Raw genomic sequence first — 72,089 nt, 5'->3', positions numbered from 1 at the left:
TTTTGCGCGTCTTTCAGACCTGTTATTAAGTAGGCCTTCTGAGAAACCCAATAAAAATAAAAATAAAGTTTCATAACTTAATTTTAAATTTTTATATAATTACGTATTATATAACTTTTATAACTAATTGATTCAAATTTTTTTGTAAATACGTAACTAAATATTTATTTGTAGCGTAACGTATATAAAAAATAGCCGAGTGTCAAAAAGTAATAAGAAAATAATTACAAAAACAAAAACGGTCATACAGAATTTGTGCGTTAAAAATTTTTTATATCTAATAAATAACCTTAAATTGATTTTTTGAATGAATTAATATTATCGACTTCATTTTCCTACTTAAAAAACACACAACTTCCGATAAGAGAACTCTAATACAACGTTTCCCTTTTAAATTAAAACTCAATTGAAAGTTAGACATATTTTTTAAACTTGCAATTAACTTTGTTGTCATTTACAATCCATTAACTACTTTAGTGAGACAAGCAGGTCATTAATAAGAAAAACTAAATTATATATATATATATATATATATATATATATATATATATATATATATATATATATATATATATATATATATATATATATATATATATATATATATATATATATATATATATATATATATAAATTATCTTCTTTAGACAAAAAAAATAGTTATAAAATGAATTATCGCTTGGTTTTAGTTAACTTAGTGTTTTGTTTGTCTTTTATAACTGTTACATTATTAAATGCTTCATTACTAAGTAACAAAGGATGGTCTAATTTAATAGAAAGCAAAAATGAAGACAAAGATGTATCACTCTTTATTGAACATTTCAACTCAGAATATAAAGCAGGTTAGTAAAAATGCATCATATAAATAGAAAATAGACAACCATCTGGCTGATTTAATGTTTTTACCTGTCACCCGTTGACTATTGTTTAAGTTATTTTAACAGATGATGCAGTCAGATGTGAAGTAAACAAATATAACTATTATTATCCACTTAATATTAAGTATAAATAACGACTAAATAATTTAATTTTTTAGAGGGCATAATTTAAATTTGTTTCTAGTTTTTTTGTTGCTGAAAAACTTTAATTAAGAGAAAAGTAAAACCTATAATATCATTTTACATGTGTTTTTATGATGCTGTTTTTAAATACTAAATATTTAAGATAATTTGTGGCGTTTTTTTTTCTTATACGAATATTTTAATTTGAGGTAACATAGACAGGAATACTTAAGTCATCCCATGGGTCAAGAAGCAAACAAAGTTGGCGTAATGTTCTACATCTAATGCATCTTTTACAATTACATGAAGGGAAATCAAACAAAGTGAATCCAAAATTAAAAGTGTTAATCTAAATAAAAATTAATACATCAAATATCGACAGATATTAGGCCTAAACCTCTAAAAAGTTTGCATGTATGAAATTTACATTTATGGATTCATTTTTATTTAAAAACTTGCCCATTTCATTATTTTAAATTTTTTACCAATCTTTTTTTTTTCATTTTCGGGTGTTATTATAATACTAGCTGACCGGACCCAAAAAAATGATGGTCTTTGTAAGTCTATTCCGCACCAACCTTCTCTATACTTTTTCCCTTATATATATATATATATATATATATATATATATATATATATATATATATATATATATATATATATATATATATATATATATATATATATATATATATATCCTAGCTGTGCGTAAAATATGGGTGTTTACCAAATTGACAATAATACATATATTATACACGATCATTCCATACAACGCCGGTCTATGGAATGATCGTGTATATATACCAAACTCGATCACGATCGTTTAAATCTAAAACAGAAGTTTCAAATTTTCCTCTTGGATGAGACAATGTATTTCGTGTTTTTTTTAAATACAATAACATAAATACAAAAATTCGAAATAAAACAGTTCGAGCAAAAAGACTTAAAATTATTAGAAAAGTTATATTACATACGATGCTATATACAACGTTATATAAGAATTTTTTCCATTTTCATTTATCATCTATGTTTTTATATATCGGGTGGACACAGAAGAATCCGCTCAATATTAAATTGAGATTTCTCTAAAACCATAAAGTCTTTTTATTTCAATTTTTTTTTAACATTAAGTTTGTTTACATCAATTAACTGGTGAACTTCAATACAGATAAAACTCAACTTTTTTCAGCCAATCGTTATCGCAATAAGTTAGATCTTTCTATATTTATGAACGGTGATGTACTTTATGAGTCATCTACTCTTCATCCCCTAGGATTAACTCTTACTTCCAATCTTTCTTGGAAACCATATATCAAATCAGTTGCAAAAGTAGCATCTGCTAAGGTTGCTTCTCTTTATCGAGCTCGACACTTTTTTACTTTGGATTCTATTCTCTATCTTTATAAATCTCAAATCCGGCCTTGTATTTAATATTGTTGCCATATCTGGGGCGGATCTTCTAATGATGTCCTTTCTCTTTTAGACAAGGTGCAAAAAGGCATTGTAAACATAGTTGGACCTGCTCTTGCAGCCAAACTCCAACCATTATCACATCGTCGTAATGTTGCGTCTCTTTCTCTTTTCTACAAATTCTATAATGGGCACTGCTCTAAAGAGCTAGCGTCTCTTGTGCCATCAACTAAAATTCATTCTTGTGTTACTCGTCATTCAATTAAGTCTCATCCTTTTTCTGTGACTGTTCCTAAGTGCTCCAAAAACTCTTATTCGTCTTGTTTTTTTCCTAGAACATCAGCTCTTTGGAATTCGCTTCCTTCATCTTGTTTTCCTGAGTCATATAATTTGCAATCCTTTAAGTCGTCCGTCAATCGTTATCTTGCTCTACAATCTCCATCTTTTCTCTTCTAGTAACTTCCAACTTTAATTAGTAGTTGCTTGCAGCCTTGTTGGAGGCGAAGATGTTTAAAAAAATTAGGGCTTCAACCTAATTTTAATGGGCTTGATAGGCTCATTGAGAAGAGATTGAGTTTTATAGCGGGTTGATGTTATCATTTTGCAGATATTTTCTTTTTTCACCTTATTGGTGGCATTAATCCACATTAATCCACAGTTTTTGTAAATCCACCTGTCTTATGAAAAACTTCGACTTTTTCACATTATTAACTTTGCAACACTGTAGAACATTTTTCAAACATTTTGAAGCAGCAAGATCTGGCCAAACGAGACATCGGTAATTGTGTTTTTTCTTAAATGGCAAAAGTCTTTTTTTAGGGCATTCTTTGATGTAGAGATCGACAGTCTTTTTAGTGATAAAAACAAGATGACTGCATACCACAGTTACAAATTGCTTGGCAAAAAAGATGCTTGGATGCAAATTTTTCTCGTCAAATATATTTAAATAATCATCGACAGGTTTATCTTTTTTCTCATAGTAAAACTGTTGACCTGGAAATTTTGGAAAATTTGCCTTGCAATATGTTTCGTAGTATTCAATTATGCACAAACTTTTATCCTCTAATATTTTAACCAACCTCTTTTGCAGGTCGAAATCCTTAAATTTCACCATTAAAGCCTCTCTTAGGTGTATTTTGCTTATAAAATGCTTCAATTCCAGCATTTTAAAGTAATTTTTTGATATAAGAACGCGAAGACTTGAACTTTCTTGCTAAATCTTGCTGTGATTTTCCAAAAAATTTTCTAAATGTTTTGGAAAATTTTTTTCCAAAACATTTTGCAAATCATTGATTTTTAAACAAAAGTATATCAAAATAATTAAAGATAAGAAGTAAGGTTTAAACAAAAGTATATCAACATAATTAAAGATAAGAAGTAAGGTTTAAACAAAAGTATATCAACATAATTAAAGATAAGAAGTAAGGTTTAAGCAAAAGTATATCAACATAATTAAAGATAAGAAGTAAGGTTTAAACAAAAGTATATCAACATAATTAAAGATAAGAAGTAAGGTTTAATTAAAAAAATAAAAAAAATAAAAAGCATTTGTAGTTTTAGAAAAGTCTCAATTTAAAGTTGATATTTTCCGATATTTTCCATGTCCACCCGATATATTGTTTATATATAGCAAATTTATTGCTATGCAATAAAGCTTATTTAGAAAACCACTTGAAAAGTGTTGTTTGGCTGCAATCAGTACAAGAAATTAAAAAAAAAAATTTTTTGACTCCACAGCAGCACCTACCGGAGTAGTAGGGTAGGCTTAATAATTTTTTTTTATTAAGTTTTAGACCTTTTTTTTTCAGACCAACCGCAGTTTATTAGAACTTATTACGTCAGCACATTAATAACATAAGTATCTCTATTGAGTAGAAAGTTTTCAAAAAACAAGGGGTTGCTTCCTATGTTAACAAGGGGTTGCTTTCTATGTTAACAAGGGGTCGCTTCCTATGTTAACAAACTTGCTGAAATTTAGCACAAATGTTTAAAGATTTAAGTTAGGGAAGACATTTCCTAACAAAAGAATTTTTTTCAAAAACTTTTATCCATTCAAGATTTACAGCAACTTAAAGTTCGTTAGGTTTTGACTGGAAAATGAGGGGGAATAGGGGAAGTGTTGCATATGTTTTCGTTTACTACTACCGTTTTTCAATTTACCTAATGAAATTTTGAAAAGAAATAAGTCAGCAAACGCATTTTGATATCAAATTAAATACAATTATATTTGTTTTTAAGATAAAAAAGCGGAATGTGTGTAACTTAAAATTTTACAAATTAGTTACTAAATATTATTCAGTATTTTGTAAATTTTTTACTAGTTATTTTCGTTACGTAATAGTTATGTCATTAAATTAAACAACATTATGTAATTAAAGTAAACAATATTATATAAAAATAAACAATGTTATGTCATTAAATTAAACAATGTAAACTTTTTGTAATAAAGCAGTGATCATCTCACTAATACAATAAGTAATAAAAGGAAAATGTACATAATAATAACCAATAAACATTACCTTGTCAAGTTATATAACTAAGTATAATAATACTTAGTTATAATCTACATTCACAAAATGTTTTGGTAGATAAATAGTAGAGAATTGCCAAAAAATTTTATATAACTAGGCATTTAAAATAAGTCTATTAAAACTAAAAGCTATTTGTTCAAGCAGTATGTTCCTTATAACTTTATTTTTTTTTGGACATATTGCTCGTGTTCAAGTGTACTTTACTCATTAGGGACATTTCTTCTATTTAGGAGTTTAGATTGTGATTCCTCGTTATTTTTTTCTATGGATAACAAACTCAATTGTTCCTTTGTTAATAAATATGGAACATTTTATAAACAATCATACACCGAAGTAAGAAATCTGATTGAAGATGTTGACAGAAATAATCAAAATTTACTTGTAAAACGAACGAATTTGAAAAATGAACAAGTTATTAGTATATACATACACCATCATGATATGTTAATTGTGAGATATAAGAGTATTCAGAAAAATGCTGTAATCCATTTCTGACTCACCAAAAAGTGTGTAGAGGTAAAAATTTATTAGTTTATATTTCTATGGATAATACCATTCTTATAAAGTTGTTTATAAGTTTTTTTGTAATAAGATTTGTTCCTTGTTTTATAATAAAAAAATACAATTAATGTTATTGTATTTAAGCAACATAGTTACATTTTTTTAAAGCATCTCTACGTGTGATTACAATGCATACCGTATTAGAATTTTTTTTTAATTTTTATAAAAACTCTAGATTTAGAGGACTTGTTTTGAAAATTGACGATTGTGCCCCTCCACTTTAAAACCCGTGTCGTCGGCCCTGGGCAATACATTAGAATTTGATCAGTCGACAACAAAAGATAAGTCAAACTAAACAAATAATAGAGAGCCAATAATAGAACAAATGTTCGAATAGAGCCAATGTTCGAATGTTCGAGTACGTTGAAATAGTATGTAAAAAACTGACAAAACTTGTTCAACACTTATATTTAGCAAAAAGTCAAGCATCACACCTAAGATCAAGAAATAAAGATTTTAATAAGGTAACAGCGTTAATTCTGGATAATTTTTCAGAAAACTATAAATTTGTATTTCAGGACGAAGTATAAAGCTTACATTAGAAGAATTTACAATGTAAACTTTATCCTGTAATTATTTATTTCAAAAAAGAAGACAGTTTTTAGCATCAGATTTTTTGTATTGTTTCAGATGTTATGATGAATGATGTGAACATGGTGTATAAAATTGAAATGAGGATGTCACCAATGATGTTAAAACATATCTATCTCAAATAAAAAACATTGAGTATTTCAGATAGGTATGCAAACGGCCGTTAACTTATTTTAACGGCCGTTAAAATAAGTTAACGGCCGTTAACAAAAAATAACAGTTAATAACCTTTTAACGGAGCGGATTTTGACAAAAATTCCATAATTTTTTTTTAACTCAATGAAAATTAACGGTTCAAGCAGCCCTGAATGAAAACCATCGGGTGATCATAAGAAAAAAAAAATTAGTGAGATACGTAACCGTTCGTTTAGTTAAATATAATTGTTTTCTGTTTTTCTATGTGGTCATTAAGGTGCTCCCAGAAGTCCATATAAATACTTACAGAAGTCCTAAATAATACAAATATGCTATAAATTAGATAAAATTTTATAAGAGTAAACAAAAAATAAGTAATAGTCATAATTAAAGATGTCATACTTACTATAATAGCCATTCACTTTGTACACTGCCACCGGCATATAATAAAATATTTTTTGCAAGTTCTGTTAGGATAATGTTTTGCGTTTGCTGCCCAACACTTGTGAGGATTTGTTATTTAATTTAAGCAAACGGTTTCATGTAAAAACTAATATCATATGCCATTATTCTTTCTCACATCTTCATACGTATGTATTTTTTCGTAGAGATTAGTTTCATCGTTTTCATTTACATTTCTTGTTCTTACGAAGTAGAGCTGAATCATTACTATCTGGTACTAGTCACTGGTGAAGGTTTATCTGGTACTAGTCACTGGTGAAGGTTTATCTGTGTCAAGCAGCCTTTCACCAGAAACAACGATGCCGAGGGGGGTAGGAGCGGCGTGCTCCCCTTCCCCCCACTTCCATACTTTTTTTATAAAGGACCTTTTTTTTTTAAGAAAAATCTAGATAAAGAGGGCATTTTTTAGAAATTAACTGTTGTACCCCTCCAATTCGAAAGCCGTGTCGTCGGTCCGGTTCACTGAGAAGTATTTATCGCATCGTTTTATCGCAACCGTATAACTGACATTCCCATTAAAGTTAAAAGATGTTTCAAGTTCAAGTCGTAGTGAAGATCTATCTATATCAACTTCTGAAATTACCTAGTTAAATCAAATTGATGGAACAGTCAACAAATAATGTGTGCTGTTACACAGCCAAGTCATAAGTTAACAAAAACACCCACAGCGTAGAGATTTTTACCCGAATATCCACATCATATTGTGTGTATTCTGGCAAAAAATGTTAACCCAAAAATCCTTGTTAGGAGGAAATAAATCATTTAAGTTTTCTTCCAATTTAAAACTTTTATATTCTCATTTAGTTGCATTTGTCATTTAAATATACTATAATTACAATTTAATTTAAATACACTATAATTTTAAGTGTTTGTTTAAGAAAATATTTATAACTTTTATTTTTTTTAATTTAAAAGCTCTTAGCTAATATAAAACACCCGTTTTATGAGTAAACGTTAAATGTAATTTTATTACCAAAGAAACGCTTTTCTCTGGTGATAAAAATACATTCAAACATATTTAAAAATGTTTCATTGGATTTGTATTTTGCCGGTTAGTATAGTGTTGAAAACTTTTCCATACCGCATCGTTAAGTCAAAACTGCCAATTTTTGACTTAATGTCTTTGCCAGCAAACACACAATATAAATTTCAACGAATCAGGTCGAAACCCTCAAAATAGGATAGTGTCACCAAATATTCGGAAGTTGAATATTTGGTGCTTCGGGCAAGCGTCTAGCCGAATATTCGATATTTGCAAAACCACTACCCAGTTGGTACAGGACCTAAATAAGACGTCTTTTGAACGTTCAAAAGACGTCCAGAACAATCAAAAGACGTTTAAAAGACGTCTTTTTCACGTCCTGTGCCCACTGGGTATCCGTGTCATCTCTAGTTATAATAGTGCATGCTTTTGTTTTTAAACGAACAAACAAAAATAGAAGATTAGAAAGTTAAATCGAATAAAAAGATAAAAGGGTTTTAAGATTTTTACTCGACTAAATTGACTTTTAGTCGATTAGTAGGAAGTTTATAGTCGATAAAATCGACTACTCGTTTTTTCTTAGTCGAATAATTTTGACTTTTGACTAGTCGACTTTTAGTCAATTTAAGCGAAGTCGATAACAACACCAACTAATTCAAGACTTATCAAAACGCATTCCAGTTTGAATTCGAATTCCACTTTGAATCATCAAAATTCTGAAAAGAATTCCTTTCTAAATCATTAAAACGCATTCCGTTCTTTAAAATCTTTTTTGATTATATTTTTATAATGTTATTGTAATTCTTTTTCATCTTTTGTTTAAATTACTTTTAATTTTATTCCATTGTCTTTTTTAATTTCGTAATATTTTTCTATTTGTTATTTTCTCTTTTGAAAGTTTTTTTTTTTATAACTATTTGTGTTTGCTGGTTTATTTAATAAATCTGTTTCTTTTTTCACCATTATGTTTGAACTCAAAAGTTCTTTCAAGTCGTTAAAAAAAATACGTCCAGTTTGCGATACATTGTACGCGCTGTTAGTGCAAAGATTTAAAAATCTTTGGAACATAAGAGGAAGTCAAGGATAGAGGCCGATAATAGTTTTTCTTTCAAATTATATATCTTTCAAAAATTAACATAGATGCTCGGGCCCCTTAAATTCCGCGGCCTACCCGGCACGTGTCCCGAGAGTCCGTGGGTTAAACAGGCACAATTTAGCTACCACTTAGGCTTATAGGAAACACACGCATAATTAATTGGTACTAAGTTTACAGTTGTTACCTAGGTGTTTTCAAAGTCACGAATTAAAACGACTTCTTCGTCAACACTCCCTAGCTTTTTGCCTATCTAGACATAATAGCAGCATTTATTCCATTTTTTTTTCTTATTTATTTTATTTTATTTATTACTTATTATTTATTCTATTTTTCTTATTTTGTTAAACATGTTTTATTATAGACATTTAAAGGAAATAAAAAAACTGTGGGTCCAAAATAAAATAAAAATATTTTCGACAAAGATTCCAAACAAATAAAAGATCTATTTGAGTTTATCAATAAAAATTATATTATTTAAAGCAAATAAAAGGTATATTGAATGCGTGTTTTTTTTACCTTTTGATGGCCAAGTTGTACAAACTGATAGTAACTACGTGTTCAAGGTATGGTACTTGCAGTATCCAATTGTTCTTTAAGAGTGTTTCTCACCAAAGTTAAATTTTCTGATGACATATAAATAAAATGTACACTTTCAATGTATTTATTGCAATATTTGTACATTGCTTTTGAAAATAAAATATGATTACCCATATCTCTTTGCAAGGTTGCTAGTGTTGCTAAACCTTAGACTGAACCATCTATTCCATTACAAGGTAGCTTATTATGACTAGTTGGAAAAAGTTTTTATTTAGCATAAAGATCAACTTCTTCAAGATAGTAACGAAGATTTAAAATACTTTTGCAATTCTTATATTGACCTGCATACCTATCTGAAATACTCAGATACGTAGGTAAAACTAACGTTTTACCTACGTATCTGTTCTAGATGGATATATTTATATATATATATATATATATATATATATATATATATATATATATATATATATATATATATATATATATATATATATATATATATATATACATATATATATATGTATATATATATATGCAAAGTTAACCAACTTGTTTAAATCTATTACATGTCTAGTAATATAGAATTCAATGATAAAGACTAAATTCAGTGGTTTGCAGGCTTCCTTTAAATACATATGCGAAATTTAACTTCTTTTCTCGTTTTTATCAAAATACTTTTAGCATTTTTTTTTTCAGATTTACGTACCATCCTCAATGCATAAAAACAGGAGGAAAAAAACCATTTCTTTAGCCATTATTTTCTTTTTTTCTTAGTAATATAGTAGTATCTTTTGTATTATTTCAGAGTTTTTAAATTTAGGGTTTGATGCATCATGGATTCTTTGCATTTTTAGCAGAATCTCTTATTGGTGTTTTTTCATAATGGTTTTAATTTTTGTTTTCAACTCTCACGTCATGTAGATATTTTCACTCACTTTGCTGTTCATGATTTTTACTTGTAAGTATATATATATATATTTATATATATGTATATATATATATATGTTAATAAATTTCAAACAATAAGGCTTACTATTTTACTTATTTGTAAAATAAAAGTATTATCTATGAAGTTTTCTGTTTAAACCATTTTATATAAATGTTTTCTAGTGAAAAAATCACTTGTCCCACATGGGGTCTTATGGGGGTTCTGTGTGGGAACCCACAAACAACCCAGGTGGGACGAGTATATTTTTTTCACTGGGTTACCTTTAATTATCAATACACTTTTTTGCTTTTTCAGGCGTGCTTTTGGCAATTTTTAGTATAGTTGTACATCTTAGGATACATCGCAATATTGAAAGTGCTCTTGGTACTAATTTTGTCAACAAAGACATTTCGTTGTATATAACGTATTGGGCTCTCGTTCCTGGGTTACTTTCATTATTACTGGCTTTTATTTTTATGGCATCTAGTTTTGTTCAACCTGGAGCAATTAAACCAAAAGATAATTGTGATCTATTAGAAATTTCAGTTCCTCATGACAAAGAAAAATGTCAAGACTTGCTTATTTAAAAATATTTGATGTCGTCATTTTTTAACAATGCAAAATTAAAAAAAAAGCAGCCTATTATTTTGCTAATATGCTTTTATGTGATTGTTGCGAGAAAAACTGCATATTTATTAATTAAACTTATTTATTATGTTAGACCTATTGTTAATATCAATTTACAAGATTTTTTTAATCTAAAATTTATTATATTTAGTTCCAAAGATTTACACGTTTTAATATTTTCAGTTCATAGACTTTTTATGATATATTATTTCAAAGTATTTCGTTAAAATTTTGGTACCTAAAAAAAAACATTTATATATTTTTTTTCTTGGGTAAAACGTTAACAAACTTAAAAATTACATATAAATAAAATTACAAAATTACAAAATAAAATTACAAACAAAATAAAATTTAATTAGAAATTAAATCATAAATTCAAGTTATTTGAACAGTTCATATATATAATTTTTTTCGGGGTAATCACACTTACCTTTAAATCGTCAATTAACAGTAGAATACGTTTTAAATTTTTTTAACATAAATTAAATTTTTAAATATTTTAATTTATAATACGTTAAGCCGACCCCTTGATTAAGCATAAAAAACTTTGAGGAGAAATATTAATTTAAATTAACTTTTATTTGAACTTTCTTTAATAAATTATTAAGTCAAAAACGTGAACCCAAATAAAACAGGCCGAAAACGTCAAAATGCGTACAAAATAAAAATAAATCCAAAATTTATCTTTACACAAATACAAAAAAATGTTAGTCAAGGATTTGTTATTAATTTCAGATAAATCATAGATTCAAAATAAGTTTAACCGTTTAGAGTCTGCTGTTTAGACTAATTTATTATTTTCCGCACCTATGATAATAGAAAAGTTTACTCTTTTTCTAAAAATGGTTTTAAATTTTTTTGAAAACAATGAATGAAAAAATCTTTGAATTATTTGATTTGATTGTGTTATGTTTTATTTGATTGTCTACCTAAATTAACAGGTATAGCCAAAATACTTATATGGATTATCTTCGGTTCGAAGTCGTAAAAGATATTTAAAATGTTTCAAAAGATGTCTTAAATCGTTTTGTCTTCGAAAAAAATTATCGTACTATAAACGTACCTAAACTTGTTTATATGATACAAATTATTTGAACACAGAAATTTAAATTTTCAAAATTCATTCAAACTTCGCGGACATTATATCGGTAAATTTACTGAAAAAAAAGTTTTCATTATCGAACTGCAATTCAAACTTCAGAGTAGGCTACTGTTAAAATAAGAGTAATTTTTTTTTAAACATCTTTGCTTCAAACAAGGCTGCAAACAATCACTAATTAAAGTTGGAAGTTACTAGAAGAGAAAAGATGGAGACTATAGAGCAAGATAACGATTGGCGGACGATTTAAAGGATTGCAAATTATATGACTCAGGAAAACAAGATGAAGGAAGCGAATTCCAAAGAGCTGATGTTCGAGGAAAAAAACAAGACAAATAAGAGTTTTTGGAGCACTTAGGAGCAGTCACAGAAAAAGGATGAGACTTAATTGAATGACGAGTAACACAAGAATGAATTTTAGTTGATGGCACAAGAGACGCTAGCTCTTTAGAGCAGTGCCCATTATAGTATTTGTAGAAAAAAGAAAGAGAAGCAACATTAGGACGATGTGATAATGGTTGGAGGTTGTATTATCGTACCTCTCACAACTCCCCTGTTATCGTACCTCTCACAACTACCTTAAAGCTGACTGGGATTTTTTCCGTGATTTCCTTCGTGATGACCATTGGGTAGAAATCTTTCGTCTTCCTGTCGACAAATGTGCTTCTTACATAACTTCGTGGATTTAGGCTGGCATGGAATCTATTTTTCCCTCCCTGCGATTGCTAATCGAAACCGTTACTTCCATATCTATCAGCAAAATAATTCTCCAGAAAACAGACGTCTGTTTATTACTGCTAGAAAACAATGTGAAAAGGTTTTGTCTAACGCTAAAGCCCGCTATTCTCAGGTCATGAAATCTCGTATCTCATCTCAAAAATTGGGCTCTTGTGACTTCTGTAGAATTTTTAGTTGTATTAATAATAAGGGCAAATCTTTAATTCCACCTCTTTTGTTTGGTTTAGACTTTGTCATCTCACCTGAAGACAAAGCTGAATTGTTTGCTAAAGACTTTTCATCAATATCATCTCTTAATTCCACAAGTTGCGTTCTACCTGATATTGTCAACAAAGAGGTTTATCCATTGCTTGACATTCATATCACTCCAGCTTCTGTATCTAAAGTGATTTCCTGCTAAGACTCTTCTACAGCTTGTGGCTCGGACAACATACCTGTTATTGTCTTGCAGAAGTGTTCTCTGGAGCTGTCGTCTATACTCTCAAAACTATTCAACAAGTGCTTATCAGAGTCTTGTTTTCCAGTCTGTTGGAAAGTGGCATCTGTTATCCCTATCTTCAAAAATTCTGGAGAGCGATCTGATTCGTCTAACTACCGTCCCATTAGTCTTCTTCCTATCATAAGCAAGGTTTTTAAATCTTTAACTAACAAACACTTATTTTCTCATCTTAAATCTAATAACCTACTTTCTGACCATCAATATGGATTTCGATTGACATCTTTAAGATAATTGAATCCTTCTTTTCCATTCGTAGTATAAAAGTTGTACTCGATGGACAGCACTCTTCTTCTTATTCTGTAACTTCAGGGGTTACTCAGGGTTTAACTCTTGGCCCTATACTCTTTTTAATTTACATTAATGATCTTCCAGATATTCTCACATCTAAGGTGGCATTGTTTGCTGATGATACTACCATTTATTCTAGTCGTGATAAGAAGCCAACACTCTCTGACTGCTTGGAGGAGCATTTGAGCTTGAAAAGGATCTCACTTCTGTTACAGCATGGGGCTCACAGTGGCTGGTGAACTTGTATACAGACAAAACTCAATTTTTTTGGGCCAATCGTTATCACAATAATTTAGATCTTCCTACATTTATTAATGGTACTATAATTGATGAGTCATCTACCCTTCACCTTCTAGGATTAACTCTTACTTCCAATCTTTCTTAGAAACCATATATCAAATCAGTTGCAAAATTAGCATCTGTTAAGGTTACATCTCTTTATCGAGCTCGTCACTTTCTTACTTTGGATTCTATTCTCTATATCTATAAATCTCAAATCCGGCCTTGTATTTAATAGTGTTGCCATATCTGGGGCGGATCTTCTAATGATGCCCTTTCTCTTTTAGACAAGGTGCAAAAACGCATTATAAACATAGTTGGACCTGCTCTTGCAGCCAACCTCCAACTATTAACACATCGTCGTAATGTTGCTTCTCTTTCTTTTTTCTACATACTATAATGGGCACTGCTCTAAAGAGCTAGCGTCTCTTGTGCCATCAACTAAAATTCATTCTTGTGTTACTCGTCATTCAATTAAGTCTCATCCTTTTTCTGTGACTGTTACTAAGTGCTCCAAAAATTCTTATTTGTCTTGTTTTTTTCCTCGAACATCAGCTCTTTGGAATTCGCTTCCTTCATCTTGTTTTCCTGAGTCATATAATTTGCAATCCTTTAAATCGTCCGTCAATCGTTATCTTACTTTATAATCTCCATCTTTTCTCTTCTAGTAACTTCCAACTTTAATTAGTGATTGTTTGCAGCCTTGTTTGAAGCAAAGATGTTTAAAAAAAAATTACTCTTATTTTAACAGTAGCCTACTCTGAAGTTTAAGGTAGTTGTGAGAGGTACGATAATAGGGGGATTCAGGTGATGAAGAAGAATGAGATAATAGTTTTAGTGAGATCAAACTGTGATCAGAAACACCAAAGGGTGAATGTGAAGAAACTGAGCACAGACTAGGATCAGAAACAAGACATAAGTCGAGTAGAGAAGGTAAATGATTCGGGATGTCTGGAAAGCGAGTTGGAAAGTTGACTATTTGAGCTAGGGATTGAGAAAGGCAAAAGTTGTGGGCTTTAATGCCAGCATTTAATCACTAACACTAGAGCCAAGCCATTCAGAGTGGTGAGCATTGAAGTCACTTACAACAACAATATTAGCTGATTGATAAAGAGAGAGGGCTTGGTCAATATGATCAGAAATAACACCAAAAAGAGTGCAGTCTTGAGATGAAGGAAAGCTATATAGAACAAAGAGAAAGGCGATAGAGTAAAGTGGTGCTAAACTAAAGCACATGAAAGAATAGTCTGTGGATTTAAACCTAGTTTTACGACAAATGGGTGAATTCTTACGAATGTAAATGCCCAGGCCAAGCATGTGACTATTGGAGTCTTTATGAATTAAAGGAAGATAACCATCAACACTAAAATTCCAAGATGAGACAGTTGAACTGAAATTAGTCTCACAAAGAGCAAGTAGGTCTGGTGATCTTTGAAAGAGATAAGTCTCAACAGAAAAAAAGTTACTTCGAAAACCACGAATATTAATGAATGATAGGTTTAGAGAACTTGGTGATGATGATGGTTTTTTGTGTTTTATAGTTTTTGGTACTTTATTTATTTTTAAATTTTTTAAAGAGCTTGACTTAAAGCATAGATAGTACTCAGAACACCGTTTAATAGCCCAAGCAATTGCCTCATTACTATTAATAAACCCTAAGCCGTAACAAAGGGCTCCAAATGTGGCCTCCACAATGCACACCTAAAGTACAAATAGGGACACCATCCATGCGCAACATGGCACTGTTAATACTTTGATATTTTTCAGCTGTTGATGGAATCAGCCTCTCTGAGAGCTACTATAGAGTTCGAGAAACCTGACTACCAGCCGACCTCAGAACCATAAAAACTGAGTTTCAGAGCTGTACCCTCATTAGGAGAAAATAGAATGAGCCTAGTCATAAAAACAGAGACACAGGCAAAACCCATGCATTGAGTCAAGAAGATCCAGAACTCAACATCCTAAACTTAAAACAACGTATTAAAAATACATCTGGGCCAGCCTAATAGGTGAAGAAGGGGTGCGAGGCTGATTAATAGATAGAATCTGTTTACCCCTAAAGTCTTTGCCTAGGAGGCCTTCTATAAGACAGTAGCCGGATGCATATAACATCTGCCCAAGATGAGTATTTTTATCGAGACTTCACCTCGATAAAAATACATATATATATATATATACTTAGGTCGTTAGGAAAGTTTAAAGCTCCCCTATTAAAAAAAAAAAACAGAAGAGTTTTTTTAAATTTTATTCTATCAAATGTTCAAAATAATGTCCATCGTTATCTATACAAAGTTGCATCCTTTCAAGACATTTGTCAAACGTTTTTTTATACTCTTCTTTGGGTATACTTTGAAGTAGCTTCGTTATGCGAGTTTTTTGACTTTCGACGTCAATATCGTCATCAAGATTTTTTTTTATCAAGTCGAATAGCCAATAATCGGATGGAGCTAAGTCTGGTGAGTATAATGGGTGGCGAATTCTTGTAATTCCAGCTTGGCTTAGACAATTTGTGACGGTTTCAGTCACATGGGGTCGAGCGTTATCATGGAGAAATTTGAAATTTTGAGTGCCTGTTTTAGGTCTTTGCTTATTTATTTTGCATATAAGAGGTTTCAAACAATTTTTTATATAATATTCGCTAGTAATGGTGTCTCCCTTTTCAACATAACCCAAATGAACAACACCTGTTGTTTTGAAGAAGATGCAGAACATGTTTTTCGGCTGAAACTTGTCGCATCTTACTATAGTTCTTGGACTTTCACCTTCACCGACCCAACTAGCATTAACCGACTTGTGTCCAACTTGTCTCAATTAAAACCACGACTCATCCTCTGTAATAATATCACATAGTCTCCATGGACCGTTTCTGAAAAGGGCTAAATTTTCCTTACATGCCTCAACTTTATTCTTGCGATTTTGATCGGTTAACTCGTAGGGTATCCAACGTGATGTTAGTTTTCTTTTTTTAAGTGCGTTGTAAATGATTTCGTTGATTGTAAAACGATTAATCGATGTCAGGGCTTCAATTATATCATGTGTTGCATGCGGATTTTCTTCAATAATGGCTCGCACACGTTCAATTTTCTTAGCTGTATACGTGGTTTAAGGGTGCCCTGAGCGAGGATCATCTTCGAGACTCTCTCTACCATCTTTAAATAAAGTAGCCCACTTGGCAACTGTACTATATTTTGGAGCTTGGTTACCATGAACTAAAACCAACTCATCGGATATGGCTTGTGCTGAAACTGCAAGTAGAGCACGGGTTTTAAATATGCTCGAAATTCAAATTTTTCCATTTTTAAATTTTTTTTTTGACGTATATAATAAAATTTAAATAACTTTTTTAATAAACATTCAAAGTATTTCAACAAATACTTAAAATGTTCATAATTAAACACAGTTTAAAATGATATATAAATATTTACTTATTTCCTGTCTCATTGTATCTTTACAGATGAAGTTCTACGAACTTTCCTAACGACCTAAGTATATATATATATATATATATATATATATATATATATATATATATATATATATATATATATATATATATATATATATATATATATATATATATATATATATATATATATATATATATATATATGAAGGTGCAAGGGAAGAACAGGGGATGTCAGTTTTTCGCAAACTGAGATTAATCAAATTTAGTTGTCAAAGTCTTCCCGTACTTTATGTTTTTTCTTTTCCTCATCACTAAATTAGACCATTAATTTTTATTTATTTGCTTCAAATTTAACGCTGAGGGTAGTTTATGATTTGCACAAGATCTTAATAAAAAAATCTCCATATTTTCAAAACTGACATTCCCTGTTTTTCGCTTGCACTCTCCATATATAAATACACCTATAGTACCACTTATGGGGACAGATTTTACAAAAAAACGAACACTTACGGGGACATTAGCATTATATGGGACATTTTATTGTACCCGTTAATTTTTTGTCCCCGTAAGCCTCGTTTTTTTATAGTATAAAAGTACATACATCGACAATCAAATAGCCTGACTTGCAACGGAGTGCTGCTACATCGACTGATGGTTTGGTTTTGGGTAAGAATCAAAGTCAGGCTTAGGGTTAGGGTTACGGCAAGGTTTAAATATGGTTATATTACTGTAATTAATCGTTTTTGTAAAAAGATAAAAATAAAAATGAAATATGATATATAATAAATAAATAAAAATAACAAAATCAATATAAAAAACATATTTTCATAATAAAATAATAAATTTAAATATGTATAAATAAAAATAGAAATAAAATAAAAATTTTTATTTTAAAACAATTAAAGTTGAAACAAAATAAATTTGATCTAAAATTGCGCAAAGCTTTTGAAATACAGGAGTTCCAATGTTCACCTTTACGTGGCGGGATTAATTTATATAATGGGCAGTTTGTGAAAACTAAATTTTGGACTCCGTTTTTTACATTTTTACGTAGGCAAGAAAGAAGCCATTCAACTGCTGTTACAAAAAAAAAATTTTTGTACAACTTTACGAGCTGATGATGCTGGTAACCATAATCCAGCGAAAATTTCTAATAATAAATTATTAATTGTATTAAGGGAATTCGTATTAATTGATGTTTTCTTACTAATATATATATATATATATATATATATATATATATATATATATATATATATATATATATATATATATATATCCGAATTTAAAGATTTTATATGGATTTAACTATAACAATGAACCTTACTATAGGTTCTTAATCTACCTAATGATGATGTAACTTATGAAATACTTATGTTTATTTTTTTATTCAAAAGTTTCTTTCATACAAATTTTTTAAATATTTTAGCAATTGTAAGCATTTTAGAACTTAATTATTTTATATTTCTTTAAATAAAAAATTTAAAGTCAAAAAATATCCATGTAAAATGTAATTTTAACCTTGATTTTATTTGATAATCCGAATTAATTTAGTGTTGATTAATTTAGAATGGAGCTAACATGTTCAATTTGCTGTTGGTCAGATTTTATACTTTAAAATATATATATACATTTCAAGAAAATAAGGAAAAAACTTTAGCAATTTTTATGTAACGTAAGTTAACTAAAACATGTTACAGTTTTTTTTTTTTTTAATTTAGTTAAAAAACTTAATTTTTTGATAATATATGCAAAAGACAATTAAATATTACGTTTTTATACATTTAAAGAATTGAATAACGATGCTTAGTTAGAACATATTTTAATTTTGAAGTTGTGTACTCTCGAGTCCTTTATACAATGGCGGGGGGGGGGGGGGAAAAAAGGGAGTGGGAATTTTTGTCCAGATTTCATAAACGTAGGGGAGGGGAGGGGGCGTCGGTTTATAAAAAAGGGATGTGTGTCATTTTTTCTGTTACAATATAAACATTTTTTATAAAAATTTCGGTTAATAAATTTAAACTAATATTTTTTACAAAAAAAGCATAAAACTATTTAATTCTAGCGTGGTTTGCAGTCAAATGCACGTTTTCTTTAGTGACTGAATAATTATTTTCTAATTTTTAAGGTTGATATTCACTGATTTTTTGTTGTTGTTGTTGATAACAAGTAAAAACTAATAAACGGGGAGGGATGGGGGTTAATGAGCTTGGGGTGGGAGGGAAGATTTTTCAAAAATTAACAAACGTCCTTTTTATTAAGGATTCGAGGGTTAATGCTTGTAGTTAAAACTACATTTACCAAAGTTCTATCGTAACGTTTTTGTTGCTTTCAAAATAAACGCTTATGTTTTTCATCGCAACATCCAAAAAGTTCAAAATAATTTACATTATTTACTTTTTTACATTATTTTTACATTATTTTACTTTTTTAGGTTTACAGTTTTTGGGCATATATATTATTCCAGGGCACAATTGCAATATCACAAATTATTCAGAAAAGCAAAAAAAGTGAAAGATATCTTATAAACCTTATAAATCCCACTACTTTTATGCCGATAATGGCCAGATCAAAGCGGAATTTCACCATAATGCATTTAAAACAAATAAAAGTATAAAACAATTTTTATTTTAAAGTATATTCGAATTTAGTAAATATTTTTGTTTTAGTAAAACAATCGATTGTAATTGCAATTAAAGGGGGATCCATAAAGTGTGTCACCCTTTATTTTTTCAATTTTTAACCCCTTCCCTCCTGTAACAAACATTCACATATATCTGCACTCCCTCTCCTTTCTTAACTGTAATAGGAGTTTTTGCGTCAAAAATATTTAAAAAGATATAAATGTAAATACTTTGCAGCATTTTAAAAATTCTACTTAATGAAAATACGGCAATACTCGTAAACATAAGAAGTGTAAGTAAAATTTTTTACTAAAACATTTTAAAACTTAACTAAATTTTTCTTATTTGAATGACTCAATAAGTATTAATATATTTGTCATACCATGGAATTATATAACAGATAGAAGTTCATCAAGCCGCAAAATTCAAAGCAATTTCAAGTCGTCTAGGGAATATGCTTTTTAACTGACAATAAAAGAAAAACAAGTTTCACTAGACAAAAAACAAAATTCACTGAAATGATTTTTATTAAAACATTAAAAAAAGAATTAATTAAAGGATATGCTGATTAGTTTTAACCATTAGTAATTGTCATTATTCAACAAAAGGTTTGTTAAAACTCGGTAATTAAATAGAACCACTTTATTTTAAAAGCATATGTTAGTTTAACCTTCTTTTCTTGCTTCAGATCACAACACGACATTTGAATAAAAAGACAACTGAAACAATTTTTTAAAAATCAAAAAAAATGTTTTTGAAATGACTAAAGCTTAAAGTTTCCTTAGTTGTATATCATAATTTCATTCATTCTTGTAATACTCCATTCATTTAATATGAAGTTTATAAAAAAGTTATTTGCCGTTTCGTTTTCGCCATTTTTAATGTTTACCTATTAATACTATTGGCGAACCGTTTAAATACCATATTTTAAAATTATTATATCCTTATCTATGCGTCAACGTACCTATTTGCGTCAACATAAAGGTTAAGCATTTAAGTACAGTCTTGATGTCATTTTCTTTTTGTTGTCGAAACAGAAGGTTACAAGCATAGTCCCGAAGCATTTCAATGCTGTTGAATCTATTTTATACTTCCATGGTCATACTAAAGTAATTTTGTAAAGTTTTTTTTGCAGTTTTCGGTTTGATAATCTCAACAAAAAAAAAAACTCTTAATAATAGATTAAAAAAGTACGCGATATAAATCGCTCGGTACGTAAGTGATTTAACATAAGTTAAATATATAGTATAAATAGTAATAGTAATTGAAAATAAAATTGTAGCTGCGTTAACAGCAAGTAAGTTAAAAACTCACTTTGACAGCTTATGATAATATACAACAATTAAATCCAAAAAAATTGATAAAAAAAAAAAGTTATTAAGTTAATTTTTGATGCTAAATAAACGTCTTCATGCTAAATATATATATCTTGATGCTAAATATACGTCTGATTTGTTCTTGAAATTGTTTACATTTGAATAGTCGATTTCCAACGGCAATGTGTTCCATAAATTTGCTGTTCTGTTTTTAAGGAATTCGTGTCTCAGTATAAACTTGGTTTGTTCTCTACTGTATTTTTTATTGTGACCTCTGTGTTATTTTGAGAAAATTTGTTTGTTTAAAAGTTGGTATGTTTGTTTAAAAATTGGTATGGCAGACTTCTTTTGTTCTTTGCCATCCTTGTCATTCTGTGCTGAACTTTTTCTAATATTTCAATATCACCTTTGTAGTTTGGTTACCAAATTTGTTGCTGCAAATTTAATCAGAGGTCTAACAAAAGTTGTGTATAATTGCTTGACAAGAAGCTGATCTAAATGGACAAAGTTGTTTTTTATCATTCCCATTAATGCATTTGCTTTTGATGAACATGTTACTACATGTTTCTTCCATTTTAGTGATGTATCAAAATTGACACCGAGATCACGTTCGTTTATCGAATTGTTAATTTTTGATCCATTAACTGTGTAATTGAATTTTATGTTGTTAAACCCTAATGCATAACCACACATTTACTCTCGTTCAGTTTGATTAATCATTTTTCTGACCACTCCTATATTATTTAAATCTCTTTGAATTAATTTAGCGTCCTCAATAATTAAGCAAATAAATTTATTTTCTTAATAGAATTCTCTTGTAAAAGTTTCCAATCTAATCCGCGTGATTTCCAGAAATATGATCTAGAAGTTGAAACAACTCTTTTACCTAGTTTCCCAGTGGACACGGTACGTTTTTAAAACGTTTTTTAGACGTTTTTATAAGGTTTAAACCTAATAAAAACGTCCAAAGAACGTTTTAAAAACGTACTGTGCCCACTGGGTTTTTGCGTGACGTAAGTAAGGTGGCGTTTTCGGTAATCACCCTCACCAGATTCAAAACTTTTTAGCTTATTTTATTCTTCAGAATAACAGCTTTGAGGCTGTCCATAAATTACATCAAAAAAAATAGGGGGGAAACGGGATCGGAATTATTTTGACATTTGTTAACAGGGATGAGGGGTGGGGGTCAAGACAAGTTGACGTCAACAATGTTACTTTTTTAAATAAATTTATTTACTTAAAAAAAGGAACATTAGGCAGCGTTTGCAGCCCTGTGTTACTTATTTCCTAAAACCTTCGGTATTTTAATTAAGCTATTTATATTCTTAATTTTTAAAAACCGTTGCGCTTTAAAAGACCCGTACAGAACTAAATAAGCACATACGAGAAGTTTACTCGTTACGCTATTATTTTTTACCCCTGCCGACCCCTGGTTTATAAAATTGGTTAAATGCATTTTTCGTTATACTAAACTCTATTAGAAATAATTGGTTTGTGAAATTGAATTAGGTCTATAGTTAAAGTGAGGAGGATTTGCAAAATGAAACGTTGCATTAGTTTGAAATATGTTCATAAATTATACGTTTAAGGTGTATACATTTTTGTAAACCCTTTAATTTTTATTTTTTTGTTCGGAGTAAGTTTTTGTTGTTATAATTTGAAAATATGTTTTTAAGTTAAAAGCAATATAACTTTTTTCTAAACCTTTTACTTTTATTTACTTTTTGTTCAGAGCAAGCATTTGTAATTTTAAATGGTTTTATAAATAATACTTTTATCTTTTTTGTTTTAGTTGTAAATAAGTCTATTGTAAACATTGTTTGTTTTTTTTCATTTTAATTTTTTGGAGGGAAGGTGGGGGGGGGGTTAATTGAATGTTGACGTAACTTTTTAGGGGGTCTCTTAAAGTTTGACAAGTTGTTGACGAGAGGGAGGGGGATGTCAAAATTGCCAGAAAATTGTTGACGTAATTAACTTACAATCAATTAAATTTAATTTACAGTTTAAATAGGCAAATATTTGATAAAGATGTTGCTCGTGACACGTTAGTTAAAAATAAAATTGCCCATTCATATACATGTATATACACCTATATATATATATCTATATATATATATATATATATATATATATATATATATATATATATATATATATAATATATATATATATATATATTAAGGGTGCAAGGAAAGAACAGGGGATGTCAGTTTTTCGCAAACTGAGATAAATCAAATTTAGTTTTCAAAGACTTCACGTACGTTATGTTTTTTCCTTTTCTGATCATTAAATTAGACCATTAATTTTATTTATTTGCTTCAAATTTAACACTGAAGGTAGTTTATGATTTGTACAACATGTTAATAAAAAGAGAGAGAGAGAGAGAGAGAGAGAGAGAGAGAGAAAGAGAGAAAGAGAGTGAGAGAGAGAAATAGAGGAGTTAGTGGTTTTGTGACGACTCATATGGAACTTGTTAATAAAGAGTTACAATGTTGTGACGAGTGGAGGGATGGGGGAGAGGGGGAGGAGATTGTGAGAAGGAGTTCAAAGACAGTCAAAAATTTCGTAATGTAGTTTGTGGACAACTTATGACAAATCTCAGTCAATTTAATTCAAGTAAACTTTAATTTAAATTTTTATATACAAATTCCGTAACTAAATATCTATTTGTAGCATAATGTAAAAAAAAATTGCCAAGCGTGATAATAAAAAGTAATGAGAAATAATCACAAAAACAAAAACGGTTATACAGAATTTGGGCGCAAAAGTTTTATTATATCTAATAAATAACCTAAGTAAAATTGATTTTTTGAATGAATTAATATTATCAACTTTGTTACTTAAATAACACAAAAAGAAATTACTGAACTTCCGATAATATAATTATGATACAAATGTTTCTCTTTAAAATTAAAACTTAATTGAAAGTTATAGAAACATATTTTTTAAACTTGCAATTAACTTTGTTATCATTTACAATCCTTTTAATACTTTAGTGAAACAAGCAGGTCAATAATATATATATATATATATATATATATATATATATATATATATATATATATATATATATATATATATATATATATATATATATATATATATATATATATATATATTTATACATATATATATGTATATATATATATATATATATATATATTTATATATTTATATATATATATATATATATATATATATATATATATATATATATATATATATATATATATATATATATATAATATATATAAACTCATTTCTTCAGAGAAAAAAGGAATAATAAAATGAATTATCGCTCGGTTTTGGTTTGCTTGGTTTTTAGTTTGACTTTTATAACTCTTACATTATTCAATGCTTCATTACTATGTAACAACGAATGGTCCAATTTAATAGAAAAAGAAAATAGAGACAAAGATGTATCACCTTTGATCGAACATTCCGATATAGATAATAAAGCAGGTTAGTAAAAGTCGTATAAATAGGAAATAGAGCTACTACAATAACTTTTACCTCGTTGTTTCAAACTTTTACCCTCGTTTTACTTTTAACTCGTTGACTATTGTTTAAGTTATTTTAACAGTGCTGTAGCAAAATGTTAAATGAAGAAGTATAACTATTTTTATCCATATAATAGTAACTACAAATAACAGCACATTACGACAGGCGTAAATTTTATAAACTAGCGGCATAAATAACGGCAGGCATGAATTAAACTGATTCCTAGATTTTTTGTTGTTGAAAAACTTTAGTTAAAAGAAAAGTAAATCTAAAATATAATATAATTTTATATGCCTTTTTATGATGTTATTTCTAAATAATAAACATTTACGATGTTTTTGTCGCATTTTTTTTTAAACGCATATTTCAGTTTTGGGGTAACATTGACAGGAATTCTTAATTCATCTCATGGACCAAGAAGCAAGCAAAGTTAGTGGATTGTCCTACATCTGATAAATTTTTAACGATTACATAAAGTAGAATCAAACAAAGCAAACCTTAAATTAAAATTATTAATCTAAAAAAAATGTACCAATTCCTCAAATGCCAACATGTATAAAAACCGAATATTAAGCCAAACCTCAAAAACGTTTGCATCTATAAGATTTTACGTTTATTGATTTATTTTTTTGATTTAAATAGTTTATTATTTTTTCATTATTTAAAAAACTGAACTTTATTGATTTTTATTTAAGGACTTATCTATTTTCTTACTTCTAATTTTTTCCCTAATCTTATTTTTTCATTGTTGCGTATACTAGCTGACCGGACCCAAAAAAATACGGGTCTTTGTAACTCTATACCACGCCGACCCTTTCTATACTTGATTTCTTAAATCGTGTATTATATAAAAAAAGTTATAAACGATTCTGTATATAACGTTATATAAGTGGATTTTTTTACATTTTCATATAACATCTTTGCTTAAATATACTTTTTATATATATGCGCATCGTTTGTTTAGAGAACCCGATTGAAAAGAATTAATTTATTGCAATCGGTATAAATGATTTATAAAATGGTTTGTTTTTTCTTTGCGAAGGTTTAAATCGGTCCCTTGCATTTTCAATTTTTTCAATCTGACCGTATATATTTTTCAATCTGACCGTATATATTTTTCAATCTGACCGTATATATTTTTCAATCTGACCGTATATATTTATAGCAAAAAAATAAGCATAGCAAAAAAAGACAATAAATTCTTAAAAATTAAAACTTTAAAGTTTTTGATAGCTTCAGGACACTGCTTTGTTTTGTTTTTCGCAACTGCAGCATTTTCTGGAGGAGCAGAACAATTAATTTTTTTTTCTTTATTACGTTTTAGATCTTTTCTTTTCAGACCATCCACAACTTATTAGGGCTAACTACCTCTTGCCACAAATATTTTCGTTAACTTCTACCCTTATAAGATGCTTGTAGTGATGTTGCAAAGATAAAATTTGCTTCCAAAAAAGTTTAAAACTTGCTGAAACTGAAAATTATAGTCTTGTATATCTCGAAACTATAGAATATAGTTTATTTTAGGATCCACAAAATGCACTAACTAATGGCAATAAAAAAAAAGGACATTGAAAACTTTAAATCTAGAGAAAATTTGACTGATAGAAAAACTTTTAGTTTTGATTATCTTAAAGTTAAAACGCATATCTGCTTTACCAAACAATTTTGTTTTTGCCTTATGTTTTGTCGAGAAGTTATTGATGTTTTGGTTTTTCAATTTTCCTAATGAAATTTTGAAATAAAAAAACAGTATGCGCGGAATGTGGTTTAAAGTTTTACAAATTAGTTAAAAAATATTGTTCAATATTTTGTAAACTTATAAATTTTTTACTAGTTATTTTCATTATGTAATAGTTATGTCATTAAATTAAACAATATTATGTAATTAAATTAAACAATGTTATGTCATTAAATAAAAAAGTATTGTGTCAACTTTTTTTTAATAAAATAGTGATTATCTCATTAATAAAATAAGTAACAAAATGAAAAATGTACATAACAATGTTGAATAAATATTACCTTGTTATGTTATATAGCTAAATGTAATTATACTTAGTTATAATCTACTTTTACACAAACTTTTGGTAGATTAATAGTAGAGAATTAACAAACTTTTTTAGATAGTTTAGGCATTTAAAATAAGTCTATTAAAACTAATAGCTATTTATTCAAGTTATATTTATATGTTCCTTATAAATATAACGTTATTTTTACTTTAGATATATTGCTCGAGTTCAAGTGTATTTTACTCATTAGGGACATTTCTTCTATTTAAGAGTTTAGATTGTGATTCCGCGCTATTTTTTTCTATTGTTAACACAATCAGTTGTTCCTTTGTTAACAATTATGGGGCATGTTGTATGCAATCACACACCCAAGTAAGAAATCTGATTGAAGATATTGACAGGAATGTATAATCTACTTGTAAAACGAATAAATTTGAAAAATGAACAAATTACTAGTATATGCACACACCATTATGGTATGTTAATTGTGAGATATGAGAGTATTTAGAAAAACTCTCTAATTCGTTTCTGACTCACCAAAAAGTGTGTTGAGTTAAAAATTTATTAATTTATAGTTTGATGGATAATACCATTCTTATAAATTTGTTTATAAGTTTTTTTGGTAATTGGATTTATTCCTTGTTTTATAATAATAATATAATTAATGTTATAGCATTTTAGCAATATAGAAACGCTTTTTTCATCATTTCTAAGTGTGATTACATATCGCACTGTGTTTGAAGCAGAAACCGTAGGTTTAAATATTATATCTAGAAATAAGTTGTGTCTAACCTGTCAGAGTAAAGTTTTTAACATCACCTTCGCATGACATATAAAGAACTGCCTTATATTGTATGTGACATAACTAATTAAGACTGTAAGATGAGGAAATGGGCAAGATGTTTAGCAATAATGAATGCATTGGTTGAAAAAAATTAAAATTTAATTTGAGAGTTTGAAGATGGCGATGAAATAGAATTTGATCAGTGGACAAGAACAGATAGGTCAAACTTAACACATAATAAAGAATCAACGTTTGAATACATTGAATTAGTATGTAAAAAACTGATGCACTTGCACCACACTCATATTTAGCTTTATTTAGACTCATATTTAGAGTCAAGCATTATACCTGAAATCAAGAAAAAAGATATAAATGAGGCAAAAGCATTACTTCTGGATAAATTTTCAGAAAATCTATAATTTTTTGTTTAGGACAAAGTAGAAAGCTTTCATTGAACAAATTTACAATGTCCACTTCATCTTATTATTTATTTAAAAAAAGAAGGTTTTCAAGAACAAAGCTAATTGTATTGTTTCTGACGATATGATGCATGATGTGAACACCGCGTATGAAGTTATTGAGATTATCAACATTATTAAGACATATCTTCCTTAAATAAAAAATATTGAATACTTTTTAGATGGGTATACAGGTCAATATAAGAATTTTAAAAATATTTTAAATCTTTGTTTCAATCGTGAAGATTTTGACTCTTTTGAATTTCTTTTAAATATCTTTAATAAAACATGTTTAATAAAATAAGAAAAATGAAATAAATGCATGTGTTGCTATTATGTCTAGATAGGCATGAAGCTATGCAGTGTTGATGAAAAACTTGATTTAATTCATGACTTTGGAAACATCCAGGTAGCCACTGTAAGCATAGTACCTGGTAGTTATGCCAATGTTTCCTGTGAGCAAAAGTGGTGGATGAAGACATTTATTCTAAGAGAAAAAGACGTGTTTGTCAAATTTATAAATATTTTTTTATACCTTTAAACTTTGTGTAAACAAATGAAAATAAAAAATTAATAAAGTCACTAAACTGTTAATTTCTAATTTGATTGATTGGTAATAAGTAGGAATAGATACAGTGACTGATTTTGATATATCACCAAATTTGTTGTCCATTTTAAACTTCAATGCTAAACCTCAATATTAAACGTCAATATTAAACGTCAATATTAAACGTCAATATTAAACGTCAATATTAAACGTCAATATTAAACGTCAATATTAAACGTCAATATTAAACGTCAATATTAAACGTCAATATTAAACGTCAATATTAAACGTCAATATTAAACCTCAATATTAAACCGCAATATTAAACCGCAATATTAAACCTCAATATTAAACCTCAATATTAAACCTCAATATTAAACCTCAATATTAAACCTCAATATTAAACCTCAATATTAAACCTCAATATTAAACCTCAATATTAAACCTCAATATTAAACCTCAATATTAAACCTCAATGTTAAATCTTACTGGCTCCTCAAGTAAACGTAAATCAAAAACAAAATTGCTTTGTAAAGTTTAACTTTTTTTCTTTCTATCAGCCAGATTTTTTTATAGCTATAAATTTCAATGCTTTATTATGTTGTTAATGTTAAGTGAATTTTATGGATCTTAAAATAAATTACATTGCCTTGGGTTGAGAGATACAAAAATAAACAATTTCGGGTTTAGCAGATTTAAAAGTTTCGGATTTATTTCAAACTCTTTTGATACCAAGTTTCAGTATTAAAGCATTGCTAAAAGAACCTTAAAAGGATAATAGTAAACTGAAACAAACTTGGTACCCCTACTCCCCCTCATTTTTTAGTAAAAATAAAACTAACTTGAAATTGCTGTAAACTAACTTGAAATTTATATCCTAAACGGATAAGAATTTTATAAAAACAATTTATAGTCTGTCCTAAGTTATGCCTTTAAACATTTTTACTATTTTCAGAAAATTTGGTGATGTAGGTTGCAGATTTGTATTTTTTTTGTGTTTTTTGAAATAATTTTAGAAATTTTAATTTTTTTTTTAAATCTCTCTTTTTTTATTTTGTTATAGTATATAATATCTTTATATATGTGATGTTTAAAATCTAAAGAAACTATTTATGTTATGTATATAACTATCTATATAAAAAATATATTATTTTGTATTTTAAAAACTCTAAAGAGTTTTTTTTGTTTTTTTTTTAAAAAAATGCATCTCAGAAATGCAGTGAGCTAGCCGTTTTGGGTATCAAGGTGTATCGTATGACCAACGTTTTAATAATATTTAATAAACAAAAGACTTTATAAAACGGCAACGGCTTGAAACAAAATTTTGTCGTTGATCGCTGGCGGAGTATTTACTTGCATTTGATAGCCTTTTCTGTACTGGTTTGTTAATTTTTAAATTGAAATATATTTTTTTGTAATTAAAACAATTAGAAATAACGACGAATGGTACTTAGTAAAATAATTTTACAACAGTAAAAAAAAGATAGAAGATGAAATTTAATGGTAAACTAAAGATAGAAGATAAAATTTAAAGGTGAATAAAAAATAGAAGATGAAATTTAATGGTAAACTAAAGATAGAAGATAAAATTTAAAGGTGAATAAAAAATAGAAGATGAAATTTAATGGTAAACTAAAGATAGAAGATAAAATTTAAAGGTGAATAAAAAATAGAAGATGAAATTTAATGGTAAACTAAAGATAGAAGATAAAATTTAAAGGTGAATAAAAAATAGAAGATGAAATTTAATGGTAAACTAAAGATAGAAGATAAAATTTAAAGGTGAATAAAAAATAGAAGATGAAATTTAAAGGTGAAAAAAGATAAAAGATGATGTTTAAAAGTAAATAAAAGATTGAAGATAAAATTTAATGGTGAATGAAAAATAGAAGATGAAATTTAAAGGTGAATAAAAGATAGAAAATGAAATTTAAAAGTAAATTTTTATTAGAATTAGATAGAAGTTGAATTTTAAAGGTAAATAAAAGATAGAAAATCAAGTTCAAAGCTAAATAAAATCATATACTGTCTAAAAGTTTTTGAAAATGATTATTAAGTGAAATAGTTTCAACAAAATAATAAAACAAAACAAAAAAATTATCTCCTAATCAAAATATGTTTACTGCACAATAAAAATACTTTTAAAAGAAACATGACGTAAGTGTGACGTAAGTGTGATGTAAGTGTGGACGCCATGTAAGTCATCAAACAAGACGAAAGTAGAATAAAATAATAGAAAATATCAAAAAGTGGTATATCAAACATTGGAAAAAACAAGGGATTAATTCAACAAAATTTATGAATTATTATGAAAATTGGCTTGAAGCTGAATACGAGTGTCCAAACGGTTAGACGGATCTAGATAATGGCTACCTAGCTTACCAAAAAGCGCCACCTATATGGGCTGATATCGTACACATCAAGGTACCCTGTGATGCAAATTTTGAAATTTTTTAATTTTTTTCATGGAAAATAATTTAACTTGAATGTTCAATTAAAGTGAAATTTTGACTTTATAGTGCGACAATAAAAACACCTGTAAAAAGAAAACCACTTTAAATAATTTGATAAAAACTGGTACAAGTGTAGCATATGGCCGCACTAAACTCTGAATAAATTTTCAGCCGGATTGGTTAACTGATTAAGTATTTATGGCAGTTTTAATTTATATTTTGTTTGTTTTTGCTACTTATGCCTCAAAAAGTTACCGATTATTGTGATATTTGGTTACAATTTTCAAAAAAATGGTTAAATATGAGTGTTCTATTATGTAATACCAACAATTTTTGTTATAGTTGCTTTGTTGCTAGAACTACCATTTTAATTTTATAGATCAAAATATTGATTTGCGATGTAAAACGTGGTTTGACATGGTTTATGCATTGCGTGAAAATAATATTTTCACGCATATTTTCAAAATATCAGCATTTTCTAAGGTATAAACTACTTTTGAAATGCAAAAAAAAAAGCTAAAAATGGGCACAACCTGGCAAAAGGACTATCAGTTAGTAAAACAAAAAAAACATTTCTGTTAAAAGAATTTTTATTGGCGCATGAAACCCTCTCAAAAATTTCAAAACGAAGTGAAAAAATAGCTATGTAAAACCCATTTTTTACATCATACATTATTACCACCAAATAGCACGTGATTTAATTGTACAATATGGTCTTTAATTTTCTTCACAAAAAATTTATTCAAAATAGCTTAATACATTTTCTTAGTATATTAGTAACAGATTAGTATCTTGTGTTTTATTTCATAATTTTTTAATTTCAGGGTTTGATGCACTTTGGATCCTTTTCATTGTAAACAGAATCTCTTTTTGTTTGTTTTTTATAATGGTTTTAGTTTTCATCTTTAACTCTCACGTTAGGTGGATATTTTCACTCACTTTGCTGTCCATGGTTATTAGTTGTAAGTAATATATTAATAAATTTGAAACTATAAGGCTTTCTATTTTATAAATTTGCAAAGTAAATTAATATTTACAGAGTTATCTATTTAAACTATTTTATATAAAAGTTTTCCAGTGGAAAAAAAACGCTTGTCCCACATGGTTTCTTATGTAGGTTCCATGTGAGATTCATGGGAACCCACATGAAACCCATTTGGAACAATTATTCTTTTTCACTGGGTTATCGTTAACTATTAATACACGTTTTTACTTTTTAGGTGTACTCATGGCATTTTTGAGTATAGTTGTACATCTTAGAATACATCGTAATATTGAAAGTGCTCTCGGTACTAGTTTTGTCAACAAAGATATTTCATTGTATATAACGTGTTGTGCTCTCATTACCGGATTGCTTTCATTATTTCTGGCTTTTATCTTTATGGCACACGGTGTTGTTCAACCTGGGGCAACTAAACCAAAAGATAAGTGTAATTTATCAGAAATTTCAGTACTTTATGACAAAGGAAAATGTCAAGATTTGCTTATCTAAGAGTATTGATGTCAGCATTTTTCATACAATCCAAAATTTAAAAAAAAAAAAGCCTATTATTTTGCTAATATGCTTTTATGTTGCTATAGTGATTGTTGCGAGAAAAAGTGGTTACTTATCAACTAAACTTATTTATTATATTATACTTAATGTTTATATCAATTTACAAAATTTTTTGCAATACAAAACTTATTATACAATTGTGTATGTAAAAAGATATAATATTATAAAATGTGTATGTAAAAAGAGCGTGTATAGTCTGTCTAAAATATTGTCAGCTCAGCTTGTTTTAATTGAAAATAATAAATGATAACTTTAATTGGTTAATTAAAGGTGAAATTGAAAAGTGCACGGTTAGCTTTAACTCAATTTAGGTTTTTTGAATTGTGTCTAAAAAAACTTTTGACGTTTTCTGAAAGAATATAGTTTAATTATCACTATGTATATAGCCCACCAAATCAAAAAACTCCTTTTTAGTATTTATGGCACTTTTTGTACTATTTCGCGTCATTTTTCTCGCGCCTTTTTTGTAGCTGCGCTTTTTTACTTTCTATTTCAGTTAAAAGTTACAAAATGTTCAGGAAATGAAAAATAGAAATGGTATTTTTCTTTATTACATTGATAATGAATATTAACACTGAAAGTGAACATTCACATCTTTACATTCCTATAAACTTTTAAAACGTAATTTAAAAAATAAAAGTGCAAATCATTTCTTTATATCCTGAATAACTGAGCAACGTTTTAAAAATTGTAAGCGACATAGGCAATACGTTTTAACGAACTTCCTCCCAGGATCAGTGTAATCAAGCAACCCTGATCCGCTCATAAAAAAAGTCTATAAAAATGAAGCCAAACATGGAAACAATTTATTTACGAGTTTAGCTCTTATAATAAGAAGCATCTTGCTTCTCTTGATAATTGACCAAAATTTTATTACGTTCAGCCACGGCTGTCTTTTTGCCGAGGATAAGAGAAAACAAGATGTTTTTTATAATAAGAGCTAAACTCCTTTGTAAATTGTTTCCATGTTTGGAATCATTTTGATAGACTTTGCAACGGATAGACGGGTGTTGCAGCGATGAAGAAATAGTAAAGTCTATTTTGGCGTTAAAGTAGGGGCTTAAAATCTTTAAACACTACCCATTTGTTTCAAAATTGTTCGGTAAATTATTTCTTTTATAATTTCCTAATGCTGACAATCTTAACAATTTTTAATTGTTGGTAACTCCCTCATGTTCATTTCCAATGAAAGTTGTTCCTTTTTAATAACAACATGTTTAGCTGAAAACTTTTACTGAAAAATTTTATTTAAACTCCAGTATAACATTTTTAGGGAGTTTTTAGTGAAGTAAAACGTTTAATTAACTAAAGACAGGCTTCAGTATATCTATTTACAGATATGCACATGCCTGTCTTCATACAAAAACGGGGTGAAACTATTCTTTTAAACATTATTCAGACTAAATGTTGCATAGGCTTTTTAGCACCTTTTGAAGGATTTGTTTGACCAATTGAATTTTTAACCTTTTTACTGAAAACAAGATGTAGTAAGTTGTGACTATCTATTGAATCTGGGAATACTTCAAAAACAAATTTTCACTGTATACCAAATTCTATTTCTTTAAGTACAGAAAATTATGTTAAAATAATATAGTTGTTATAAAATGCTGCAAAATCTGGAATTTTTCATTGAATTGGATAGTTATATTTCTATTTACTATTCATAGAAAACTTTTTCTTCAAATTTTAGAACATAAATTCAGTTTTTTATGCGGGCATGCAAACACTTTAATGTCAAAATTTCATATCTTGATCAATTATGTATTTATATACTGCCATACAAATAAAATAGTGATGGAACTATCCCCTCAACGCTGTATAAGTGATCTGTTACAGTGTTAATTTTCATTACCCAGCGGGTACACGACGTTGGAACAACATTGAAATAACGTTGATTGACGTTGATCGACGTTGATCGACGTTGATCAACGTTATTTCAACGTTATTCCAACGTCGTGTGGCCGCTGGATATCAATGTAATAAAACAAAATACCTTTTGTATTTTTCATTTCCTGAACATTCTGTAACTTTTAACTGAAATAGAAAGTAAATTTTTGAAAAAAACATGAAAGACAAAAAAAGGCCCAAAACAATTGCAAGAAAAGCGCAACTACAAAAATAAAGGCGCAAAAATAAAGGCGCGAAGTAGTAAAAAAAGAGTCATACATACTCATTAGGAGTTTTTTGATTCGGTGGATATATACGTAGTGATAAATAAACTACACTCTTTCAAAAAATGTTAAACTGTTTTTGGTCACAATTCAAAAAACCTAAATTTAGTTAAGGTTAACGTGAGTGAAAACGTACAGAGGGAAACTTTCTTTTTTAATAACTTTAATGAAAATATTAAATAATATTTTCATTAAAGTTATTAAAAAAGAAATGAATAAATTTAATAACTTTAATGAAAAAGCAAAGCTATTCTATTATTACTCCTAGAAAAAAAAAATTATAAAACGCAACTTTATTTTTTGAATAGTTATATTCGTTTTTTTACAATTCAAGTTCGCAGTATAAAAAAATTATATATATTCAAAAATAAACAAATTATAAATATATGTGAGCAAAAAGAAAATTTAACGTGTAAAAATTAATTATTACAAATTTTCATAAAATTGTGTTTTAGTTTAAAAAATCGCGGGAATCTTGCAAAAGACCAGTAGGTCTTATCATCGAGAACCGCTGCACAGCGCCTCAGATTAATAAAAAGTAATTTTTTTGCAGAAAATTATAAAATCTATTTCTTAAGACACGATGGTTATTGTTTTGATAAAAAGTTCATTTTAAAAAACAGGCATTTTGCACTTATTTAACTCTTTTTTCAGCAATAAAAACATTTTTTAAATAAGAAGCAAACTTCTTAAACTTAAACTATTTGACGTGTTTTTACATAAATTTTTATGTAAAAACACCTCAAATAATCCTCAACCGATTAAAACCGATTATAAGCCTTAAAAAGAAAATGCAAAATCTTCAGTAATGTCATTTTATATCTTAAAATATGGAAAATACTTTTAAAATACAAACATCTTTACAATAAATAGTTTTAAAACTAGAAACTAATTTTTTTTAGTGGATTTAAAAAAATTGTATTTACAAAAAGTAGCCTACAAAAAATGTTCTATCAGGTACCATCTTAACATTTGTATCAACACTTCACTAGTAGGATAGAAAATTAATATGCACAATTTTAGCTGGACATACTTGTAATTTATTTTATTTATTTTGACATTAAAAAAAAAAGAATATAATGCTGTTTTATATAAATAAAATCTACATGACCGGTGCAGCGTTTTTAAATTGCTGCGTTAAAATTATACTGCGCAAAAATTTTAAAACGTTGAAACTTCCTTTGCGGTAAAATATAACTTTTAAATACAACTAAGACAGTAATATTTTGGCGTAACAATTTTAATGCGCTCGTTATTATTTTACTGTCATCAAGTAAAGCAATTTCCCTTTATTGTGCGACAACCTAATCTAAGAAGAAATTAAATAGCGATCCATAAAATTACTTCTGAAGAGCTGATAAGAGACTGAAGCAAGATTTTGATACCATGAGTTTAACAACAACATCGCAAACACGTATATGTTGGCACTCAGAACCTGTCAGAAAAAAAAAATTGCTCGAAAAAAACAGTTGTCATTACCTTTGCAAACATGTATTTTTGAAGGTACATCATTTTCTTCTTCATCAATAAGATCTGGAATTATAAATATTTTGAGTCCTTGTTCTTTAGCTATTTATTGACGAATTTCTTTGGAGGGATGCTTCATTAATTTACAATTGCGTTGACATTTATCATGATCATCGCACTCAGAAGTTTAATTACGCGATTTTGAATTACTTTTCTATTCGACAAATAGTTTAATATGATGTATAAAGTATTTCTTTTTTAATGTGTTGTTCCCTTTACTGTTTCTTAATAAACAAGATGAGTTTAACAAAATATCAAGTATCTCATATGAACCAAGCCACGAGAAAGTCATTTTTCTACCTTTTCTACTTTCTCGTTTAAGATTTCTCAATAGTATTTTTTGACCAACAAAATATTTCGATGAGGTTGCATGCTTTCTATCTAGTCTACTTTTTGTTTCTTTTGTGCGAAAACAATTTTGGTCATGGTCTTTTTCTTCAAGCCCTCTTTTCATTTGTAAAATTTTTGTAAACCCATTTTATCGTATACAGGATTGTATTTATTTCCATTTATTACATCTGTTTACTTTACATCAATTGGAAGACAGGTTTGTTGGTTATACATAAATTAAAATGGTGAATACCCCGTTGAATCGTGCACTTTAACACGTAAAGCAAAAAGGATTTCATCTAAAACTGAGGCCTAACCTTTAACATATTCATTTAAAACCTTGATAATTGCTTTCTTAATTGTCTGATTTGGTCTCTCCACAAGGCCGTTGGAATATGGATGGTAAGCAGAGGTTACACGTTGCTGAACGTTTGTCATATCATATAGTGAAATGGATACTGACCTTGCATGGTCATTAATTTGTATTTGAAAACAACCATGCCTGCAAATAACTCTATAGAGAAAGGTTGCTACTGATACTGCTGTTTTGTCAATAAGTGGTTCAGCTTTAGTTCACTTAGAAAAATAATCTTTAAGGACAATTACAAAATCAAATCCATTTGATTCAGGTAATTTAATTAAATCTTGTTTCATGACTTGTTGTTTATCTTCTACAGATTTTAAACCAGGATTTTAAAGCAGGAGACACTTTTAGGTTTTTATGTTAGAGGTTTTTTGGCATCGTTCAACACAACACAGAATATTGTTTAATTACTTTATTTTATTTAAATAAAACCTTTGAAGTTAATTAAAAACTTCTTTCCATAAGATAAGTTTTCCTAACCTTGTCAATACCTTTTTTGCACAACATCAACTTATTGTCATCAATAACAAAGTTTTTACACAGCCGTTTTAAGTTCGCTTTTTTTCCTTTCTCATTAACATCTTCAGGAAAAGTATTGTCATTTTAATATTTCCTAACATCATTAAAGTTAGTATTTTAGACATCTTGATAAAATAAGATAATAAAATTGTAAATAAAAACTGGAGATACGGCATCACTAACCAATTATAGACCTATCTCAAAACGAATTATCTTCTGGAACGAATAATCTACAATAAACTCTATAAATATCTAACGGAAAAATATCTTCTGGAACGAAAAATCTACAATAAACTCTATAAATATCTAACGGAAAATAAAATTTTAAGTGAATATCAGTACGGTTTTCTAGCGAATCGTTTAACGAAACATGCAATCAATGACCTCCTGAACAACATCAGCTCATCTTTGATAAAAGACAGTTTGTATTGGGAGCCTTTATTGATCTTAAGGTGGCACACAACTGAAAAAAAGCAAGTTTTTTGAAAAAAATCAATTTTTAGATTTTTGGGTATTTTGATTCTATAACCATTCCTTGAACATATAAAAAAAAAATTAGTCTCAAAAATGATATAAAAGTTGATTTAATATCATTTTAGTAGATGACACTTGAAAATAAATTCCCTAACAACGCCTTAGCAACCATCAGTCATAGGAGTTTTTCTGAATTCAAAACAGTAAAACACCATCACAAACTTGGTTTTAATTTGTTATACGCAGACTCTTGTTAGTTTTCAGTTTTAAAAGTCATAATTCAAAATTTTATTTACGAACAAGAGTGTTTTTAATCTGTTAATGTTAGTCTTTTATACTGTAACTTTTCTCTCATTTTATACCAAATAATTTAAAAATTGATTTCAATTTAGTTGAAATAAACTTGTATTTAAATGAATAAACAAGGAAATAAAACTAAACAAAATTTATCAAGAAGGATAAAACGAAAATGGAATGGTGTTGTTGGAAATAAAAAATCATCTTCTTCTTACATCTTATCATCGACGATGACATCGTCCACAACTCAAGCAGCAAGTAGCTGTTCTAGTGAAAGGAAAATCAAACCCAACTACTCGAATACATTTGATTCTGGAAAAGATAACTATTTTGTTTTTATTAATTTTTCAATTCTTAAAGAACTTATAGCTAAAACTGCATGCAACAACTGCTTTCAGCCATTACTTTTAACAGATGTTGATTCCAGTAGAAAAGGATTTGCACATTTGTTTCAATTAAAATGTGAACACTGTGATTATGTTAAAAGATTTAATTCATCAAACAAATCAATAAATGCTAAATTTGATGCAGTAACAGCTAACTCACCATATGATGTTAATATTCGTGCAATAATAGCTTTTCGAGAAGTAGGCTGTGGTTATGGAGCTATAAAAACATTTTCATCTTGCATGAACTTAAAATGTATATCTGAAAATGGATTTCAAAAATTAAACAAAACTATTATGGTAGCTTATAAAAGTGCTTCAGAGAAAAGTATGTTATTAGCGACTAAGGACTCTAAAAAAGTTGACATTGCTCAGGATATACCATGTGTAAGAGTTTCAATTGATGGTACATGGCAGAAACGCGGTCACAATTCATTGCACGGTGTAGTTACTGCGATTTCTGGGGATAAATGCATTGATATTGAAGTTTTGTCTAAGTACTGCATGGGCTGTAAAATGTGGAACAGTAAAAAAGGAACTCCAGAATATCAGTGTTGGATAATTGATCATCAATGTGAAATAAATCACAAATCTTCGTCTGGAAGTATGGAGTCTGCAGGAGCAGTAACAATTTTTAATCGCTCGGTTAAAAAAAATAATCTAATTTATAAAGAGTTTCTAGGTGATGGAGACACTTCTTCATTCAAAGATGTCAAAAACTCAAACCCTTACCAGGATTTTGACATCACTCCAATAAAACTTGAATGTGTAGGTCATGTGCAAAAAAGATTGGGTACACGACTTAGAAATTTAGTCAAAGCACACAAAGGCACTAAAACACCTTTATCAGGTAGAGGTAACCTAACAGAAAAATGTATAAATTCTATGCAAAACTATTATGGCATGGCCATTCGTCAAAATGTCAACAACTTGTATGCTATGAAAAAGGCAGTTTATGCTATTTTATTTCATTTTACCAACTTTGAAAACCAGCAAATGCAACATCAGTTTTGCCCAAGAGGATTGGCAAGTTGGTGCAAATATTGGGCTCTAAATAATACAAATTACAAATCAAAATCATGTATACCTATCTGGATTAAGAATCTTATTTTACCAATCATCAAGGATCTTCAGGCTGATGATCTTCTAATTAAATGTTTGCATGGAACGATGCAAAATGCCAATGAAGCATTAAATTCTATTATATGGTCTCGCGTACCAAAGCACACATTTGTTAGTAAGTCTACAATTGAAATGGCAACATACTCAGCAGTGCTGCATTATAATGATGGTGCTAATGGTGTATTAGAAGTTTTAAAATACTTTGGCTTGAGTGGAATTGTTACATTAGCTTCGTCAAGTAAAGTTGACAAAACCAGAATTCGACATATGAAGTCAAAGTCAACGGATAAAAGTAAAATGCAGAGAAAAAAAATAAGAGCAGTTAAAAAAGGTTTCATAGACGATCAGCAAATAAAAGAAACAACTGATAGTTACATCTCTGGTGGATTTTGATAATTTTTATGTTGTTATATATTTTTTTCTTATTTTTGCTTTTTTCTCAATATGTATTTTTTTAAACTTTGAAACACATTTTCTCATTAACAAAACAGAATTACATAATACAATTTTCAGGATTTGTTTATCATAATATAATACTTCATTTAACCCTCAGAATTTTCATAAAAAGTTATAGAAAGTGAAATATTGATGTTTATAGTGCTGAATTTATTGATATTTCATATATATATTAGGTGATTTTGTTAGAAATGCAATATTTCATGAAATAATTTAAATTATAAAAATTCCCACGGTCAAACAGGGTGAAATATGATTAGGAAGCTATGTTCAAAATTTTAGTTTCAGTAGTTGAGGCAAAATTAAGTTATTAGGTTTTGAAGATTTACTAAAAACACATGTTTTACAACCCATTTTTGGCCATTATGGATAATAAAATTAATTAAAAAAAAAAATTATCTGTTTTTTATTTTATTTTAATATAAAATAATTGTCATTAAAAAAAAAAAATCAAAATTTTGATTATTTACAAAAAAACTTGTTTTCAGTTGTGTGCCACCTTAAAAAAGCTCTCGATCCGGTCAACCATTAAATTCTGATTGAAAAAATGAAAAATGTTTGGTATAAAAAACAAAACTTTTAAATAGTTTACCTGTTATTATTTAAATAAAAGGCAACAATGTGTCATAATCAACGATATTTCTAGTTCAATACTATTAGAAATAAAATGTGGTTTTCCACAGACTTTAGATCTTGCCCTCTTGCTATTCCTTATGTACATTTAGTGACCTTCCTTAAAGCATCTACAAATCTTGATTGCATAATGCTTGTAGATAATACAAATCTGTTTTATTCATTTTCTTCTATCGATGACCTTTCAACAACTGTTGTTGAACCATGTTTTAAGTTGAATAAAATAAAATATATTTAGTTTTTTATACGTTTATTGATAACTTATTAGCACTGAACCATGTTTTAAGTTGTTGAAGCTCAAGTCAACCTTGAGCTTCAACAACTTAAATAATGGTTCAGTCCTAATAAGTTATCAAAAAACGTACAAAAAACTAAATATATTTTATTTTAATCATATCAACAAAAAATGGCTCTTCCGTTAATTCTTCCCTCTCTAAGTATCAATTTCAACAATATTGAAAGAACCTAAACAATTAATTTTCTTGGAGTGGTTATAGACAATAATGTTTCATGGACAGCCGACGTACCTCTTTGAGCATTTGCATTCAATCGAATAAGTTCCGGGTTGACTATTATGTGGCAGTTAAGTTTTGTTTTTTGAAGTCAGTAATGTTCTTAAATTTGGATTTGATATCAAGACTACTCCATAGCCAGCTTTTCGAAATATTTTCTTTAGTGTCGGGGATAGTGATGGTATCCACGGTAACAATACAGTAGGGAGATTAAGAGAGTCTGATCGAATTTTGTTGATTTTTAGGGGTTGTTTATTTCCAATTAAGTTTGCAACCCGTTTAAGTTGACATATGTTGTACCCAATTTTGTTAAACATTTGAATATGGAAATTAATCTCATCTTGTAAATATAAGTTACTGCATATGGAATAAGCCCTGTGAACATAACCTTTAAATATTGCCTAACTAAATTGACCTTTAAATATAAGATGGTTCCTACAAATCTTCTATACTTGAAACTTACTATATTTGAAACAAGACAACTCATAGAGCTTTGTTTACACCGTTGTTATTTCCTGTGAAATAACGAATTCCATGAGCTTGAGAATTCTGGCCCTACAGCTCTTTTATTCATGGTTGTACATGCAGAATCATTTTTACAACATCATGGACAAAACGTTTTCAAAATTGCAATGGCAGTAAATCCTCCTTTTGACCTAAAATCCTATCTAAGATATGTCAACGATATTCACGCTAGATTTTCCAACACTCAAGAAGCAGAACAATTCCTAAATATCTTGAACAAACAACACCCTGCGAGACAATATACGATCGAAACTGAAATCAAAAATAGAACTCTAAACTTCCTCGAATTAACCATAACGAATAACAACAAAGGAAGATATATATATATATATATATAGATATATATATATATATATATATATATATATATATATATATATGTATATATATATATATATATATGTATATATATGTATATATATATATATATATATATATATATATATATATATATATATATATATATATATATATTAGTTTTTATTTAATATATTCAATAAAATAGTTTACATTTTTATCTCTGTAACATGCTAATGGAGATTTAATTCTGATTACTGTTCTAAAATTTCTGGAAGAAAGAAGCGTAATTAGAACCCATTAGCAAACTGTGACTTAAAGCTTTTAAATTTAACAGACATAGCAAAAGTAATTGAAACCGTTGCTCCTCATAGCATTATAATTTCTGTTATACCTAAACCTGACATTTATTATATGAAAGAATTAATTGTGTCTGCAACTGTTACCAAACCTAAAAATTTTTCGATGTTTGTTATGTCAGACAATTAATTTTCCTTTAGTGAAAACATAAAAATAAATACGACTAAAACAATGGTTACTGATATAGAGCGTATGAGTATGGGTCAAAACACAAATAAGCTTAAACTGCTTCATATACTCAAAAATGTTCAAAAAAAAAATTACAAAACTTAACAAGAGCATTAAATTTGAATGTGTTCATTACACCAAAGTATTTCAGGGCTAACATTTGTGAACCCAGATAAAACTTAAACTATGAAAACTTTTTATTAAAATTTAACTGTAAATGAATGTGGATTATTTGCACATGTTGAAATGTCCTATGTAGGTGGAAGCCCTTATATAACTGTCCGATATATGTGTTGTCCACCAGCTTAGAATTTAAATATCCATTTTCTATTCGCCATAAAGTACCACAAATTCATAAATAACACTTTCTTATATTAAAAAAGGTTTAAAAGAAAGGTTTGTCATTAACAAAAAGCAAAAATATAATACTCACTGAAAGGTTTAAATGGTAACTGCTAAGGCAATCAACTTTTTATGGTATGGATAGCTCATGGGTATATAATTGATAAAATTGCATTTAATGAAGCTGGTTAGTTGAGTATAAAAGTTGATTTAAGTAAAACAACTTATCGTACTTAACGTACAGCGATCATATATATATGTTTAAATCAAGGAAACAAAAAGATTGAAATAATGGTATAAAAATATTTAGGTAAAGAAAACGCTCAAAATCGAAATGGGTATCCCCGCTATTAATGATAGTAAAATAAGGTAATAATGTGAAGCATGTGTAGTTATTGAAATTGCACGGTGGTGTTAGGCATCTCAATAGGTTATCACTAATTCGCAACCTAGTAAATAGATATTTACTCTTCTAAATTGGCTCCAGGACTTTTTTTGCACGATTTAATAACGGCAAAACTTTGCTCGAACCAATGAAATATTATATAAACTATATGTATACTCGAACCAATGATATATTATATAAACTATATGTATACTCGAACCAATGATATATTATATAAACTATATAAACCAATGATATATTATATAAACTATATTATATAAACTTCGAACCGCAAAGAAGATGATTTTGCCCTTTCTACAAATGAGGGATTAAATTTGTAAACAAATATTACTTTACTTCTCTTTTTTTAAATAAAAATGAATTTTGAAATAAAAATTATATTTATGTACAAGTGTTAAGAGGAAATTAAAACACTTGTAAAATAATAAAATACGGATATTAGAATAATTGTAAAATAATAATTTATGATTCATAAATTATTTTCCAATTAGAAAGGGTTTAAAGTATTTAATAGAAATGTGAAACGACAGAAGTATTTTTATGAATTATAATACTTTTTAATAAACCTAGGCTCATAAAAAATCTTTTATAAGTATTTTATAATTATTAAAACGTGTTTTTGAATAATCTTCAGGGCCGTCCCGAGGGGGGAGGGGGCGTTGGGGTGTCTAGCCCCCGTACAAATTCGTAGTGAGCAGTCGGCAAAACGAGGGCCTTTGTTTTTATTTTTTTATTTTTAAATAAGTTAGTCGGTGAAACAAATTTTTTTGACTTTTGTCGGCAAAAAACAGATACGTCACCTCCCCCACCCCCTCATTAAAATCTCTTCGGGACGGCCCCGGATAATCTTTAATTTATTGGGTGTTTTAAACTTGCATTTTTAACTTCTATTCACATATCGGATTTAGCTTTTGTCCTTTTTACAAATGGCGGACTATATTAGTAAACAATAAAAGTGGCTTGATTTTTCCTTTAAAAAAATTCCGCAAGTTAGACATCTAGTTTATATAATTTATCATTGGCTCAAACTGATGTATTAAATTCTATTGCTTTTTTTCGAGTATTGTGTGTTGCTTATTTTGAGTTTTTTTATGTTTCGTGTATAATTGTGTTTTAATAACTTCACGCATTTTGAATATTGTGTGTTAAATAACTTCTATTGCTTTTTCGAGTATATGGTATAATTTTAAACGTAATAAAACATTATTTAAACATCAGCACCATAGTCCTTAACGTCTACCAAATGAGTTTCGTTTTGGATTTCATATAGGGTTATAAATTTCTTCAAATTCTCAGTTATTTTTTACTGTTATAGATTTATCCTAATCTATAACAGCCAAAAAGTTATAATAAACTAGTATACTTTTTCTATTTTTAAATTATCTCTAGTTCTTGACAAGCAAAGAAGACGATTGACCAATGTGATCTGGTCTGATAATTTTTTGTGTTATTAATATGTATACACATACATGTATAAATAAATCTCACACACACACACACACACACACACACACACAATTCTAACGTCGCGATATCAACGAGAATAAAAATAACACAAAAGAAAGAAGTTGACTAGTTTAAATAAAAACTTAGTGTCTGATAGAAGATCTAACGATCTTGTCGCCAGAACCATAAAACGTTATAATAAATTGTAACTTAAGTCTTTATAAAATATTTGTATAAATAAAATGACAAAGTTCAGAAACAAATGTGTTTTTATATTAAATTTTAAAAAGTATTTCAAAATATTTTTAATAAAGATAATGAATTCTTTTAGGTTCGTTTTAAAAACTGGGAAAGTAATTGATAAATCAAAATTAGGTAAAACAATTTTGTTCCAGAAATTAGGTGCACATTAAAGTATACAGAACTGATTGAATTTTGTTCGACGAAACGATTCGTAGAGTAAGCTATCATTTCGTAGTGTATACTAATTTTTTGTTTCAATGAGAGGAAAATGTGTAATGATGGATTGATTTTACATTGAAACATAAAATATAATATTTTATGTATATTCACTTCATAAATATTAAGTAATTTAATATTTTTAAATAAATACTTTGTATGCGAAAAACGGTTTTCAAAACAAACTAAGCGTGTCGCGTGTTTCTGGCGATGATACGAAACTTAATTTTGCTTGTACTTCCCCAAGCAATATTTGCTTTGTTAATAAACCTATGTACAGCTAATCAATGTTACAATCAATATTACATCAATAATCCGAAGATTAGCTGCTCTACTTAAATCATTAATATAAATTATAAACAAAAGAACCTAGAATAGACTCTTGTGGAACAGCAAAGGTTATTTCAACATAGTACTTTGAAAGCCATTGTTAGAGGTAATAAGTGGCTCTATTTGATAAATAATTATGAAACCATTTTAGCATATTCATATTGATTCCATTGTACTTGAGCTTTCTAAGCAATATTTTATGGTCAACAGTGTCGAAAACCTTCGAATGATTAATAAAGACTCCTAACGTAGACTTTTTTTTTCGAAAGATTCTGAGATAACGCCTGTTTAAAACATTTATTCATAGAAACTTCTCACTTTTTTGTCATCTTTATAAATAAAACAGTCCATATTAAAATCCCCAAGCTATATTATGCTGCTAAAATTGCACGCACCGTCATTGGACTATAGCAGTTGCTTATAACTATGTATTTATCTTTTTTAATAAATAATTCAATTGTTGCGATATCTTTATCTTAGTCAGACACGTTCAAATAGCTTCTAACTTTATTATGCAATGTTTTCTTTAACCTACTTCAAAACTCCTTCACCTCGTTTATTTGTTTATCCTAATGAAACAAACTCATAAATGTTAAATGAAAATTTAAAACCATTTACAATTATTTTTAAGTTCGAAAGAAGAGCGTCATGTTACCGCAACACATATGATATGAAAATGTTTTCAGTTTTTTTTTTAAATGTCAAAAGTTTTCATTACTTGTTTTTATATTTCTTATATTAAGGTGGAGGATACTGATTCTTTCACTGTTTAGATGATTTACATTTTTAAAAAGAAGTTCTTTTATGATGCTGGGTAATGATTTAAACTGTTCGTGTACATATCATTAAAAAAAAGTTACATCTGGGTCTGTGTTTTTATCTGATATGAAGTATTTTTTGTAAAAATTATAAGTTAGCGATTGAAAGTCATTCATTTTTGTAAATATTTTTTCATGTGCACAGATTTTAAGAATTTTTTTTTTAATGTTGTTGTTATTAATCGTGCGTTATTAGTTTGTTATAGAACACTTGTGCATACTTACCTGAGAATCTTTTTGAAGCAATTGTTCGTTTTTGATCATTTTTTAACCTTTAAAATACAGTATTGATCCTCTTTTCAATGATATATATCAGTATAAAATTGAAGTAAGTTGAAATTTTTCTACACATACCTATATATTATATTAGTAATATAATGTAAACAAACAAAGTGTTTTTAAATTTTATTTGAATATTTTAATATTCCTTGTTTGTTTTTTGTTTTAATTAATAGTTTTAGCTTTTTTTTTCGAAGCAATAAACTCTCGAGATAATGTTTAAATTATCAAAGAAATTCGAGTTTCTGAAATAAAAAAAAATCTTAGGACAACTCAATAAAGAAATTGAAAAACAAATTTGCAAAGTTATGGAACATGTAAATGAATGGATATTGCGCAATGGAAGTTAAAACTCAAGTTTAAAATAGTTTAAAAGTATGGAACCTAAAATTAAAGCAAAAAAGCAATGTTATCAATGTTTAAGTACTCAAAAAAATAGTGACAAGTATGAAGATAATAAACAAGAAATCAATCAAATCAACGCATAGCATGCGTAAAATGGAAAATAAAAAAATTGATTTGATTCAAAACACAGCAAAAATAGGACATTATTTATGGAAACAACTAAAACGTGTCTATTTAGCATTCTTGAATGGGGATAAAGAGAACTATGAATATTGGAAAGCTTCATTGTGCGCATGTATTAATCAAGCCCCAGCGACAGCTGAGTATAAATTACTTCAGTTATTTCAATATTTCAATGGGCGGAGACCCATTAAAAGTCATTGAAAGACTTGGTCATTCATCATACGCTTATATATATATATATATATATATAGCGAAAAAAAGAATTGAAAGAAAAAATGGCGGAACGTGGAGAAAAGTCCTTAAGTAGTTGGTTAAATTGAACAACTTTAATCCTATGAGGGAAAATAATCCAAGAGACGTAGAACAGTTTGCGGATTTGTTAGATATGAAAGCAACAAACTTAAAAGAAGCAAATAGAACATAAGAACTTGGCGATGAGACATTGCACCATCAACTGCAAAAAAAAATTCCAGAGGTGATGTTAATAAGATACAAACGATGGGTGTATGAGAACAGATTAAATGAAAATGTTGAATCTCTCAAAAAATTTATTGTTGAAGAAGCAGATTTTCAAATTGCAGCAATGGAATCATGTTTTAAAAAAATCATTGGTAGCAAAACACACAAAAGAAATTCGTACTTTGGTAACAATGATCGAAAAAAGAAAACAAATTGGATACAGAAATGTTCTTTTTTCGATGCCAATGAAATCATTGACTGGAAAAACAAAAACTACTATGGAAACTTTTAAATTTAATAATGTAACTGAAAACTTAAATGGAGTTAAATGGGCAAAGTAGTCAAAATGTTGAAGACATCTAAGAAAATTATATTCCCAAATATTGGACCAAAACCAATAACCGACTTTCTAATCGAAGTGGATTATGCTGAGTTGCACTGTGCAATTAAGGAAGTAAAAGGATAATTTAATGAACCACTGGCTCGACTCACGTCGCTTGAATGGATATTTATTGCCCAGGAAAAAAAGCTTTATAGAACTTCTATAAACTTTGGAATATATTTTCTATAGAAATTCTATAGAATTCTATAGAATTCTGTAGAATTTTTATAGAAACTCTGTTAATTTCTATAGAAATTCCAATAGAACTTTTTTTTCTACTTTTTATTTTATAGAAAAAAAAGTTTTTTAGCAAGTTCTATAGAAATTAATAGACATTCTATAGAAGCTTTATAGCATTTCTATATAATTTATATAGGCCATATGTTCCAAAAGTTTATAGACATTCTATAGAACCTTTTCTCCTGGGTAATGAAAAACAAAAGTCTTGGGAAAGAGTACAGTAATATTATTTAGCTGTATCAAGAGGAGAAAATCAATAAAAGGAATCTAGGAGATGGTTGGTACTTACCACATTTTCCAATTCTACGGTCCAAAACTTCAACAACACCTTGTCGCAGTTTAGCTAAAATTTAGAAAATATCCAGTGACTTTAGCTTGTAATATAGCAAAAGTGTATTTAAAAATTGAAGTACATAAAAATGACCAAAAGTACCAACAAGTTTTATGGAGAAATTCTTTTTGGAAGTTTTTGGAATCAACTCAACGCCTTTCATGGCTCAAGTTTTAACGCAAAAACACGCAAGAAAGTGTGCACCAAAATATCATTTGGCTTCTGAAGCTTTTCTTGAAACAACTTACATGGACGACACAATAACTTATGTAGTCGATGAAAAAGTAGAAATTTAATTATATAAGAAACTCACGCTAGTATTGGGTTCAGTAGAAATGTTTGCACAAAAGTTGCTTTCAAACTCGGTCAAAGTTCTTAAGGTAACACCAGAAAATGATCGTGCAGAACATATAAATTTAGATTCTTGTGAATTGCCTGCATTTTGCCTTGAAATTACCTTAAAAAAATGGCAACGTTGTTTGATCCATTGGGTTTTTTGCTGCATATATCATTCAAGTTAAAATAATTGTTCAAGGATTGTGGATTAATGCAATTTTGGATAGGATTGCAAACATTGTTGATCAATGGTTTCAAGAACTCAAAGATCTCCTAAAAATAAACATTCCCAGTTGTTTACAAACAGCTTCAACAGTTACAAATCTTCATTTCTCACAGTCAATCCACATTTTTTAGGGTGCGTCTTCTAAAGCTTCTGGTGTTGTTGCTTATCAATAATGTTTATATGACACAGGAGAAATGACCTGTGTAATCAAAATGTCAAAAGCCCAAGTAAGTCCATTGCAATCTATTAGTATACCAAGACTTAAATTACTTGGAGTTGTCATCGGTTTACAACTAAAGTTGAAACCATCTGTCGCAAACTGCCTTGGATTTATTCAATTAAAGACTGAACTTAAACAATAAATATACATACCAACAAAAACTAATGTAGCTGATTTACTAGCAGTAAATGAATTAGAGAGTAGTATGGTGACACGGACCAAGCTTCCTGCATTTTTTAAAAGAAAAATGGCCACAGAATTATATTGAAGTCACACAAGAGGCTTCAATTGTAGTAAAGAAAAATCCAGTAATAATGAATATGCATTATCCACTAAAGTAACAAATCAATCGCTTGATATAAATGAATTCTCATGTTAGAAAAGACATGTCAGGATAAACGGATGGGTGTATAGATTTATAGGAAACTGTCAATTTGAAACAGATTTCCGTAAAAAGGATGATATAACAGCTGATGAACATCATAAAAAAGAAATCATTGCTAAAGCTCAACAAGAAAGCTTTAAAGAAGAATAATTTAGAGAAACCTTTTTTAAAATTTTTAATCTTTCCCTAACAAACGGCATTTTTCCTGACCAACTAAAATTAGCAAAAATAATTCCGATATACAAAAGCGGTGATGACTCCATAAAATCTAACTACAGACCAATTTCCATACTCTCCTGTTTTTCCAAAATACTAGAGCGTATTATGCACAACAGACTGTACAATTATCTTGAAAAAAACAACATTCTTTATCATAAACAGTTTGGTTTTCGCAATAACCATTCCACGGAACATGCAGTAATTGATTTTGCCAACCAAATTTTAAATGGTTTTGATAGCAACAGTTACCCACTCGGAATTTTTCTAGATCTATCAAAAGCACTTGATACTGTCAACCCCAAGATTCTTATTTATAAACTATCTTGGAGTAGTTCACTCCAACCTAAAGTGGCTGCAATGTTATTTACAAAATTGTAAACAAGGTGTACCATATGACTTAACATGTTTCCCATTTGAATCAATAAGTTGCGGAGTTCCCCAAGGATCAATACTTGGACCTCTGCTGTTTTTAATTTATATTAATGATATTTATTTGTCTTCAAAAATACATAATTATATTATTTTTGCTGATATACTAATGTTTTCTATTCTGACTCAAATTTAAAAAATATTTTTTATATCGTAAACACAGAATTAATATATCTTATTTAGTGGTTTATAGCAAATAAACTTTCATTAAATATTAAAAACAAAATATATTTTGTTTGCTAAACCATCTAAATCCGAGAACCTTCCACTAAAATTTCCTGAACTAACAATTAACAATATTAAAATAAAAAAAGTTTTTTCAATGAAAATACTCGGAATAACTTTCGATGAACATTTAAATTGGAAAAGCCAAATAAAGGTAGTTTAGAACAAAGTTTCAAAGACTCTGGGAATTATGTACAAGACAAAACATCTTTTGAATAAATTATGTTTAAAAAATTTATACTTTTCATTTATACATAGCCATATTAACTATTGTAATATTGTCTGGGCAAACAATCATTCATCTTTCCTAAAAATTATTTATACAAACCAAAGACAAGCAAGTCAATTAGTTTTGGGCGCAGATAGATACGAAAGTGCCGAGCCGTTACTCAAGGAAATAAATGCTCTAAACGCATACGAACAAAATATATATCGTAACTTGTTATTTATGTTTAAACTTCAAATTGATATGATTCCAAAATATTTTTTCAAAAGTTTCACTCGAATTTATCATAAATATGAAACAAGACACTTAATGAGTAATTATTACATCCCACTAACATTACTCAAAAAATCTGACTTCTCGACTATATACCGGGGACCACGCTTGTGGAATTTGGTTCTTGACGAAAATATGAAAAAAATGAAATCTATTGCTACATTTAAAAGAACTATAAAAAAAACACTTCCTAAATTTAAACATTACGTACATTCTCTCATTTTTTTTAAAAAGTTGAAATAATTTTGTATTTTTTATTTTTAATGTATTTTATTTATTTTTAATATTGTATTTATTATGTATATGCATATGTACCAATTTGTAATTATTTTTTTTTAAAATATTGTATTGAATATGTATACGAATATGTACTGATTTGTAATTTTTTATTTTTTGTTTTTAATAACTTTTTTCAATTTTTTTTTCTTTCTTTTTTAACTTTATTTATTATTTATTTATTTATTTTTTTTTATTATGTTTTATTCTAATTTTTTATTATTTTTTTTTAATTTCTTTTTAAACTTTAAATTCTTTTTTAACCTTTAAATTTTTATTTTTTTCAAACTTATTAATTTCATTCTTTTATATAATATTGGAAAATGTAAAATTTTATTGTATTTTTTTGTATTTCACGAAAAGGCTTGATGATAAGACATTTCGACTTCTACTTGCCCCTTCTATTTAATTATAAATTGAAACATTCAAAAGTTTTATTATAAGTTTGTTAACGGAGCTTTTTACGCAAAAAAAAAAGTTTAAAAAGGTTTTTCTTCCGGTGCCAAAAAATTTAACGAAATACTTTAAGGAAATATTTCATAAAAAGCCTATGAATTGAAAATATTAAAACACATATATCTTTGGAATTAAATAATTACAGAAGTGGTTAAAACCATTTTGAAAATCAAATATATCAAGGAATCCTATGCATTTAAAATAAAAGTTACTAAAACTCCCAATTAAAAGGCTGTTTAAAGAAGTCTAAAAAGCCAACAAAGATAATAATAATGATAATAATAATAATAATAATAATAATAATAATAATAATAATAATAATAATAATAATAATGATAAGATAATAATAATAATAATGACCAAAGTTATCAAATTTAAAAAAAATCTTTTTTAATATTTATAGTTACTTTTTTTTAAAGTTATCATATTTTTTTAGATAAATATATAAGAAGGTTTCCCTCAAATGTTTTCACTCTTCACCTTTATGTAACCAATTAAAGTTATAATTTATTATTTTCAATTAAAACAAACTGAATTAAGCTATTTTAGACCAACTATACAAGCTCTCTTTACAAACACATCTTTATATAATAAATTTTGGATTACAAAAAAATTTTGTAAATTGATATTAACGATAGGTTTAATATAATACATAAATTTAATTAATAAATAAACAATTTTTCTCGCAATAAAAACTATGGCAACAAAAAGCATATTAGCAAAATAATAGGCTGCTTTTTTTTTAATTTTACATTGTTTGAAAAATGGCGACATCAAATATTCTTAAATAAGCAAATCTTGAAATTTTTATTTAACATGAAGTACTGAAACTTCTGATAAATCACTATTATCTTTTGGTTTAATTTCTCCAGGTTGAACAAAACTAGATGCCATAAAGATAAAAGCCAATAATAATGAAAGTAACCCAGGAACGAGAGCCCAATACGTTATATACAACGAAATGTCTTTGTTGAAAAATTTAGTACCAAGAGCACTTTCAATATCGCTATGTATCCTAACATGTACAACTATACTAAAAACTGCCAAAAGTACACCTGAAAAAGTAAAAACGTGTATTGATAAATTACAGTTATCCACAAAAAAAAATGTATTTGTCCTACATGGGTTTCATGTGGGTTCCCGCTCAGAAACCTAAAAAAAACCATGTGGAACAAGCGTCCCTCATGGGTTTTTTCACTGGGAAACTTTGATTTAAAATGGTTTAAACAGATAACTTGATAAATATTATTTTTCTTTTCAAATTTGTAAAATAGTAAGCTTTATTGTTTGAAATTTATTAATATATTTATATATATACTTACAAGTAATAATCATAAACAGCAAAGTGAGTGAAAATATCCACATGACGTGAGAATTAAAAACAAAAATTAAAACCATTATAAAAAAACAACAATAAGAGATTCTGCTAAAAGGGCAAAGGATCCATGGTGCATCAAACCCTAAAATTAAAAACTCTAAAATAAAACAAAAGGTAATACTATGTTACTAAGAAACAAAGAAAATAATGGCTAAAGAAATGGTTTTTAAGTTTTATTTAAACTTTTATAATAATGTTTGCTAAAAGTTTATACAATTTTTTTTTTCTGTTTTTATGCATAGAGGCTGATACATAAATCTAAAAAAAAACATGCCAAAATTATTTTGATGAAAACGAGAAAAGAAGTAAAATTACGCACATGTATTTAAAGGAAGCAAATCACTGAAATCTTTATCATCGAATTCTATATTACTAGACATGTAATAAACATAAACAAGTTGGTTAACTTTGCATATATTTATAATTGGTTAAATTTGCATCTACATTTAAAACAATAAAGTTTCGCCCTATAAAAAACGAATTTCATACAGAATTAAAGTTAGATGTTAAAAAAATTAAATAAAACCCTAATATTTTGGTTTTTGCTGACAAAACAAATAAAATTTACCAACTCACAACAGAAAACTTTAAAAAAATTTTACGCGACAATTTTACTCGTTCTTATGACAAAACTCCTAAAAATTTGGAAAACACAATTAATTTAGAAGCGCAAAGTATTACTAAAAAAATAAACCTTGATAACAGAATCGATATAACTGCCCCAGTCCAAGCCTTTTTAACACTAAAAGACCATAAACCAAATTTTCAAAACAAACTTCCTTGTAGGTTATTGGTTCCCTCAAAAATTGAGATTGGACATGTAAGCAAAATTAAATTGGACAAAATTAATATCATTCTTAGAAACTTATTAAATTTACAACAGTGGAAAAATACTACTGATGTTATAAATTGGTTCTACATAATCGAAAATAAAAATGACTGTGCATTAATTCAATTTGACATTAATGATTTTTACCCCTCAATAGCTATAGATATTTTAGATACGAAAATTGAATTTTCAAAAAGCCACACAGTTATTCCTGATGACACAATCCGTATAATAAAACATTGTAGAAAAACCTTACTTTATTTTAATAAGGAAACTTGGAAAAAGAAAAACATACATGACTATTTTGATGTAACAATGGGCAGTTATGACTGAGCAGAAGTTTGTGTATTTGTTGGACTATGTATTTTAGAATCATTAAGTAAACGATGCGACGATGGTTTAATAACAACAACAAAAAATTTTTTTTTTTCTGGTGCCGAGCAAATAATTTTTATTTTGTTTAGCATTTCTCATTTTGATTTCAAATATGCAACTCTTTTTTTACCATCAGGTCAAGTTGTAAAGATATTTAGGTTCAAATCTTAAGTATTTAGGGTAAAGTCCCTAATATTGTCAAAAAAAAAGTTATTCAAAAGTATGTCAACCTGGGTCTCAAAAGAAGCGTATTTTCATAGAGATTTTAAAAATGTTATTCATTTGTAATAAAAATAAGTATTTTTGTATTATTACTAAATAACATTCTGTTTAAATTTTTTAAAGAGTCTTTAGCATTTTTTACATAATTTTTTTGTCAATAAATTTTAAGGAAAAATATTTATGTTTTCTAAAATCTCTATGAAAATACGCTTCTTTTGAGACCCAGGTTGACATACTTTTGAATAACTTTTCTTTCGACATTATTAGGGACTTTACCCTAAATACTTAAGATTTGAACCTAAATATCTTTACAACTTGACATGATGGTAAAAAAAGTGTTGCATATTTGAAATCAAAATAAGAAATGCTATACAAAAAACAAATTGTTTGCTCGGCACCAGAAAAAATTTTTTTTTGTTGGCCTGTGTAATTACTCAAATCATCCACCCAAAGTTCTAAAACAAATCCCGATTTCAGTTAATAACAGGCTAAACCAAAACTCCTCTAATGAAAATGTATTCAATTCCTCGAAGAAAGTATTTGAAGATGGCCTTAAAAAAGTGGTTTTGAAAATTTTGAACTATAATTTGACCCTGAAAAAAAGAATAAAAAAAAGCGAAATAGAACTAGAAATGTTATTTGTTTCAACCCCCATATAGCAAAAATGTTTCCACTAACATTGGAAAAGTGTTTTTAAAATTGGTTGATAAGCATTTCCCGCCCTCGAATAAATTACAGAAAAATTTTAATCGAAATACAATTAAAGTTAGCTACAGTTGCACAAAAAATATGGAAAGAATTATAAAAGGTCACAATAATACTTTGTTAAACAAAAAAGAAATCTTAAATGAAAAAAAAAAAAAGAAAATTTTAATTGTAATCAAAAAATCAATTGTCCAGTGGAAGTTGTTTATAAAAAAAATGTGGTATATAAATGTGTTGTTTCCTCCAAGAATGTACCTGATAAACAATATATTGGCGTAACAGAGGGTGAATGGAAAAAACGTTTTGCCAATCATAAGTAATCTTTTAAAAATAAAAAGTATTCAAAAGACACCATGCTTTAAAAATATATATGGGAATTAAACGGTAAAAATATTGATGATTATATACTGAATTGGTCCATCCTTAAAACAGCGCCTGTATAGATAAATGAGCTCAAATAATATTTGCATTAAATCCCTCTTTTTAAAAAAACATTTTTTTAAAAAAAGCATAAATTATCATTTCAAAAAAAAATTTTTTTATAATAGTGTCAGCAAATTCCACAAATGTGTGAAAATTTACAGTATTTAAGACATTTTGTCTTCCTGTAATGCAATTTTTGGTATAAATTGAAGTTTTATTAATTTTATTATTTATTTCTGATGAGTCTTTATTAATGAAACACAGTGTTAAATGAAAAAAATTTTTGTTAAGTGATTTTCTACTAACATATAATTGCTCTGTTCTTTAAAGAACATTGAGCACTCCATTTTGTAGAATACATTTTAAAGTTGTTTAAATATATATATATATATATATATATATATATATATATATATATATATATATATATATATATATATATATATATATACATATATATATATATATATATATATATATATATATATATATATATATATATATATATATATATATATATATATATATACATATATATATATGGTATCAACATTCCCCCACCCCCTCCCACTCACTAAAAAATTAAGTAAAAATATATATATATATATATATATATATATATATATATATATATATATATAAATATACAGAACTGTAAATAAGTTTTAAACCACTTGCATTTTTCTCAAAAAATCCCGGAGAATTTTTCTCTAATATTCAAGTTTGTAGTTCTAAATTATTTTTAATTAAATGTAGTTCTATATTCTAAAAATTAAAACACATGTAATTCGTACAAAATATGGAACAATTACAAACACTTTAATGTCAAACTTCATAAAAAAACTCTTAGTATTTACTATGTCCTCCTTTTGCCTCAATCCCAACCACTATTCACCGGGGAATAGATTCATACAAATTATTTATAAAATCCTGGGATATGTTGTGCCATTCTCTTTGAAGTACTTCAAAACATTCTTGAGCATTTCGGGGAGCATGTTCAACCTTCTTTATGTCCAGGTAATCCCAAATATGCTCAATTATATTCAAAACTGGGGAGGCCAGGTCATCAATTCCAGTACTCCTTTCTCTGCCATTTCATTTAAATAATTTTTTGCCACTCGAGAACAATGTTTTAGGTCATTTTCCTGCTGCAGAATAAAATTATGACCTATTAGTCTCATTCCGTATGATACAGCATGGTGCCTTAGGATATCCACATAACGTTCCTCGGTGAGTCGCCCCCTATTTTGATCAAATCACCTACTCCAGTTGAAGATAAATAGCCCCAAATTTGTAAAGAGCCTCCTCTGTGTTCAATGGTAGGGTTTAAACACTCGGGCTGATAGGCTTCTTTAATTCTTCTTCAAACATATTGGCGTCCTTTCGTTTCAAAAATTTCGAGTTTTGGACTCATCGGTGTACAGAACCCGATTAAACATTTCCTGGGCCCAATCTTTGTGTTGTTTTGCATATTTAAGTCATTTTTTTTATTGCCACACCGTAAGAATGGTTTTTGAATTGCAACACACACTCTTAATCCCAATTTAAGTAGGTGCCGTCGAATAAAAGAATAGCTGACCTGTTTCCAAGTTGCTGTATTTCCTAAAGATAGGATTTTTAAATATTTATTGTCATCTTTTGTTAGCTTAGGAGGTCTACCACTTTTCTTTCTATCTTCAAGGGAGCCAGTTTCTCTAAACTTTTTAATGATTTGTAACAGCATTCTTCGAATATCCTGTTCTGGATGTAGTTGTTATGACACATCGTTTTAATAAATAAACAAACAAATCCCTCGTGTTTTCTCATCAATTTTGTTTATTTATTCAAAATAATATAATCCTTCAACTTTTCTTATATATTATTAAACTTCAGTACGCTTTAAAAAAATTGCATAGGAAAAAAATTGTAAATATGTTAAATTATACAGGTGGTCAAAAACTTATTCACAGAACTGTATATAACTTTAAAAAATCACAACAACATTATTCCAATAAAAGTTTAATGCAACGTTGAGCCAACGTAAAGGCAATGCTATGTCTACTAAAAAATACAAAGTTGAATCAAGGTAAAATATTACATTTTGCCCACCTAAAATACAATTTCGTGCCAACGTTGGATATTTGCTGTTGGCGAAATCGCATTTAAAACTAAAATGATATAAAAACAACGTTGGGAACTGATGTTGAACCAGCATAACTCGCAGCATTGTTCTAATGCTTTACCTACGTATCTGTTCTAGCTGAGTATATATATATATATATATATATATATATATATATATATATATATATATATATATATATATATATATATATGTATGTATAGACTTTTAAACTTGGAAAAAGTCAAAAATGAGTTGTATTGTAATTTATTCCGTCATGCGGCTAATTTCCATACTGACGTTTCGTAACAAAATTTTTACAAAGTTTTCGTAAGAATTAAACCCCCTTTACAAAGATGTCTTATCGACCCATTTACAAAAACTAAGATTTTATATGTTTTTAGTTTTCAAAGGAAAAATATAAAACTTACGAAACAGAATAGTCACGTGCTTTTTCTATCAAATTTAAACTCTCTATTAAAAATACTTCTTATTTTGTTCCATTTTATTTCTCTTTAATTTTGTTTGAATTTCAAAAGTAACCCTTGGTTATCAAATAATCAGAATTTCACATTAGATTAATATATAATTACATTTCCTAGCAGAGTAGAAAGGGGTAAAACTAAAATTTATTTTTATAATTAATTTTTTTTTATAGTAAAATGGTTTAAAAAATTTTTGGTTTTGTTTTTGTTGAGAAAAATGAGCTATATCCGAATATTTGAAAGAAAAAAAAAATGATTGAAAATGTTTTAGTAAATTGAATTTATTTGAAAAAAAAAAGTTTAGTTTTACCCAACAATTTTTTTTTTTTTTTTTTTTTTTTTTTTTTATGGTTTACATTTGTTAATCGTTGTACAGCTTAAAATAAAAAATAGTATAAATAATAATATAAACTTACAATGATAAAAAATAACAAATATAAACAAGGTATCGGAAAGAAGATCACAAGGATCTTGTCGTCAGAACCTCAAATAAGCATTTAACAAAGATAAGATAAAAAAAAAAGTTAATAAACTTTTACAAAACTACAAGGTAAATAATCTGATCTGAAGAAAGATCAAGATGATCTTGTCATCAGAATTGTATACAAGAGTAAACCAATGTGGAAGTTAAAAAGTAAAAAGTATATGAACAATAAATAAAATTAGTAGGAATAAAATTCTATAAACGTAAACATGTATATAAACAATAAAAAAGAAGACCAAAAAATATTTTTAACTTTTACTACTAATAATAACTCAAAATATTATCTAATGAAAGAATGAGATTTTTCAGTTTTTTTTTAAAAAGGCAAAAAGTAATAGGTACTTCAAAATTAAAATTCGGCAAAACAAGTTTATTCCAAAGGTGTGGCGCTCGATAGGTAATACAAAGTTGGTTAAAGTTTGTTTGACAAAAAGGTTCATTTAAAAAGTTATTATTTCTCAAAGTATATTTACTGATTGGTTTAAGAGAAAAAAGATCTTTGAAAACGGCTACGGATAAGTTATTTATCCACATATATACAAAACATAAAGTATTAAATACATTTAACTCGTATATATTCAAAATTCTCATTTCCATAAAATAATGCTTCGAATGAGAGAAGCGATTTGCAAAATTGATTATACGGATTGCGCGTTTCTGACGGAGATAAAGACGTTGCAACTTACTTTTTTCAGTACTTCCCCAAGCAATATTGGCATAATTTAAATAACTATGTATAAATGAGTAATAAAGTTGTATTAAGACTTTCTTATTGAGATAGTTTCGTAATTTATATAGGATCTCCATGTTTTTAGAAATTTTTGTGCTTATATAATCAATATGGTGATTCCAAGTAATATTTTCATCAAGATAAACACCTAAAAATTTTGTAACAGAATCTCTTTTGATTTCCTTTTGGTCGATAAAAATTTGAGGTAAATTTGTAGGGAGAAATCGTTTTTTGTAATCGAATGAAATAAAACCCTTTTTTTTTTATTAATATTTAAGGTTAACTTATTACACTTAAACCAATTAGATATATGTCTAAGTTCTTCGTTCATTGTTTTAAAAAGTTCAGCGATATCATAGTTAGAAAGGAATAGGTTTGTATCATCTGCATACATAATGCTTATTAGTTTTGAAGCTTTATTTAAGTCATTTATATAAATTAAAAAAAGGAGAGGTCTAAGAATTGAACCTTGTGGAACTCCACAAGTATTAAGAAAAGTGGATTGATAATCATTGTTAAATAATACAAACTGTTTTCGATTAGATAGATAACTTTTAAACCATTTTAAAATTTTATTTTTTATTCCGTAGTATTTTAGTTTATGAATCAAAATATGGTGATCGACCGTATCAAAAGCTTTTGATAGGTCAATAAAAATTCCTAGTGTATATTGTGACTTTTCAAATGATTTTGAGATTTCACGTACAAATTGGATAATAGCATGTTCAGTTGAGTTATCTTTCTGGAAACCAAATTGATTAATGTAAAGTAGATTATTATCATGGAGTATTTGTATAATCTGTTGAACATAATTTTTTCTAGGATTTTCGAAAATGTGGAGAGAACAGAGATGGGGCGATAATTACTGATTTCAGATTTGTCCCCTTCTTTAAAAATAGGAATAATTTTGGCAATTTTTAATTGTTCTGGGAATACTCCTTGATGGATAGAAGCCTTAAAGATTTTAAATTCGGTTAAAACTGAACAGTTAAAAAAATTCGGTTAAAACTGAACGTGTTAAAGTATTGATAATTTAATTAATTAATTTTAATAAAAACAATTAATTTACAAATAGAAAACAATTAATTTTTGAAAAGGTTTGGACATTTTTTTGTACAAGACCACTTTTTTTTGGTGTTTTTTTTTGGTAACCATGTTTTAACGGGTGATGCGGAAGTTATCGGACAAATCCTAATATCATTATTTGAGCATAATAATTAGTTTTTGTGGTTTTATGCCTAGGCATAAACGTTCTATAAAATATAAACTTTATTATTTGAAACACAATTATTTAAAATGAGGTTAAATGCAGTTGAACAAGAATCTTTTCGAAAGCGACTAAAAATGTTTTTTGTAAATAAACCTAATATAAAAAATGAAAAAAAATCGTAAATCATTTTGAAAAGGAAGGATTTGCTCGAAATGCAATATATGATAACCTAAAAAGACTTGAAACTGTTCAATCGTTTTCTGATAGAAAGCACCCTGGTCAAGCCGAATTAACGAGATTTGTCAACAATCGAAAATGGGTCAGTCAGAGAAAAATAGGTATTAAATTCGGTGTAAATTAATCGACAATTGGTCGTCAGTTATAAAAAATGAATATTAAATATAGAAAACGTGAAAAGACTCCAAAATACACAATAGAATAACAAATAAAGGCAAAGAAAAGAAGCAGGAAACTAGTTAACCAACTCTATAACAAAATCGCTTATAGTCATCGATGACGAAAAATACTTTTGTTTTGCAGGGGACAACATGCCTGGAAATTCTGGATACTACACAAACAACAAAAAGACATGTCCAGAAAGTGTTCATTTTATACGAAAAGAGAAATTTCCAAAAAAATTATTAATGTGGATAGCCATATCTGACCGTGGTATGTCCGAGCCATTGTTTCGCACTTCCAAGGCTGTAGCGATCAATTTATCAATCTATATTAATGAATGTTTAGAAAAACGACTTCTTCCATTTATTCACAAGTATCATGGAGACTTTAACTATTTATTTTGGCCAGATTTAGCAAGTTCTCATTATTCTAAAGATTCTCTAAATTGGATGGACCAATATGTCTATTACGTTGATAAAGAATCCAGTCCCCCAAATGTGCCTCAAGCACGACCAATTGAAACTTTTTGGGGACATTTGGCACAGAAGGTTTACGAGGGAGATTGGCAAGCTTCAGCAGAGCAAGCTTTGATTGATCGCATTAAACTAAAACTACAAGAAATTGATTTAAACTTTTTACAGTCACATATGAAAGAGCAAAATTGAGATCAATTGCAGATGGTGGTGTTTTTCATATAAAAAATAATATATTTTTATTAAAAGATAAATGCTTTATTTAAAAAAAATATAATAGTAGTTTGTTTTTTTATTTATAAATTTCCGCATCACCCGTTACAAACCCAGCTTTTGCAATTTGTACTTTCATTTTTTTATTTAATTTTCTTTTTCTTAATTTTCATTCCATAGTTTTCGGCATTTTTTGCAAATTTTCTGTTACTTTGTTAAGAGCTGTTTGCTTTTTTGAAGGTTGTAATTCAACTCATCATCAACATAAAAGTTTGCGCCTTTTTTGTTTGTTTGTTTTAATTTTTCAGCTTGTCGTAGACTTTCTAGAATTTCTAGAATTTTCAGACTTTCTAGAATTTTCAGCGTTTAGGCATTCACATTCCGCTTCCAAATGTTTTCTTTTTGTATTGACGTTTTGGATTGAAAAATGTTTCTTTGAAGTTATTTTTTAAGTCCAATTACTGCTTAATTCAATGCATGTATTGCTAATGTCACTGGAAAAATTGGTGTTTCAACAAATTGCAAGTGATGTTGTGTTAATTTGTATGTGTGTTAAAATTTTTATTAGATTGAGTTTGTGTAATTTGAGCTTGTGTAGGTTGAGTTTGTGTAGGTTGAGTATGTGGTGATTCAAATGTTTCAGCAGTTTGTAATTTAGATTTATCAATTTTATTTATATCAAGAGAAAGTAAAACAGTATTTCGAAATTCTCCAATTAATTGTAATCGTGTAAAAACTTTATCGCTGTTAAAAAGTTTGGCTTGAAGGTGAACAAAACTTTCCTTTGATAAATTGTTACACAATGTGCTTGCATAATGCTGTTGTAATAATTTTTGCTAAACCTTTTTTACATGCCAATATACTTCCGCATGTAATGGTTGAAGTATTGGGAGAAGTGAGCTGGTCAACATAATAACTTGATATTATGCACGTTCAATGCACGTTATTGCAACTTGATATGTTACATGCGTGTTGTGACCATTCTATACTTACACTTGTGTACCTGGAGTTTTTTTAATTGTTGATATAAATAATTTATTCAGCCATTGCATTAATTGTTTATCTTCCATACATCCTGACGGTAAAGTTGTATACTCAACAATTGATGGACCACCTATACACCAACTACTGTATAGACGCTGTTTTGACTTATTATAAATGGAGAAATTGCGGTTCCAGCTGCATTGGTGCTATTCCAACTGCATAATTTATTTTTTTATTATTACTGACTAATTTTAATAGACGAATAGTAGCACGTCTGGGAATTATTGATTGCCTCCAATGGTCACCAGAAAACCCGGTTTTGTCAAAGTTCTATAAATTGCACAATTTATTTTCATTAACATTTTCTTTAAGTAATTACTTTTTACATGTTTGGAAATATTTTGCTACAGTTACTTTAGTGCAAGATACTGCCCTCAGTGTTGATATGTTGCATGGAGCTTTAATGCTTAATTTGTGTCTCGATCTGTTAATAAATTGATAATACCAGTCTTTTCCAGGGCGTCCATTTTTAAATAAACTGGTTTGATTTGTAACTTTATATCCAATATCTATGGTTTGGCTTTGCGTTCTACCAAAACCCCAATCTGATAAATTTGCCATCATTTCTAACAATATTATTTCAACCGCACTACTTAGAGTTGCTGCTGTACCAAACCCTTGCAAATTCACACGACTATTTACACAATTTGACAAGGTACCTTTTGGAATATTGTATATTAACGATGCTTTGCATAAACTTAATTAATCTTTTTTTTTGTACCCCCATAATTATTTGCTCCTCTATTTTAAAGTTTTTTTGATAATGTTTTGAATTGATTTTGATTTTGTTACTTGATTAAAATTGATTTAGATTTGTACAGAAAATTATAATAAGTAAATTATAGTAAAGAAATAATAATGATAGAAAAAGATAATTAATAATTGTTAAAAAAACAATTAACTAATTAGATGCGAATAACAGCTACACTGTCCTCCCAAAACATTAGCAACCAAATAAAAAATGCTTTTTTTCTACTTTAAATACTAATTACAGCAATTTTATTTTTTTAATTACGCTTTGAATACAAAAAATGCTTAATAATGCATGTAAGAAAAAAGATTTGTACATAATAAGACTACTTGAAAATGAATAAACTTGTTTTTATTGGTATTTTAATGCAAAAACGTGATCCTCCAAAACATTAACGACTTTTTATAATTACTCACAAAAACTCACGGAAAATCAGCAGCACAAGTGTGGAAATAATGCCCAAGGGAATTGTTGTGTTGTAATTAATAGTACTTAACTAATGAGAATCAAATAATTGTTAATTTTTGTCCAGAGATGAATATGGGGTGTTGCAATTATTACAATATTAATTTATGATCGCATATATATGCTGTTTTGAATTATAATGGCAGGAAACAAGTATAATTTAGCTTTTCGAGAACATATTGTTAAAGATTACAAGAAAGGAGTCAAACAAAAGGAAATCGCAACGAAATACTCCATTAACAAGTCAATTGTATGTCGAATAATCAAACGATTTAATAAAGGTAGTCCTTTAGAAACAGAACATAAGGGCGAAAGACCACTCAAAACATGTCGTTTCACCAATCGAAAAATTATTCGTCATGTTAAAAAAATCTTTTTGACAGCGCTAATGATACTATTAAAAACCTGATACTTTCTGTGTCTCAAAATACAGTTTATAGACGGTTATAACTTTCAGGACTTTTGAGCTTTAGAGCAGCAAAAAAAATCTTTCATTTCTCAGTAGAATAGAAAAGCTAGAATTGAGTTTGCAAATTTTCATAGAGACTGGACTATAAATGATTGGAATAGAGTACTCTGAAGCGATGAATCAAAGTACAATTTGAAAGGTCCTGATTGAAATTTAAAGGTATGTAGACCTAAAGGTAAACGCTTAGATCCTAAATACACAAGAGGAACAATCAAGTATGATGGTGGAAAAAGTGCAATGGTTGTTTTTCTAGTTTTAGTGGAGTTGGACCTATTTACCGAATAAATGGCATTATGGATCAGTATGTTTATCGTTATATTCTCAAGGAAAAAGTGGTTCCTCATACTGATAATAATATGCCTCTTTTATGGACATTTTAACAAGACAACGACCCCAAACACACCTTTAAACTCTTTAAAGAATGGTTTGAAACAAATCAAATTAAAGTAATGAAATGGCCAGCTCAATCACCTGATCTCAACCCGGTTGAAAACTTATGGTACCAAGTTGAACTCTCCCTAAAACACAAAGGACCCTTCAAAAACGCCGATGAGCTATATAAAGATATTGAAACCACGTGGAATGAGATTACAAAAGAAAAAATTATTAAACTTGTAAAGTCTATGCCGAGAAGATGTTCCTTGATCCTAAAAAGTAAAGGATATGCCATTAACTATTGATATTAACATTTTTTAGGGTAGTTTTAAAAAAGTTGTTAATGTTTTGGAGGACCACGTTTTTGCGTTAAAATACCAATACAAACAAAAATTCACGTTTATTTTTTTTCAAGTAGTCTTATTATGTTAAAATTTTTTTTCTTATATGTAACATTAACCATTTTTTCATTTAAAGCGTAATTAAAAAATAAATTGCTGTAATAAGTAATCAAAGTAGAAAATTTTTTTTATTTCATTTGGTTGCTAATGTTTTGGAGGACAGTGTATGTGTTATTTTAAAATATTATATAAAATATATATAAATTATTTGTGTTCAGTTTTACATGATAATATGACTTGGGGCCGTCCATAAAATACGTCACCCTTAATTAGGCATTTTTTTACCTCCTCCTCCCCCCCCCCCCCCCCCTCCCTCCTTTGTCACCGATCGTTCGTTTTTCCCTATACCCCCCCCCCCTCCTTAAAAAGGACGTCATAAAATTGACCCCCCCCCTCCTCCTCCAATCCTATAAATATCATTCAAAATCTGATTAGTTATTTCCACGTTTGTTTTTGTTTTTTTCCCTTTCTGAAAAAAAAATTATTTAATATTACTTTAGTCTTATCCGACATTTTAAATTTAATCAAAGTGTATCATGAGAACTTGTATCACTCATCATCTATCCAAGGACTTTTTAAGTGATCGTCAATTAATATGATTGGAAAAGAGCAGTCCGGTTTGTCTAAAATAGTTGAATCATTCGGAATATAAAGGCCCTCCGTTTCGATTTCGTCCTCATCGAACCATTCATCAAAGGCCGCGTCCTTTTCTAATGCAACTACGGCCATTAACTCTCTTTTGCGGCAATGCGAACAGGCCTGACTTGCAAAAGAGTAATAGCCATTCGGTTAATAACATTGGAATGAGCAAAGTTGACATGCTTTTTGAGCATGACTTGGGAGGCAAAGTACAAGTTACAGTGCTTGCAAATTTTCTGAGACAAACTTGATTGCACAAAGGGCCAAAACAGATTGTAAGGAGGAGGTTTGAATGATTTCAATGATCAAGGAATGGTGCTCTGAATATTGGAAGCAATAAGAAAAAATACAGAAGGAAAACGATTCTTGCTGGCGACGTCTGAAATGGATACAGCTTTCAAGCCATCTTCTGACTGGCTAATTGGAATAGGTGGAAGCAGAAATCGACCAGGAATAACATTGAAGTAAGAGCTCCTTTTCAAAGCGCAGCATCCGGGATCTTCACATTTCACAATTTGAGTGAAATATTGACTGGTGCGCACATGAGATGCAAACCAGTCCTGATCCTTTGATTAGAAATGATGGACATTGAGCTCCGTCTTTTTGTCTGGATCGATATACTCGGCCACCGTTGGAAACTGGTCAATCATCAGACCTGAAAAGACCGAGGCACAGTTCTTTCCAGAAAATTCAAAGTTCTGTTTCTCTAAACGAAGATCCACTGTCCTGCCTTAAATATAAGTCGCAATTCAGATAATTAACTCCTTAAGTCTTGTATATATATATTGTATTTTGATAAACAGTTGATATCAAAAATGAATTTGAATACCTTGAGAGTCTAGATGAGGTCCATAATGGGTACACGAGCAATTCCCTTTGGACAAATATTTGTAAAACTCTATTTAAAAATCATAAATGATATCAACACTAAGTCCTTGGGGACAAGTTTCGCAAAAAGATTTAGCGCGAAAACACGTAGCGATCAACTAATGATATATATGATACGAGAAACTACCAAGGGTTGAACAATATATAATTTATTGTAATATATTCAATATATTTATATATACAAAAATAAAATTTAAATAAATATCAACACGAATTTCTTTCCTATATTACGATAAATAAAAGCATACCATTCCCTCACGTTAACTTCATAAAAACACATGTTTACATATAAAAAATTATATAAAGTGACGTCCTTATCAGATGAACTCTCCCCCTCTTGTCCTTTTTTGTCCTTTTAATCTGGACCCCCTCCCCCTTCTATTTGGATGACGTCCTTTATGGATGGCCCCTTTTCGGTAACTCCGTTATAACTTGTTTTAGGAAACAAAAAATTCATGTGAAAAAGGATTCTTAATCGTAACTTTTAATAAAAATATATCCTTATACTTTAATGTTATTTCATTTTATTACTGAGATTGTTACGTCGCGACGTACCGACGCGTACTGCGTAAACTAATACTTATGCTCAAATTTATAATTTTGATACAAAAATTATTAAGTTTTTTTACTTTTATGTTATTAGATAGAGCACAAAATTCTCCACAATATAAAACTAACAAAATTTTTAAATATTTTTGTTTAAAACCGAATTTAATCAAAATTAAAAACATTTTCATAAGTGTTCAGCTTTTCCCGCTTTCGTTAATTAAACAAATAGCTATTATGCCCCTAATGACTCAAGTACACTTGAACAAAACAAGCAATATGTCTCAAATAAAAATACAGTTATATTTATTTGGAGCATACTATATACTACCCTGTTAAGTTATACAGCTAAATATAGTTATATTTAATTATAATCTACTTTCATTACTTAAACAAGTAGCTATTATTTTTAATAGACTTATTTTAAATGCCAAATTATGTACAAATTTTTGTCAACTCTACTATCTACCGAAAATTTATATGAAAGTAGATTATAACTAAATATAACTATATGTAGCTATATAACTTAACAAGGTAGTATTTATTGGACATTACTACTATACATTTTTTATTGTATTACTTATTTTATTAATGAGATAATTACTGTTTTATTACAAAAAAAGTTTACATTATATTATTTAATTTAATAACACAACTATTACGTAATGAAAATAACGAGTAAAAAGTTTATAAATTTACAAAATATTGAGCAATTTTTGTAACAACATTGTAAAATATTTAATTGCATACTATTACTGTTTTTTCAAGACAAATTTAATTGTATTTAGCTCAATACCAAAATGCATTTGCTTACTTATTTCTTTTCAAAATTTCTTCAGAAAAATTGAAAAACCAAAATATCAATAACCTCTCAACAAAACATATAGCCAAAACAAAATTGGTTCGTAAAGCTTAATCTTTAAGATAACCGTTTAATTGCTTAACGCACAAAAGTCCCAAAATCTACAGTCATAGATATTATAATTAAGCTTAAGACTACTCAAATCTTCAAAGGAAAACTTGGATGTGGAATAAAGAAAACTTTCCTTAAATCCAAAAAGGTAAAGTTGATTCTTAGTTCAATTGCAAGAACTCCGAGTCCGTCACAATGAGATCAAGCAAGAAAGTTCGAGTCTTATATCAAAGCGTTCTTATATCAAAAAGTTATTATTAACTTAAAAATGCTCAAAATAAAGCAATTTATAAAAAAAATATACCTAAGAGAAGCTTAAATTGTAAAATTAAAGGAACTCGATGTGTAAAGAAGTTGGTTAAATTAATTGCGGATAAAAGTAGACGCATAATTGAAGACGACAAAACATTATTGCAAGTCGAATTTTCCACAACTCAACAAAAATAAACCTGTTGATGATTAATTTAAATATATTTGACAAGAATAAATTTGCATCCAAGCTCCTTGTGTGGCAAGCAACTTGTAGCTGTGGTGTGCATTCCTCTTGTTTTGTCACTAAAAAGACCTTGACTGCCGGTCTCTACATCAAAGAATGCCCCCAAAAAAGACTTGCCATTTATGAGACAACACAAATACCGATATCTCTTTTGGCCAGATCTTGCTGCTTCTAAATGTTCTAACAAAGTTCTACAGTGGTGTAAAAATAAAAATGTGAAAATTGTTTGTAAAGGTACGAATCCTCCATATCGTCCTGAAGAGCGCAAGATTAAAGATTTTTGGCCAAGAGTAAAAGAAATTTTTTGTAAGACAGGTGGAGTAACAAAAACTAAAACGGACTTCAAAAAATGGATTAATGCTACCAATAAGATGAAAAAAGAAAAATCTGCAAAATGATGGCATCAACCCTCTACAAAATTCGATTTCTTGTAAAACAGCACATCAAACCCATTAAAATAAAGTTGAGATCCTAATTGATGTAAACAAATTTAATATTAAAAAAAAATTGAAATAAAAAGAATTGATGGTTTTAGAGAAATCTCAATTTGAAATTTACCGGATTTTTCCATGTCCACCCAATATATAAAAACAAAGATGATAAATAGAAATGTAAAAAAATCTTACATAACGTTGTATATAAAATCGTTGTAATGCAAGAAAACTTCTCTACTAATTACAAATCTATTTTGTTCAAGCTGTTTTATTTCAAATTTTTGTATTTATATTACTGTATTTAAAAAAACAAAAAATATATTGTCTCATCTGAGTGCAAAATTTGAAACTTCGATTGTAAATTTGCCATAGTTCTCCACTTTCTCGATAATTTCTGTTTGCTAAAATTACGTATCTTCTTAGTTCTACCATTTGTATAGCGTTAGGTACAAACTTCTATTAGTGTATAAGTCTTTAACATAAGTTAAATTTGCCGGCGGTTTTAGGAACGATTGTGTATAATATATGTATAATGGTCACTTTGGTAAAGACCCGTATTTTATGGGTCTGGACAGCTAGGATATATATATAAGAGAAAAAGAATAGATAAGGTTGATGCGGAATAGACTTACAAGGACCCGTATTTTTTTGGGTCCGGTCAATTGGTATTATAATAATACACAAAAATGAAAAAATATATATATATATATATATATATATATATATATTGGTAAAAAATTTAAAGTAATGAAATGAAAAAGCCCATAAATAAAAATGAATCCATAAATGTAAAATCTTATACATGTAAACTTTTTAGAGGTTTGGGCCTAATTTCTGTTTTTAGATGTGTCGACATTTGATGTATTGGTACATTTCTTTTTAGATTAACACTTTTAATTTAGGGTTCGCTTTGTTTGATTTCACTTCATGTAATCGTAAAAGATGCATTAGATGTAGAATATTGCGCCAACTTTGCTTGCTTCTTGGTCCATAGGATGACTTAAGCATTCCTGTCTATGTTACCCCATAACTGAAATATTCGTTTCACAAAAAAAAAAAGCTACAAAAAATCTTAAATTTTTAGTACTTAAAAACAACATCATAAAAACACATATTCAATGATATTACAGTATGGTTTTACTTATCTTTTTTTATTAAAGTTTTTCAGTAACAAAAAAATTATAATTAGTTTAATTATGCCCTTAGTATTTAGTCGTTATTTATACTTACTATTTTGCAGATAATAATAGTTATACCTGTTTGCTTCACATCCGGCTACAACATCCGTTAAAATAACTTAAACAATAGTTAACAGGTGACAGGTAAAAACATTTAATCAGCCAGATGGTTGTCTATTTTCTAGTTATATGGTGTATTTTTACTAACCTGCTTTATTATCTGTGTTGAAATGTTCAATAAAGAGTGATACATCTTTGTCTCCATTTTTGCTTTCTATTAAATTAGACCACCCTTTTTTACATTGTAACGAAGCAATTAATAATGTAAGAGTTATAAAAGACAAACAAAGCACTAAGTAAACTAAAACCAGGCGATAATTCATTTTATAACTATTTTTTTTGTCTAAAGAAGATAATTTATATATATATATATATATATATATATATATATATATATATATATATATATATATATAACGTTTTTCTTATTAATTCTTCTCACTTAAGTATTAAATGAATTGCAAATGACAACAAAGTTAATTGCAAGTTTAAAAAATATATATTTTTATAACTTTCAATTGAGTTTTAATTTAAACGGGAAACATTATATTAGAGTTCTGTTATCGGAAGTTCAGCTTCTTGTGTGTTATTAAAGTTGGAAAATGAAGTCGATAATATTAATTCATTCAAAAAATCAATTTTACTTAGGCTATTTATTAGATATAATGAAGCTTTTACGCACAAATCTGTACGACTGTTTTTGTTTTTGTAATTATTTCTTATTACTTTTTGTGACGTTTGGCAACGTTACGCTACAAATAGATATTTAGTTACGTAGTTATATAAAAATTTGAATTAAGTAGTTATATAAAAATTATATAATACGTAATTATGTAAAAACTTAAGATTAAGTTAAGAAACTGAGGTTTCTTTTAATTGGGCTTCTCAGATATTTTAATTTAAATAAAATTTAAAACAAACTTTTTTAATTTTCTAGATATAAGTATAAACAATATGAAGTATAGATAAAACCTAAAATGAATAATCTGAAAAAAAAGTATAAACAATATTAAGAACAGAAACAATTAAGTAGAACAATATGAACTATTAAAAAAAAATAGATATTAGCTATACTAAAAATAAATAAAAACAGAAAACGTAACTTTTTTTTTTTTTTTTTTCTACCACGCAATATAAATTAACTATAATATAATTTTTCGCTATAAAAGAATGTTTACTAGGCGATGCACAGTGGGCCAGAATGCACTTTTACTGGACAAAATTCATAACTAATTTAATATTAGAGCTATATTCACTAAAATTAGTATGAGTACTAATATGATGTCTGCGCTTTTTATGAAGGTAATATTTTTTTATTTCGTTGCTATGGATACCTTTATTTTGCTTAGCAACAACCTACTTTTGTTATCTGCAGATATTTTATAAGTGCTATATTCACTAAATTTGGCATGAGTACCAATATGAGATCACACCTCTTACAAAAGTGATAATTTTTTAAATTTAGTTGTTATGGATACTTATATTGCTTAGTTACCGGATACTTTCCTTAGTTACAAAGTGGTAAATTGATATTTGAATATCTTATCGGATTTT

At 28.1% G+C, this 72,089-nt stretch overlaps 2 protein-coding genes across 2 annotated transcripts; one reads left to right on the top strand and one right to left on the bottom strand.

Moving 5' to 3' along the window:
- Positions 1-20,010: 20,010 nt before the first annotated feature.
- Positions 20,011-32,631, top strand: LOC105847859 (uncharacterized). The gene is made up of 4 exons (XM_065787126.1): positions 20,011-20,089; positions 24,382-24,575; positions 31,687-31,824; positions 32,083-32,631. The coding sequence occupies exons 2-4, from the start codon at positions 24,401-24,403 to the stop codon at positions 32,352-32,354; spliced, it is 585 nt and encodes a 194-aa protein (XP_065643198.1). The 5' UTR covers positions 20,011-20,089; positions 24,382-24,400; the 3' UTR covers positions 32,355-32,631.
- Positions 32,632-52,384: 19,753 nt separating this feature from the next.
- Positions 52,385-70,877, bottom strand: LOC124809991 (uncharacterized). The gene is made up of 3 exons (XM_065787125.1): positions 70,684-70,877; positions 53,172-53,309; positions 52,385-52,904 (listed from the first exon to the last, which is right to left on the bottom strand). Exons 1-3 carry the CDS (start codon positions 70,856-70,858, stop codon positions 52,657-52,659), a joined length of 561 nt encoding a protein of 186 aa, XP_065643197.1. The 5' UTR covers positions 70,859-70,877; the 3' UTR covers positions 52,385-52,656.
- Positions 70,878-72,089: the final 1,212 nt, after the last annotated feature.

Source organism: Hydra vulgaris, chromosome 01 (genome assembly GCF_038396675.1).
Source record: "Hydra vulgaris chromosome 01, alternate assembly HydraT2T_AEP".
NCBI classification, from domain to species: Eukaryota; Metazoa; Cnidaria; class Hydrozoa; order Anthoathecata; family Hydridae; genus Hydra; species Hydra vulgaris.
The sequence above is the reverse complement of the archived record's forward strand: the minus strand, read 5'-3'. Positions and strand labels throughout refer to the sequence as shown.

Excerpts from the sequence above, each read along its gene's own strand:
- LOC105847859 (XM_065787126.1), top strand. The coding sequence starts at position 24,401 with ATGAATTATCGCTCGGTTTTGGTTTGCTTGGTTTTTAGTTTGACTTTT. Across the intron at positions 24,576-31,686 it reads CGATATAGATAATAAAGCAG|GGTTTGATGCACTTTGGATC; the intron begins GTTAGTAAAAGT and ends TTTTAATTTCAG. Across the intron at positions 31,825-32,082 it reads GCTGTCCATGGTTATTAGTT|GTGTACTCATGGCATTTTTG; the intron begins GTAAGTAATATA and ends TTTACTTTTTAG.
- LOC124809991 (XM_065787125.1), bottom strand. The coding sequence starts at position 70,858 with ATGAATTATCGCCTGGTTTTAGTTTACTTAGTGCTTTGTTTGTCTTTT. Across the intron at positions 53,310-70,683 it reads CAACACAGATAATAAAGCAG|GGTTTGATGCACCATGGATC; the intron begins GTTAGTAAAAAT and ends TTTTAATTTTAG. Across the intron at positions 52,905-53,171 it reads GCTGTTTATGATTATTACTT|GTGTACTTTTGGCAGTTTTT; the intron begins GTAAGTATATAT and ends TTACTTTTTCAG.